The sequence below is a fragment of the Lucilia sericata genome, unplaced genomic scaffold, assembly GCF_015586225.1.
Source record: "Lucilia sericata isolate MDLA Ls3-8-SP2 unplaced genomic scaffold, ASM1558622v1 Contig001587F_arrow, whole genome shotgun sequence".
Taxonomy (NCBI): Eukaryota; Metazoa; Arthropoda; class Insecta; order Diptera; family Calliphoridae; genus Lucilia; species Lucilia sericata.
Window position 1 is genome coordinate 3,780 of NW_023995506.1, and position 72,089 is coordinate 75,868.

The 72,089-nt window shown below is 30.5% G+C and overlaps 4 protein-coding genes across 4 annotated transcripts; 3 read left to right on the plus strand and 1 right to left on the minus strand.

Moving 5' to 3' along the window:
* The first annotated feature begins 3,741 nt into the window (after positions 1–3,741).
* Positions 3,742–7,144, plus strand: LOC119612049 (transport and Golgi organization protein 6). Its single transcript, XM_037967759.1, has 4 exons — positions 3,742–4,063; positions 4,120–6,423; positions 6,484–6,635; positions 6,693–7,144. The coding sequence occupies exons 1-4, from the start codon at positions 4,003–4,005 to the stop codon at positions 7,050–7,052; spliced, it is 2,877 nt and encodes a 958-aa protein (XP_037823687.1). The 5' UTR covers positions 3,742–4,002; the 3' UTR covers positions 7,053–7,144.
* A 994-nt stretch (positions 7,145–8,138) lies between these two features.
* Positions 8,139–10,371, minus strand: LOC119612048 (L-2-hydroxyglutarate dehydrogenase, mitochondrial). The gene is made up of 4 exons (XM_037967758.1): positions 9,902–10,371; positions 9,310–9,823; positions 8,904–9,244; positions 8,139–8,698 (listed from the first exon to the last, which is right to left on the minus strand). The coding sequence occupies exons 1-4, from the start codon at positions 9,997–9,999 to the stop codon at positions 8,311–8,313; spliced, it is 1,341 nt and encodes a 446-aa protein (XP_037823686.1). The 5' UTR covers positions 10,000–10,371; the 3' UTR covers positions 8,139–8,310.
* Positions 10,372–10,532: 161 nt separating this feature from the next.
* LOC119612047 (zinc finger protein 510) lies at positions 10,533–13,135 on the plus strand. The gene is made up of 2 exons (XM_037967757.1): positions 10,533–10,701; positions 10,758–13,135. The coding sequence occupies exons 1-2, from the start codon at positions 10,631–10,633 to the stop codon at positions 13,099–13,101; spliced, it is 2,415 nt and encodes an 804-aa protein (XP_037823685.1). The 5' UTR covers positions 10,533–10,630; the 3' UTR covers positions 13,102–13,135.
* Positions 13,136–19,507: 6,372 nt separating this feature from the next.
* On the plus strand, positions 19,508–50,668 carry LOC119612050. Its single transcript, XM_037967760.1, has 2 exons — positions 19,508–19,918; positions 50,598–50,668. The coding sequence occupies exons 1-2, from the start codon at positions 19,555–19,557 to the stop codon at positions 50,639–50,641; spliced, it is 408 nt and encodes a 135-aa protein (XP_037823688.1). The 5' UTR covers positions 19,508–19,554; the 3' UTR covers positions 50,642–50,668.
* Positions 50,669–72,089: the final 21,421 nt, after the last annotated feature.

The window sequence follows — 72,089 nt, forward strand, 5'->3', positions numbered from 1 at the left end:
TGAAAGTATTTAAGTTTGATAAAGTATATTAAAAAAACTTTGTGGTTTTGAAACAATGTAAATAAAATTAAAATTTTTAAGTACATGAATCTTATCAGTTTCGCTAAAAAAAATAACCCAGCGAAATTATACGTTAACATTTGAAAATTTAAAAAATAAATATTATAACAAGGCCCTAAGGTAAAACAGATAGTTTATTATAATTTAAACAGGAGATCGATTTTTCTCTTTTGGTATTAAAAATGTATGAAACAGCAAACACGTGATACAAATTTTGCTTAAAAATACCAACAGTTTGCTGGAAATAAACAAAAGTGGTTTTCTGTATCGACTGACATTTAACGTTGTTAGTTTTTTTTTCTTGTCCTTTCATTTTCTCCCTTTGTATACTTAAAAGTTTGCAAGGACATTGTTATTGAAATAAAATGATACAGAGATATACATACGTTTATACTAACATTTATGAAGAGTATGCTGATGTTATTGAAAAGAAAGAAATTACAGGAAATTAATTCAACCTAATTGATATTGCAATTTTATTTATCATTATAGACTGAAGGAACAAATAAAGAATGCATTAAAGTTATTAAATATTACAACCGGCGTCTTTTAATATAATCTATCGTTAATTCGATTTTTTTTGAAAATTGAAGATTTTGAAACAAAATTTTAAAAATTTCATATAATTTGAAAAACTTTTAAACATTTTGGAAAATTCGAACATACATATATTCGAGGAAATATTTTTGAATAATCTCTGAAACCTGAGATATCATATAAGCCTAAAAAAAATTTTAAAACTATTTCTAAAAATATGATTTTAACTTTTTTCAGGTAAATTTCTTCAATTTCGATGCTACAATTTTTGATATTTTCAATATTTTTACTAAAATAATATTTTTATAAAAAAATTTAAATTTAAACTGATTGAATTATTTTATGGGCTTGCAAGGAATTTTTAGAAATATGATAAAGGACTATACCAAATCACACGTTCCAGGATGTTATAACAAAAAATACAAATTCTAAAAAAAACTTAATATTTTTATTTTATAAAAAAATATAGATTGCGTAAAAACAAGCAATTTCTGTGAAAAAAAGGCAGAAAAAACACTTGTTATACTTTCCACAACAGAATTGAGGGTGTCATTTGGTGATAAATTTTATACTATACATGTGAGTACATTCAATAATGATGAAAATTTGCCAGAATCATTTTACCGTCAATGCAGTATTATCATGATTAAAACAATTCTGAAAATTAAACGTCACACACTATATTTGATAAGAAACTCAACTAGACAAAAGGTACAATGATAAGAAAAACCCTTTGCTGACATAAAATTTAAAGTAGTTTTAATTGTTCGTAAGAACAATTCTTCCAAAAATACCAAAAGACCAGTTGTTGTTTTTTTTTATCTAATCTTATCGCGAAAATATTAAGCAACCCATGTGTTGAGGTAATCAAACTTTATTATTTTAAAAAAACAAGCAAATGACCCAGTTATTCTTTTTAGATTAATTTTTATGTAGGTATTACATATTGGCTAATATTTTCCTCACAAACTTACCTTCAGCCAATACATCCTCTATGGTGACCGTGACACGTCCAACGGTAAATACTTTACCAACAAAACTGCTGTTGGTTTCTTTTGACGAAGATACATTATGATGATGTGATTCGAGTTTTTCATTTTTATCAAACTTGGAAAAGATTTTCTTCATTTTGCTCACAACTAAAGAATAAACTAAATTGGAAAACTATGACAGGTATTCCGTAAGTTTTACCTCAGTCGTAATGACAGCTGTTTTTTCAACGTTCTTTAAGTATATTTAGTAGTAAACAACTCGTTCAAGGTAACAAGTATTCTAAAGGTTTCCAAAAGGATAATAAGTTTTTGCTTTTGCCAAAAAAAGAAAAAAATTAATATTAAGACGTTCACTTCTCCGCTGCCTCGGTAAGTGTGCAGTTAGGTTTTTTGTTATTGTTTTCTTCTTCTTAATAGCAGTTACGTCTCTGCCGACGTCTATAGCTTTTTCTTCTTTCTACTGCCTGTAAAACGTTGACGGTCAACTTGCAGTTTATTGATTGTGCCAAGTATGCAAAATACAATTAAAAAATCACTTTGAGGTAAAATAATTGTAATTTTTTTTTATTATTTTTGCTATTGCTTCGTTTTCATTTTTTACACAAATCTGGCATTTACTTTAACTTTTTATCTGCGCATTAAAAAATGAAAAAGTAAATTTATTTAGTTTTTTTATTATTGCATTAGCAAAAAATCTTTTTACATTTTTTCTCTTCTTTTTTTCACAGTTGAAAAGTAATACAATTTTCATTGATTTTTCGCGTCTTACTTATTAGTTATGACAAGATAAGTATTTTTTCACAATATCAAGCATTTAAGCACTTATTATTTTTTAGAATTTGGAGAAGCATTTTACAATTATTTTAATAAAATAAAATATTAAAAATTCACAAAATTTTCGAGCAATTGCACAAAGGAGAAATTCACACAGAAAACTAGTAAGCAAGGCGCATTCATAAGGTTATGTCAATTTTACAAGAAAAAAATGACAAAAGTATATACAAGGCGAATTCACATAAGGTGGTGTTATTAAATCAGCTGATAATATTTTTCGTTTTTTCTGGTTTTTACGTTTTATAAAAAGTAAAAACCAGGTAGAATCAGTAGAAGAGTACATTCTCAATTTTACATGCCTTGAATTGTCACAAAAGAGAAAATTAAAAAATATAAAACAAATCATGAAAAATGAAAATTATCGGAAGAATATTTTGAAGTTTTTCTCTTTTTAGTTCTTCTATATTTGACATAACAAGGCAGAAAATTGATAACTCTCTCTACTGATTCTACCTTTTACTGGTTGTATCACGCGTTTTTATATTTAAAATATTCGTTAAAACCGAGATAATCTTAAAATTTTAGGCACAAACTTGAGTTTTGCTAATTAGTCTGCCGGAATAGGATTTTTTAATTGCAACAAACATTATTGAATTTTTTATTAAATATAAAAATTTCACAAAAATTTTAATGAAATGAATTCGCTGTACTTACTGTTTTTGACATATTCGTCAACAAAATGCAAAATCAAAATTCATACATGGAAAATGTTGTTGTTAAACTGCCACCACCTCATGTGAATTTGCCTTGAGTTCAAAAATTATTTATGTTGCCAGAGTTCCCTTTTATATTTTCGGTGTTAGGCAACTCCACACCACAGTAATGATTAAACAGCTGTTAAATTGACTACACCGTATGAATGCGCCTTGCTAATAAGAATGTTGACGGTTAAACAGTGTAGCTAATGAAGAGATTTAGCAATTTATCTTTTTCTATGAAACATTAAATGATTGTATGAAATATTCTAAAACGGTTTGCCATAAAACTGAATGTTTTTTCATAATGGTATAAAAAACGGCAGCGATTTCCATAATATTTTAACCAGATGTAGCACACTTAATTCAAAATTGTTTTTGTAAATATTTTGGGTTTGGAGTTACGAACATTTTAGGATTTATAATACAATCTTAAGTGTCTTCGGTATTATCTATTCAAATATTGTATTTTATATATCATTCGAGAGGGCTTTTGACAAGTTCTTAAACGATGTATAATATAACCCCTACATAAATGCCTTTTTCATAGCACCCATTAGTGCATCAAGCATTTCCTGTGATATTAAACTTTATATATACCGTTTTTGTATGCCAATTACTCCTTAGCCTATGGTTCTGTACATCATAGATTATGATTTTATGAAATTTGAAATTTTGCCGAACTACTACACCTAGGTGTAGTATAATTGTAGCTATAATTGTTACATTGATCGCATTGAACCTTATACCAAAAGACATTTAGAGTTATCATTCCTCAATGATTGCTTAATTATTTTGACAGTCCACATTGTTTTGTAAACAAAAGTATTTTATTTACAGGAATTGTTTGAATTTTCTATTTATTACCGAAAAATAATTAAAAAATGGCTAATATTAACAAATATTGGCTAATATTGGAAGCTTTACAGTTTCCTCTGGTTGGAGGTTTGTGTTAACAAATACTTGACATATAACTCACATTATGTTTTTGTTTTTAACAGCTCCTAAGGACATAACTTTGAGTGTGGAAGAACGTTTAAACAGCAATTTAAAAACCATGCAACAGTATATTAAATTTACTCCGGAGGAGTTAGTGCAAGACATTTTAAGGCAAGAAAACTTGCAAGAATTACAAAGTAGATTGCAGGAAATATGTACTAAAGCTGATAATAATTTCCTATATTGTTTATATTCTTTTAAAATGTTATTGGAAATTTGCAAGAACAGCAATTTCTCTAGCGAAGCTAAAGAGGATTTGGTGTCTGAAAAACATAAATCCTTAATAATTTCCAGTCTTACAGAGGTTGCATCCCTAGCATTACAAGAAAACCTACAAAAAACTTTTTATAAAGAAAAAGGAGGTCTGTTCAAAAGAAATGCTCTGGGGGAGACAAATCTTTCTCGTTTAGAGTTTTCGCTGGAAATAATTTCTCAGTTAATATACATTAAACCTTTACATGTGGGTAAATCTTTGGATGAGGTGCATTTATGGTATATGGCTGCCATTTTTAGTATTCTTTTAGCTTATGATGCTAAAGAGTATCATTTGGAATTGACAGCTATTGCTAACTTACAATCTAAACTACAAAAATTATGGTTAGAATTACCCAAAAAGTTGTACTATCGCAATTTAATGTTATTGTTTTCCATTTTACCTAATAATCTCAAACAAAGAGTACACCGTGAAATGTTATTGAGACTTTGGTCACCTGGTGGTTTTTTGGCTTTATTGTATGCCATGGCAGAATCGCAACGTAGCGAGGAACAATCACTAGATGAAATGGTGGCCAATCTAGTGGGTCAGCCGCAGTTTTCACTGAAAGCTCAACAATCCTTAATTAAACAAATTTTGCAATTTCTTAACGCCAGCTTAAAAAACAAGGAGTTGTCGGGATTTATGGGTGCAGCAATATTATCATTGAGAAAACTATACGATAATAAAACTGAAAATAAGGACTTTATAAACAAATGGCTTGAAAATACAATAAAGCCTTTAATTGAGGTGGAACAAATGAACTTGGTAGCTATGGAATGGATAGATTTTGTGGATTTAATATCTTTACTATATCACATTTTCTGCACTTCCTCAATAACCACCTTACCTAGTGATCTAATCACGCATTATTTGCCCTTATTCATGGATCTTCACTGCCAACTGGAGGGTCATGTAAATCAGGAAACTTTAAAAAACCATTTGCAGTCTTTAATATTAAAAATACTTAACAATCGCTCTAAAGAAGAACTTAAATATATTGTTGAATCTGTGGCTTTGAAAACTTATCCCCCAGAATGGTTTCCTCTACATTCTACTATACAGCTTAAAGAGAATCCTTTAAACCTGCAAGAACTAAAATTAAGTCAAGTCTCCAATGAAAAATTGGAGTTAATGTCCAACAATCAAAATCACTTGTCCACATTAATAGTTATACTCAAAAAATCCAACTATAATCTATTAATTTATCAACATTTCATCATACTGCTACAGCTGGTGCCTTCTGTAATCCTGGATTCTCCTAACAGCTCAACCACTGCCTCAAATTTTGATCTATTGCAAACGGAAGAGGATATTTATAATAAAATCCTAAGGGATTTTTCACAAATTTATGAAAGTAAATTTCAAATTATTAAGGCTTTGGAAACACTGGTACAGTATCAGCCGCTTAAAACTCTAATAAATGACAACATTTTAGAACTTTTAAAAACATTACAAGACATTTTAACCGCCCACGTTGAAATGACTGCAAAAGTTAATGCTGAAACGGAAATCAATTCAGCGGTCTTAATGATTTTATTAATTTTAATAAGAGAAATTATTGAAAACTCGCCCACACATCTGGAAGATTTGCAAAATAATTTATTTAAACCCTTAAAACAACTTGAGTCTCAACTACAAAATGAAAATCTAAAGTATCAAATACGTTGTCTTTTAAAAATTCTTAAAGGAGAGGAAACATTCACCTATCACAATTTAAAGAAAAATGATTTCGAAGAAGCTCGCTCACTCATTGAAGCTAACGAGTCATATTTACAAGTAGAGGGTATTGAAAAGATGATAAAACTTTTAAATAAACGTGAGGAATTTGCTGTCTCCAATTGTCATTTATTAACAGCATTGGCCTTGAATACTCTAAAGTCTCCCGAATCGTATACATTCCTAAATTGCGTTAGACTATTCGTTTCTTTGGTTAATGTTAATGAATCGGAAGTTTTGGAACTATTAGCCGATGAGTATTTGAATGAAGCAGCAGCTATGGATTATAGATTGGTGATAGGAGAAGCTATTTTGAAAACATCAAGGGAATTGGGTAAAACACTTATTAATTACTTATTTATAAGTAATTATTTAAATTTAACGTTTATTGTAGGTCCTTTGTGCTATAAATATAAAAGTGTTCTTTTAAATGCCTTTATGAGCGGCTGTCGTTCTCCGTTAGATGAATTTCGCTTTTCCGCCTTTTCCAATCTGGCTCAAATGTGCCGTTTATTAACCTATCAGGTTCATAATTATTTCCAGGAAGTAAGTTTAATACATTTTTGTATTACTATCATGGCTTTAATTAAATTTTCTTAACAGCTTTTAAATCTTATTGATTGTGAATTATCTACGGGCAAATATTTACCTGCCAAAAGAGCTGCTGTTATGGTTTTAAGTGATTTATTGTCAGGCATGGATAATCTTTTCGATTATGAAGAAATGCTTTTACCCATTTATCGTCTATTGAAATATTTGGTGAATTCAGAGCAAAACGACGAAAAGATACGTTTGCATGCTTCGAATGGCCTGAAATGTTTGTCGGAAAAATGTCAAGAACTTTTCCGAAATGCTTTAGAGCAACAACAACAGGGATCACCTTTGACTAAGGAAATTAAAATAATGGGTATACATGACAAACCCAAGAGAAACTTAAAAAGCCATATTTTAGAAATGAATTAATAAAAGTTGATTGTACATTTTGTGTAAATAAATTTTATTTTTATATAAAAATAAATAAACGGAAATAAAACTAATTTAAAGCCGATCAAGAAACAGCCAAATCTCAAAACTAATAACTCCAAAATTTTATTAAAATCAACCTTATGTATATCCTGTTTCCTACATAATACAATTTTCTTATACTTTTCTCTCTGCTTTAAATTTTAGTGAAGTTATGGTAAAAAAAGTAAATATTTGCGCCAAACATACATAACTCTATACAAAAATACAACTATTTTACGCATCATATTTACAATTTCATTTCCTTTCGGTTTTTGCTCTCTCTCACTCTTTTCTTTAAACAAGTGTCAAACAATAAGTTGGCAACACCCACCATGGCTTTCCAATTGGCATTTGCAAAAAATACGCGGCAATTTTGATGTGAAAATGTTCGTTCTTCTTTTGGTGTAAAAAAAGTTGTTAAAAGTTAATTAAATAGTTATTAACTGTACAAAGTACAAAGTTTTTTTCTAATTCGGTTAAACATTAGTAAAATGTGAAGGAGTGTAAGCAAAAAAGTATCAAAATAAGAAAATTGCAAAAGTTGTTCAAAGAATATTGTGTTTATTTTTACAAGTTGTTTATTTTTTAAAAATTTAAATTAATAATACATTATTAGTTTGAATCATTTAAGAAAATGTTAATTTATCTAATGAATCAAGTGATTAATGATTGTACCGGCAATTGGCACTGTCTTGCTGTGAGATGACAAGTTGTGTTGTTAATTTGTATAAATTTTAAAGAAAATGAAAACATTTCTTTACAAATTTGCAAAATGGTTTACAACAACCTCTGTATCTGCCGAGAAGCTGATAAAAATGTTAAAGATATTCCAATTACTTGAACGCGTAATCATTAGTTGGGTAAGTAATTGAGTCTAATTTTATTAAAATACTTGAAACTGCTTAGAAAAATCTTAAAGTTTCCCATGATAATGAATTTGACTAATAACAAGACCTCTAAAGACAGCTGAACCAATAAATAACATTTCAATATAATTGAGGTCAAAGAAAATGTAAGAAAAAACAATTAAAAATTAATCAACAATTCGTTTTAAATAAAAATTTTATTGTTTTTTATTGCTTTGGTTAAAATCTAATACAAAAAACAAATGCATTTTCTTATATTAAACAACATTTAGTTAGACGTTTAAAAAACTAATCAGCCCAGTTACTTTTACAGTTTTTCGCTGTAAATGTTCGTTTGTCACATTCGCATATCACTTGCCAATATTGAATTCCTGCTCAATTTTATCTGCCACCATTTTAGCAATAGCCAAACTACTGGTGGCTCCGGGTGAGGGAGCATTACGGCAATGCAAAACACGCTTAGCTAAAGCATCGGTACCTGTACCACGATCGAAAACGAAGTCATCTACTAAATTACCATCCATATCCATGGCTTGTGCTCTTACACCGGCGGGACCGCGACTGACATCGTATTCGGTAATGTTGGGAATGAATTTTTGTAAATCCTTAACTTGCAGGGGTATGAAGGCGGATTTGCTCATTTCACTCAAACCGAAACCAATGTATTTAGCAGCCATTTTAAGGAAACCGGGATAGCGTAAGGCATCGAAAAGTTCTAGGAGATTAATATCGCCCCAACTAAAAAAAACAAGTAGAAAATAAAAATTAGTATTAAAAAAACAGAAGATAAAACATTCAAAAGGTTATATATAATCTCTTCCTTATCTCCCTTTATAATTTTTTTTGTTTATAAAATGTTTATCTCTATCAGGTTGTTATTTTCAAAAACTTTTTCTGTGTTTAAAATAACAAAAATACATTTTTCATAAAAAAAATAACTTACGTGTAGCCTTCTCTCTTGAAAGCCAAAACGGCATTGGGACCCAACCAAACACTGCCATCCATACGGGGTGTAAAGTGGACACCCAAGAAGGGGAATCTAGGATCTGGTACAGGGTAGATATTGCCCTTAACCATGTGAGACTTTTCCTTAGACAAAAGCAAATATTCGCCACGGAAGGGTAAAATACGTGGAGAACGAGGACAGCCAGTCTTTTCAGCCAATAAATCTGATTGCAAACCACCACAGGTTAAAACATTACGAGTACGTACTACTTGGTGTGATTTATCACCATGAATAGTGACTGGATATTCAGCATCACCAGATTCAGTGAATTTGGTAACCTATAAAGTATTAAAATAAAGTTGAAATTACTTCCTAAAATGTTTTATTAACATTTTTAAATTACCTTGTAGTCCAGGAAAATGTCACCACCAGCTTGTTTGAAATCTTGACCATAATATTGAGTCACTAGACCCCAATCGACTATACCAGTATGAGGACTCCACAAGGCTTTAACACCCTGACAGTAGGGTTCAATTTCCTTAATTTTGTTACCATCGATCAATTGTAAATCAGGTACTTGGTTCTTAATTCCTCTTTCATGCAAATCCATTAAACGTGTCACTTCCACATCATTAGTGGCCACAATAAGTTTGCCACATTTCTTATAGGGAATTTTCTTTTCATCCAAATACTTATAGGCCAAATTTAAACCCTCTACACAGAGTCTAGCTTTCAAAGTACCAGGTTTATAGTAAATACCAGCATGTATAACACCAGAATTGTGACCACTTTGGTGGATAGCTAATTTTGACTCTTTTTCGAGAATAGCAATTTTCAGAGACGGATGTCTAAGTAAAATTTCCCTGGCAGAAGCAACACCCACTATGCCTCCACCTACGACCACCAAATCATAATCACTAGTTTTAAAAAAAAAGTCATAAAAATGTTATACAATCAGTTTTTTGTTTTTAATTCACTGCAAGTAATAAACTTACCTGTTGTTTTGATTATGTTGCCATCTCTGCTGTCTAATAGCCACCGCTAGAGGCAATTTAAAGTTTTGAGGTTTAAGATTTTTTAATAATAAAGCCATTATGTTTGGTATATTTTATTGGGTTTAGTAGAAAAATCCTGTTTTCCTTGTTAACTCAATGACCTTTGTCTAACCTTGTGTACCTCAATCAAATCGTTTAATAATTTTATTGAAAATTCTTTATTCAATTTATTTCAAATGCAGCCCCTCTCTGTGTGCCACTAGAGTTCTTTCGTTTTTATTATTGTTATTTATGTTGCTGTAGCGCGTGTTAAGCATTTAACACACATTAAATTGTTTTTCTTTAGACACAAATAAAATAATAATGATAAGACAACTACGCTAAATACTACTACTGCTGCTATCAGATAAAGTGAATTAGAAGACCATGTTTGCTCTTCTATGCTGCTTCTAGTTCTCATGGTTTTTGTTTTTTCTTTCTATTTTCTATTTTTATCACGGTAATTAAACAGAAAAAATCTTCGTCAAAAGAAATGAAAAAGTCGTGGAAAAACAAAGTCAGCTGTGCGAAGGCAGGGTTGTTAAATATTTTAAAATATAGAATGTCAAAACAATCGCCATGTTATCAATTCAAAGTGATTGTTTTGTTTTAACAAAAAGGTAAACAAACAAAAATTTCACAAATATTGCAAATTTCTTAACCAAAAGAAAAGCCGCAAATAAAAACTAAATGCCCTCATTTTGTGCGGTAGCTACTTGTAATGATAGATATGGGCATTCGGAAAATATATCTTTTCACAAGTGAGTAAAAAAAACGTAAAAAATTCAAGCAGATTGTTAATCCCATTCATGTACAGGTTTCCTTTAAAACGTTCCAATTTACTAAAGCAATGGGAAGCTTTTATACAAAAGCAACGAGGCGCAGAGTGGCATGCCTCACGTTGGAGCTCTCTATGTAGTCGTCATTTTCGTGAGGAAGATTTTCGTTCTTTAAATGAACGCCGCACGCTAAAGAAAACTGCCGTACCCTCTATATTAGGTGTTCCTGCAACGTCGGAGGAGAAGTGTAAACCAAAAAAGCCTACTAAAGTTATAGAATCTTGCGAAAATACTAGAGAAAAAGAATTTAAAGAAATTTTGGCCATAAAAGAGAGACTAGAAGATACTGTTGTGGAAGCGGGTGGTCCTGCCGTTTTGAATGTACCTAAAGCTAATTGTCGTTTATGTGGTATAGCCTCAGTACCCGAAGCCAATTTTCTAACCAATTATGAACTCTATGGTTTGTTGCAGAAATGTTTTCCCACTTTGAATTTCCAACAGGAGGACACTTTACCCAAGGTAATGTGTGCTCCCTGTCATAAAAGTTTAGAGGAGTTTGGTGCCTTTGTAGATCGGGTTTGGACGGCCCAGACAGATTTACAAAGAAAATTTCGTACCAAGGCTGTAGAAAAACCGGTAAAAATCAAGCAAGAGCCTTTGGTAAGAGTCAAACAGGAGGTGGCTGAGTGTGGCTACGAAGAGAGACAAGATACTAATGGTTTTGGGGGTACTAATGAAGACTACGATGCTGCTCTTGAGGGAGGCGGGCATGAAGAGGGTGATGATCAAAAATTTGAATTTTGTGATTTTCCCATTATCAATGATTGTGATATTATGGAGATTATCAATTTAGATGATCCTTTTATAAATATACCGGATGATGACAACACTACCACCGTCAATGAGGAGGAGGAAATCCTGCAGAAGCCCATACAAGAAGCTGTGATGAATTATATGCCTACGGCTCATGAATTGCTGCAGTCTCACCTGCTAATGGAGGAACATAATTATGCCTACATAGATGCTGATACAGAATTCAAAGAAGAAAGGCAAATCTATAAAACAGAAAAGTCAGATAATGATGAACGTTTAGTGGAATATGTTAACTGTAATAATCAGCCACAACAACAGCAGAACACAGCCCTGCCAGCTGTTTACAGTAATGAGACACGTTTAAATACGGAGCATTTGTTAAATGAAAATCATAATTTGGAAACTACTGCTGCTTTTGAAAAACGTGCTTTAAAACCTATAGTTACCTCGGTGAGTGCCATACAGCAACCCACTAAACCTTCCTCCAATGGCATAGTTGTACTCAATGAAAGTATTGTGAAATCGGGTTGTGGATTTCAATTACATGCTTGTATGGTTTGTCAATTAAAGTTTTTCTCCGTGGAGAGTCTAAAGCAGCATTATACACAGCATCATAGTGCTCCTATGGTAACGGTACCAAATGAAAATATACCTTTACAAAAGAGTCCACAAAATACCTGTAAAATGGAAAAAGAATACCAGGAAACAAATGCCGAAAACTGCCAAGAAATGCTGACCAAAAGAACTCAAGTAACAGATGGCAATAAAGATGTCAATAATGAAAAGATAGAAAAAGAAACTAAAAAGGAAACACCTGACAACTTTGTAGAAAAGCAATACCAGGAAAATCAAAGTTCCTGCCAAAATAGTATACAAGAAACTACAATAAATGATGAAATACAGCAAATAACCCAAAATAATAATAAAGAACTAAAAGAAATGGTTGTAAATATTAAAACTAGAAAAACAAAACTTAAAATTCCTTTAAAATCTCGAAAATCTCAAAATGTTTCTCTCAATGTCATGGCCAATCAGTATCAACAATTAAGGAAATTATATCAGAAGCTGCAAAAGAAATGTACAAATCTAGAACAAAATGTAGAACAATTGCAATTATTGCCAGCAGCAACAAATACAACAACTAAGAAAACTAATAAAAAACTTAAACCATTAAACACTCAAAAAACCAGCAAGACTAGAAATAGTAGCCAATTAAAATCCACTCAATCTTTAGAGAATAAAAAAGTTTCCTTTACTTGTGCTGAATGCTCAAAGTCCTTTTCTAATGCCAATAGTTTAAGACAGCATAAAATTACCCATACCGAGGAAAGAAAACATCATTGTAGTTTATGTCAACGCACTTTTAAGAGACGTAATGGTCTGCTGCAGCATTTAAAAGGTTTCCATTTGCAGGTGAAACCCTTTTGTTGTCCAGTTTGTAAGCACAGCTATGCTTTAAAGTGTGATATGTTGCGTTGTAAACATTCGACTTTAAGGAATTTACAGACGTCCAGTGAAACGTCAAATGTTAATAGGGGACGATTAGTATTAAAAAATTTAGAAAAATAAAAACTAAATTATTGTTGTAAGAGAATTTAAAAAAGAAGTTTTCTTTATTAGAAATCTATAGGGAATTAAATATTAACAGTTATTTCTGTAGAAAATTTTGTATAACAGATTATAAGTTGCCAGAATTAGATACAGAAGATTAGTATATTTCAAAACCTTTGTACCACTAAATAGTTTCCCTTTGAACCAGTAAATTAAATTCGCATTCGTATAACGTCTTTCTTAATATCGAAATATTTCATTTCGTATATCGAGTATAGTTTTCGTAATTCCATTCAGCATTTATTTCGAAAGACCAGTTTTTATCATAGACCAAAACCAATACTTTTCCAATATCGAATTACATGCGAATAACGATTCGAAGGTTGTAGCGAAATAGTTTTAAGTGCAAAAATTTAAGTTCGAAGATGTTATAGGAAAACAATTTGACATAAAAACGTTATAGCCACAATTTAATAAATAAATGTAATAAAGCTTTAGGAGCTTATTATCCAAAAATCGCTTTTATAACTTTACCAAAATACGTTAAAATTTCAAAAGAAGCTAATTGTGTGATAAACCGAAGTTCTTTTATTCAAAAACCTTGGTAAGGAAGGATTATGCATCCTAAAGTGTAATTCCACTTAGAGGCCGTTATGTAAGTAGTCAACAACAGAAACAACGACTAATTCCTCCGATAAATCTTACTAACTTGAATGGATTAAATCCAGCAACCCAATTCTTCTTAGCAATTTCTTCCTGAGACCCTGTACTATACGATAATTGCACATTATATGCTTAATTGTCACAAGCTCCTCCTGATCGTCTCATAGCCTGCAGAAGTCCAGTATAGTCATGTCCCATTTGCTAACAAAGGCTTTAAAGAGTTCTCAGATTACAGCTATCCAGTCCAAAATACTGGTTGCCTTTGCATAAATTTGTGGCCATAAGGCCTTAGGCCATACCTGATTAGTTTTGGCCATACCTGATTAGTTTTGTTACGGAATCTATCAGAGATCATCCTGTAATAGTGGCAAATGGGTGGTTTGGCATTTCTGTCAGTTTCATTTAGGCCAAGGTTAGGCCTACATCGTTCGCTACCTCATTACCCAGTACATTGCAGTGTCCTGGTACCCAAGACAGCCTTATTTTAACCAGCCCCATAAGAGCATTTCTATACTCTACGTCTATGTCGTATAACATACCACTGCTTTAAGTGCAGATCACTATCGAATTGTAACTACTGACCCCAGAACTATCAGTTTCCTAGCTTTCCAGGTCGCTAGAATCTCTGCTTGGAAGACACTGCTTTCATTAGACAGTCTGAAATACCTTTTTATTTCCATGTCAGCAGTAGATATCGGTAACTGCATCAGCTTTCATCTTGGATCTATCGGTAAATACAGCACACCGCTCAAATAGTTAGTTTACCGGATAGTGGGCGTTGTCCCGAAATCGTAAGTCCCTATGATCAGAAATTTTAATGGGAATGTTCTCTTGATCAAATTTACTCATTTCATACAATATTTTTGTGCCATTATCACGCAAATGTTCTACCAATGTAGACTCATAAATCCTTAGCATGTTCCTCACAGATCCTCTATAGGGATCAGATGCATCAAGTTATTCAAAGCATCCTGTGGTGTTTAATATCTAGTCAAAATTTTCAAAATTTTAATTGTCCACGTCTGCTTCAATTTTTTTCAAATGTTATACTCCAGCAAAGAAGCAAACCTAAAGTTTGGTTACTTACCTTTTCTAGTGCAGACATTAACCCAGTAATATCCTTTTACAGGGGAAAACCAGCACAACACACCTCAATACTCTGGGGAAACTGGGAACAGGAGAACATTTTACACGAAATTCAACTTAAAATTAACACACTCCTTAAAGCTTTCCTTTAAGGCGAAATCAAAAAAGCTTTTTATCGGAGTCCAACACAACGTTTGTAGTAAAAGTACACCATTGACACGCACACACACACACCAACCGAGTGCAGACCAGACCTAACCTAGAACAAGAAGAAGACGAAAAAAAAAGAACAAGCATAAGCACAATTAAACCGAGAAGAAGAAGATTTATATCGTTCAGTAGTACCATCAGGACCAATATCTACAACAGTAACACACATATTTTTTTTGGCCATTGCTTCAGTTGCTTACAAGAGTCACTAAAGTACGGTACACACAATGGTACTCAACGCTTGATTCCAGTTATTTTTTACTCGCGTACGAAAGAATTTATCATTTGTTATTGTTATTATTATACGAACTCGTACTCTAACTATGCTATTCGTATGGTGAACGTGTTGTTGCTGGTCTACTAAACAATAGAAACGAATGATTTAAAACGGATATTAAAGGAAAATTAAGTGTAAAAACCAAAAAATAAAAGAAACAACAATAACAACATCACCTTTTTTTAAAGTGAATGAAAAGTATGCAATTGCTTTTATGGTTGTTGTTGTTAAATAATACAAGTCAAAAGTGTTTTTAATATTTTTTTTTTAAGTAAAAAATGTAATTATTTATAATTTAAAGAAAAATAAAGAAAAGCAGCTAAAGAAAGAAATGATGTTTAATAATAAATTACAACGCTGTTTAAAATAATTGTATGTGAGTGCGTCAGTGTGTGTGTGTGAAGGGCAATTTTTTACGTGTGTAAACAATGAAACTTCCGGTCAATATCATTTTATACACGTTAATTATATGCCGGGCTGTGTCTTAATGCAAGTAACAAACACAACAACAAACTGACAAAAAAAGCCTATTGTTTATGTATTTTTTTTTTTAAATTTAATATTTTCTGCAAAGTATAAATGTGTTAAAAAGAGATAATCTAAAACTATTATAAAAATTTATCGCATGACCAAAAATAAAAAAAATTAAACCGAGGTCAGTTTCAACATATGTAAAGGGTGTGTGCCTTCTAAATTGCAAGCACATACATACATACAAATGTATGCTACATAAATACATGTGTATTACATACTTCTGTACATGTATTTGTATGTATATTTGAACTTGCATGTAAATGCCAGTGTAAAATTTTCATTGAATGTGTATATAATAGGATTTCATATCTGTATCTGCACATTCATGGGATATGTAGATACATATGTATGTATGTTTATGCCCCTGTGTTTAGAAACATTAACACTTAATGTTTATTATCGCTGTCAAAGTGTCAAAAGCCATCTTCTTCTCCACATTGTCGTTTTGTGTGCGGTTGGTCTGTTTGTTCGTTCGGTCGCATGGTAATTTGGTTACAGTTAAAAGCATCCTCAACTACCAATATCCATTGTAATAATTGTAATAACAATAAATGACAAAAACATCATAAGAAAAAAAAAAAAAACTGTAAGCCAAACAAAACTCAAATGTTTCGGTTATAAAAATATAAATGGACTGTTGTTATTTTTTACTACTTACTATATCGTTGTATCCTAATTGTTGTATTTGTTATTAAGGTGTTTAACGTATAAAAAGACATTTACGAAATACATATTTTCCATACATACTATAGTTGCTAAGTACTTAACATGTATGTACTTATGTACTCTTACGGTTATTTTGTTCGGCTGTAAGTAGGACGAGAGTAAAACGGATTATTTGTTTAAATTTCATACATTTTAGGTATTATGTGTGGTATTTTACAAAACGTTTTTTTCAAGATTTTATTTGATTTACTTAAGATTGTAAAGAGTTTTTACACTTACTTAGAGTAATATATTGTAAATGTATTATGATATTATCATGTTTATGTAAGATCTTTCTGAGATGTCACGCCCTTTTTAGGCCGATCTTTTGTAAACCACTTGTAATAACAATTTTCTGTGCAACAGTGGTATAAAACTGCTGATTCGATTTAAATGAACTTTGGTATACTCTTAGATTTTCACTCGGAAGCCTTTATAGGCTGGCTATACGATATCATGATTGAATGCCACGCCCTTTTATTACATACATTTGTTGTAAAACGATTACAATCTTGATTAGATCTTGATTAGATCTCATATTTAAACTCAAATCAAGCATATGCAATATGTGATGTTGATTGGATGCCACACCCTTTTTGCGCCCACTTTATTAAAACAGTTACAATACTATTTCTCTAAACAGACAAGCATCTAATGAACTCCCCTTTTTACGCCCACTTTTTACTACTACTTTTTACTCTCACTTTTGTTAAACAGTTATAACATAAAATATCTACGCAATACAAACAAATATAAGATTTTGATAAGATGTCCTGCTTCTTTTCACGCCCACTTTTTGCAAAACTATTTTAATAAAAATGTTTAAGGAAATCATTGATATTTGTACTATATATGACCTTTTAATTGAACAACACGCCCCTTTTTATGTTTACTTTTATAATGTTACATTTCTAGATAACATAGACAAATTACTACTAAAGCAATTTTTTGTTTAATACCCCGATAAGTCTTCCTTCGGAAGAGTAGATTTTTATTTTTATGCCACACCTACTTTATGTAAAATAGTTGCTATACCAAACAGGCAACCAACTATTCAACCCAGTTACTTAACAGTTGCCAAAGCGTTAGATCTATTATAAAGTCTTAATTAAAATTCACGCCCCTTTTACGCCCACTTTTTTAAAGCAGTTAAAAACTTCGTTGAGGAAAAACTAAACTGTCCATGGGGGAAAGAATAAGTATAAATAGGATATTATTTCAATATTGATATTTGTCTTTTTATTTTTGAGAGTTCCCATAAACGATTGTATTAAACCTAAAGTCTAGCGATCATGTATTCTTAGTTCCTGATTTAGAAATACGATCCATAATCTGTTTCCTATTGCAATTTTGTTAATTGTTTCATGCTTTCTTTCTGAACTATAATTTGCTCATTGTCTCATAAACGACTTGAAACGCCTGTTTTACCAAACTTTCGCATGAATGATGTGAATATGCATCGGATCTTCTTTCGGTTCTGGGTACGACCATACAATGTGACATCCGATGGAACCTTCATATTTTTGAAATAGCAAAAGAACCATTTAAATGTTTTAGTTTTTTAAGACGTTGTAGAAAATACTTCTCCGCCTCTGATCTGCTCCGTATTTACAACACCTTCATCCGACCTAAAATATAATATAATTCGCATGTATGGGCCGCAGCCTCAAGGACTAGTCTTGCGTTGCTTGACAGAGTACAAAGAAGGGCAGTGTGTCTTATAGACGATGAAACTGTCAATGATTCTATTGATTCCCTAGAACATAGACGAAACGTAGGATGCTTGTCCTTAGTCTACAGATATTACTATGGACACTGTTCAAGAGAGATAGCGGAACTTGTCTCTATACACAAGTCTTTCAGGTAGATCTCATCCAAACACTAATTCCTCTTCCCTCCTTCTCTCATCTTTACTTTCTAATATCAACACGATGAACTGCATTTATAGGGGTATCCCCCGATTGTTGGTTTGTCATATAAAAATAAAAATTTTGTTGGTATTTAGCAGCATAATTGATCGTGCATTTCTTCTGCAACAATTCTTGCTGGATTTGAATATTTTCGAGGAATCTAAGCAGTTGATTGCAATTTGGATTTCGACTAAAAAATATGTTCCATGATTTGTCGGGAGATAAGATCGCATACACTAATTTAAAATATTGATCCATTGATGGATTTCTTAAATTGGATTGTCAGTTTGAAATTCTCACATTTTCTGATTAAATAGACAAGATCCATAGTCAGTTTTCTATTACGATCTTATAGTCGTGTGTAAAAACGAGATCAGTTCCCTGCGCTTTTATGGCTGAACAAATTTTGGTTGAATTTGAATTCAGTTTGAGGCTTAACTTTTGAATTACGTTTTGACATTTGTGCGATCGTATAAACAGTTGACTTTTGATGTTATGCGATCAGTTTTTTTCTAAAGAATTTAGTGTTTGGCAGAATCTCTGGAAAAAATATATTGAATTTAATATTGTGTTTAGATTCATTCTGCAGATTTGATAGCTTCCGAATGGATTCTATTTCGAAATCGAAACGATTTATCAAGAACTTATATTGTTATAAACTAAATTAGAAAATAAATCACCCTCTAATACAAAAATTTAATGCTCTACATTTTTCAGCTCATCCCAATAGTATTACCTGCAATCACAATAAATTCAATTAAAAACATTTAAAATTAACTAATCTCTATTTAATAATTAAAATTCACAATAACTAACGAAATTTATATTAATTAAATAATAATAACTAAACGTTCGTTTATGTATTTATATCAAAAAAAAAAAAAATATCAATTAAATTTACATATAAAAAGTTAAATATATGAAATAAAGTATTTATAAACACATATGAATAAAATTAAATAAAAAAATTAAAAATGAAAAACAAATTATGTTAATATAATACCACAAATTTTATAATTATAACCCATATAAAAAAAATAAAAATTAATTAAATCAATTAAAAAAAAAAACAAATAATAAAACAACATGTTGTTGCAATTAATGAAACGTCTTCAAATAATTGTATGGCTGCTGTTGACATTTAATTTAACTTTGCTCTATTCAACAATTTTATCAACTGTCACCTTAATAACACCAACTTTAGCAGCAGCCGAGACAGTAACAATTTCCTCAACAGCCGCTTTAGCATCAGCAACAACAACAACCTTTAAATCTTCATCGCCCTCCACAACCTCCTCTTCAGTCTCAAATCACAACAGACGTTTACATTTACACTTGGAACATCATCAATATACACAACAACAATATCCTGCCTCATATCAAAATTATCCCTTAACACCACACATTGCAACTGAATTTATGGATGAATTTCATAGTCCAAATCAAGCGGGTAAGTAGATGTTGTTGTTGTCGTTATTATTACTGTTTGTATTTACATAAAATGCCTTTGGATTTAAATAATATTAAAATATGCATTCTATACATACATATGTTTTATAAATATGTACATAAGAAGCAGAAATATGCATATTTACTTTACATTCAAGCTTATGGCAAGTTTATATTTGTTTCTTTAAATACTACATTATGGCTGCAAATAGGGACACACTTATAGATGTATATATCTTTAGGGGTTAGGGTTTTTCCTATGAAAATCTGTTGCAAGAGAGTTTTTTTTGAAAATTAAAATTTAAGAGTTTAGAGGTAAAGGTAGGGGCACATTGTTTTCTTAGGATAAAAAATTAATTGAGTATTTTTGGAAAAATTACCAGCTGTCAAGTAACATGTTGTACTTTTCCATGAATTAGATGAAGAAAATTTCTTCAAGAAATTAATGAAAATAACTAATTTGTGTAAAAAAATGATTTTACTTTTTTGACATATTTATTAGGTTACAATTTAGCACCTTAGAACTAGTGAACAAAATTATGATAAAGAAAACTAGGCCCTATCACTATACGGTAGCCAGTTGTGATCTAATAACGGAAACCTTTATCAGACGTAATTTTAGTGCGAAAACTTTTGTACCGATTTTCTGTAACTCTGGACAAGACTAAAGCTTATACTTTGAACCAGTCTACAGTCTAAACTCTGAACCAGACTGTAGTCTATATTCTAGACCAGACTGTAGCCTATACTCTAGACCAGAATATAAACTATACTCTGGACCAGAATATAGTCTATACTCAGGACTAGACTATAATCTATACTTTGAACTAGACTTAAGTATATACTTTGTACCACACTATAATCTGGACTACACTATAGTCTGTTATCTGAACCAGACTATAGCCAAACTAGTCTATATTCAGTATCAAACCAGACTATAGTCTATACTCCGATCAATAATATAGTCTATACTCCGGCTATACTAATCTAATCTTTGCTCCAGACTTTAGTCTACATCCTGGATCAGACTAGTGTCTATACTCTTGACCAGTACATACTTTGGACCAGATTATAGTCCTTACTTTGGACCAGACTATAGTCTATACTCTAAGCCAGGCCATAGTCGATACTCTCTACCTGACTATGTTCTATACTCTGTACCTGACTATAGTTTACTCTCTGAATTTGACTGTAGTCTATACTCTGGACCATACTATAATCTAAACTCTGACCAGACTATAGTCTAAACTCTGAACTAGACTATAGACTAAACTCTAGAGCAGACTATAGGCCATACTCTGGATCACACTATAGTTTATACTCTGGTCCAGAATATATATAGACCAGAATATAGTCTATACTCCGGACTAGACTATAATCTATACTTTGAACCAGACTTAAGTACATATATACTTTGTACCACACTATAGTCTGTTATCTGGACCAGACTATAGTCAATACTAGTCTATATTCAGACCGGACTATAGTCTATGCTCCGGTCAAGAATATAGTCTATACTCCTACTCTCTGGATTTGACTAATCTAATCTGGCTAGACTAATCTAATCTTTGCTCCAGCCTTTAGTCTATACCCTGGATCAGATTATAGCCTATACCCTGGACTAGACTATAAACTATACCCTGGACCAGACTATAGCCTATACTCTAGACCAGACTATAATCCGTACTTTGGACCAGACTATAGTCTATACGCTGAACCTTGCCGATACTCTGGATCTGACTGTAGTCTATACTCTGGACCTGACCGTAGTCGATACTCTGGATCAGACTATAATCTAAACTCTGGACCATACTATAGTCTAAACTCTGAACTAGAATATAGACTAAACTCTGAACTAGACTTTACTCCGCACTATGGTATGTACTCTAGAATAGACTGAAGCCTATTATCTTGATCAGACTGTAGTTTATGATCTGGATCAGACAATAGCCTATACTCAGCGTCCAGACTATAGTTTATACTCTACACCAGACTTTAGTCTATAATATGGACCAGACTTTAGACTATACTCTCGACCAGACTATAGTCTATACTCTCGACCAGACTATAGTCCTCATTTTATTGTTTGGAATGAATTTGTGTGAAACCTGTAATTTTGTGTAAAATTATAATTTTAGTGTGAATTTTTTTTATGAAAAGTCATCAAAAAATATTTAAAAATTCAAAAATTTTCGAAAATAAAATTACCTTCCGATATACTGAATACGAGAGTTAAATTTCAGTTTTAAATTTCTATGTTTGTTAGTATGTATTAGCATAACATTCCCAAATGTGTTCACATTATTAAAGAAATGTCTTAATCAATAGTTTATTTTATTGCCTAATACCTTATATAACTTATTATTCATTAGTATACGAAGACAGCTAATTTAGAATATTGTGTCATACTTATGTAAATCCTCTATTTTTGATTCCTGTATATTTAATAAGTCTATTTTTCTACTCTCATAATTGTCAATTATATGCCAAGGATTTGTTAAACATGATATAACATGACAGAAAGACATATACTATTCATATTATAGAAGGGAAGAAAGCAGTAAAAATGTTAATAAAAATTTGATTATTTGAACACTTTTTAGATGACTAACACAAAATATTTGTTAAATCACCTGAGCGTATGAATAATATTTGTATATTTATAATGAAAAGAATATTGCTCATACGCTTAGAGTGTTTTTTTTTGTTATTTTTAATACCCTTAAACTCTTCATTTAAAATTCATTTTTAATAACTTTAAAATATAATAATAAAAATGGGAAAAAATCAAGTAAAAGTAATTCCGTTGAGCAACCAGCCAGAGTATTTGTGAATCATAAGATTAAATTGAAATGTTGGCTGATTTCTGGTTCGTTATTTTTATTGTTCACTCATAAAAATTCATTAGTTTTTATTTGTTGTTGACAAATCTTCCATTCTCTTTTTTTCACAATTTGCCCAGTAAACTGCTAAAAAAGGGAAAAACAACAAAAGAAAAAAATAACAACAACAAACAAATATAAAAATACAATATAAATTGTTTTTAAATTTCGGTTTAAATTTTGTGTTGTTCTCGTTATTGTTGTTGTTGCTACTATAGACGGAAATAACTGAGAATAATTTAATAAAACTTTTTTTGTCGTTCGTTTTGTGTGTGTATGAGAGAGAGTTCTTGTTCCTGTAATTCTAAAATAACAAGTGTATTGGTAGTATTATAACAACAATTTGTTTGTTAGAAAAAAAAAAAAAAAAACGACACAGAACTTTTGAAAATTGAAATTTGTTCTTTAAAGTATTTTTTGTTGTAGTTGAAATTATTCCAACAATACAAACAATCATATTTCTATACAGATTTATTTATCGAGACCGGTTGGCATTGTAAGTTTAGTTGTTTTTGTTTTACGAATTGAAATCAACTCAATTCAAAAGTTTTTTCTGTTTCTTTATTTTCAATTTGCATGAGGCATGGCATCGTAAAATAATTTTATTACTCCGTCACATTGTGAGGCATCATCATCAGCATTAACATCATTGGCATCATATCACAGTTGTAGTGTAGACGTTTTCATCTTCGTCGTCATCATTATTATTTTATTATTATAATAATATTCTCGAGAACTTTGTGAGAATTAAGTTTATTTATATACAAAACACACACGCGTTTCCTCTTATAAATATTCACATCCAGAGAAATAATTGGTTGGACATGGTTAAAGCAATTATTCTATAATTTATAATATAGTTTGTATAGTCAAGTCTATAGTCTAGTCTATAGTCTAGTCTATAGTCTAGTCTATAGTCTAGTCTATAGTCTAGTCTATAGTCTAGTCTATAGTCTAGTGTATAGCCTAGTCTATAGTATAGTCTATAGTCTAGTCTATAGTCTAGTCTATAGTCTAGTCTATAGTCTAGTCTATAGTCTAGTCTATAGTCTAGTCTATAGTCTAGCATATCTAGTCTATAGTCTAGTCTTAGTCTAGTCTATATCTAGTCTATAGTCTAGTCTATAGTCTATTCTAGTCTAGTCTATAGTCTAGTCTATAGTCTAGTCTATAGTCTAGTCTATAGTCTAGTCTATAGTCTAGTCTATAGTCTAGTCTATAGTCTAGTCTATAGTCCTAGTCTATAGTCTAGTCTATAGTCTAGTCTATAGTCTAGTCTATAGCTCTAGTTCATAGTCTAGTCTATAGTCTAGTCTATAGTCTAGTCTATAGTCTAGTCTATAGTCTAGTCTATAGTCTAGTCTATAGTCTAGTCTCTAGTCTAGTCTATTAGTCTAGTCTATTAGTCTAGTCTATCGTCTAGTCTATAGTCTAGTCTTATTAGTTCTAGTCTAGTCCAGTCTATAGTCTTTTAGTCTATAGTTGCTATAGTCTAGTCTATAGTCTAGTCTATTATAATCTATAGTCTATAGTCTAGTCTATAGTATAGTTCTATAGTCTAGTCAAGTCTAGCTATGTCTAGTCTATAGTCTAGTCTATAGTCTGTCTTTACAGTCTAGTCTATAGTCTAGTCTCTAGTCTAGTCTATAGTCTAGTCTTAGTCTAGTCTATAGTCTAGTCTATAGTCTAGTCATAGTCTAGTCTATGTATAGAATCTATAGTTCTGTCTAAGTTCTATCTATAGGTTAGTCTATAGTCTGTCTATAGTCTAGTCTATAGTCTAGTCTATAGTCTAGTCTATAGTCTAGTCTATAGTCTAGTCTATAGTCTAGTCTATAGTCTAGTCTATAGTCTAGTCTATAGTCTAGTCTATAGTCTAGTCTATAGTCTAGTCTATAGTCTAGTCTATAGTCTAGTCTATAGTCTAGTCTATAGTCTAGTCTATAGTCTAGTCTATAGTCTAGTCTATAGTCTAGTCTATAGTCTAGTCTATAGTCTAGTCTATAGTCTAGTCTATAGTCTAGTCTATAGTCTAGTCTATAGTCTAGTCTATAGTCTAGTCTATAGTCTAGTCTATAGTCTAGTCTATAGTCTAGTCTATAGTCTAGTCTATAGTCTAGTCTATAGTCTAGTCTATAGTCTAGTCTATAGTCTAGTCTATAGTCTAGTCTATAGTCTAGTCTATAGTCTAGTCTATAGTCTAGTCTATAGTCTAGTCTATAGTCTAGTCTATAGTCTAGTCTATAGTCTAGTCTATAGTCTAGTCTATAGTCTAGTCTATAGTCTAGTCTATAGTCTAGCTATAGTCTAGTCTATAGTCTAGTCTATAGTCTAGTCTATAGTCTAGTCTATAGTCTAGTCTATAGTCTAGTCTATAGTCTAGTCTATAGTCTAGTCCTAATAGTCTACAGCTCTATAGTCTAGTCTAAGTCTAGTCTATAGTCTAGTCTATAGTCTAGTCTATAGTCTAGTCTATAGTCTAGTCTATAGTCTAGTCTATAGTCTAGTCTATAGTCTAGTCTATAGTCTAGTAGTCCTATAGTCTAGTCTATAGTCTAGCTATAGTCTAGTCTATAGTCTAGTCTATAGTCTAGTCTATAGTCTAGTCTATAGTCTAAGTCTATAGTCTAGTCTATAGTCTAGTCTATAGTCTAGTCTATAGTCTAGTCTATAGTCCTAGTCTATAGTCTAGTCTATAGTCTAGTCTATAGTCTAGCTATAGTCTAGTCTATAGTTCTAGTCTATAGTCTAGTCTATAGTCTAGTCTATAGTCTAGTCTATAGTCTAGTCTAGTCTATAGTCTAGTCTATAGTCTAGTCTATAGTCTAGTCTATAGTCTATATAGTCTAGTCTATAGTCTAGTCTATAGTCTAGTCTATAGTCAGTCTATAGTCTAGTCTATAGTCTATAGTCTAGTCTATAGTCTAGTCTAGTCTATAGTCTAGTCTATAGTCTAGTCTATAGTCTAGTCTATAGTCTAGTCTAGTCTATAGTCTAGTCTATAGTCTAGTCTATAGTCTAGTCTATAGGTCTATAGTCTAGTCTATAGTCTAGTCTATAGTCTAGTCTATAGTCTAGTCTATAGTCTAGTCTATAGTCTAGTCTACAGTCTAGTCTATAGTCTAGTCTAGTCTAGTCTATAGTCTAGTCTATAGTCTAGTCTATAGTCTAGTCTATAGTCTAGTCTATAGTCTAGTCTATAGTCTAGTCTATAGTCTAGTCTATAGTTTAGTTTATAGTCTAGTCTATAGTCTAGTCTATAGTCTCGCCTTGTCTATATTGTAGTTTATATTCTACTCTAGTCTATAATTTATTTTTGGAAATATGTCTCACCATATTTTTCTCTGCGTGTTCATACATACATACGTATGTAAAGACATTTTTACACTTTTACATAAATATGTTTATAAGTAATGTACTAGCATCACTAACATCATTGCCACCATCAGTACCATCACCAGCCATGAATTTGTTGTTTTTTTCTCGTCGTGTTGTAGACTTATATTAACTGCACTTGTTTACGCGTTTTTCATCTTCTTATTGTTGTTCATTTTACACGAGACTTTACTCTTTCAAGGATAATAATTAAAACAGTTGGAATGTTGCCACATGACAATTTAAAATAAAATTTTGTTTAAAATCTATAAATATAAATAAAAACTCTTTAAATTTTCTACAAAACCGATTGCTTTTGTAAATAAGTGCGTCCTTTATTTTGCCAACAATTTCTAAAGTCCAGCTTAAGCTTGTTTTATGATTTTCAAGGAATTTCATAACATTTAAATTTTGCACAATTTTATCTGGCAACTTTTTGCCATTTTTTTTCAAACACATCTTTTGTATTGTTGCTGCGGAAATGTAGTCAATGTTATTAACAATTTTCATTTTGTTTGTACTGCAGAGCAGTGGAGAGAAACATGAAGCTCTTTTTTTGATATTAATATAAATTAACATTTGCATCATGCTTGTTCTGCTGTGGCACGGTTCAAGTATGCTGCTGCTGCATGCAGAAAAGTTGATGGCATATTAATGATGCTGGTCTTATTTTTTCTACACTCTGCCATTTGAAATACTTTATTTACGAGCTTAGACTTAAAGTAGTTTAAATTTTTAAACATAAAATGTATTATTTAAATAATTTAAATGGCGGAGACATTAGCAATTTGCAAGAAAACTAAAGAAAAACCATAAAATAAATATTTATGCTCCAGCACACACAGTTTCTAAAACATAAAAATCAACTGTCAGAAAACATCTAATTCAAATGTTTGTATGGGAAAGGGCGATTGGTTGCCTTGATGAGAGAAGGGGAGATTGTTTGTAAAGGTTAAACTAGTAGTAATTTGGAATAAATGATTTGCCAACGCGTTTTAGTACTAATTATAGGAATGTGTCTAAACGTGCTATTGAAAGTTTTTCGCGTGCGTATTTCTACAATTTATTGGCATTTTAACTATTGTAATGATTTAAAAACAAAGTTTCTGTTTATGTTGCAGAAAAATAAATAAAACAAAGTTTATTATATTTTTGTGTTTTTTCTATTCTTATCTTAATAAATACTTGTTGTATACAAAAAGTGCAAAGCGCTGGCTTGAAAAGAACTGGGACAAGATATGAATATAAGAAATTGCAGAAACTAGACTATAGCCAAGAATAGACTATAGACTAGACTATAGACTAGACTATAGACTAGACGACTAGACGATAGACTAGACTATAGACTAGACTAGAGACTAGACTATAGACTAGACTATAGACCTAGACTATAGACTAGACTATAGCTAGACTATAGACTAGACTTTAGACTAGACTATAGACCTAGACTATAGACTAACTACTAGATAGACTATAGACTAGACTATAGACTAGACTTAGACTAGACTATAGACTAGACTATAGACTAGACTATAGACTAGACTATAGACTAGACTATAGACTAGACTATAGACTAGACTATAGACTAGACTATAGACTAGACTATAGACTAGACTATAGACTAGACTATAGACTAGACTATAGACTAGACTATAGATACTATAGACTAGACTATAGACTAGACTATAGACTAGACTATAGACTAGACTAGACTAGACTATAGACTAGACTATAGACTAGACTATAGACTAGACTATAGACTAGACTATAGACTAGACGATAGACTAGACTATAGACTAGACTATAGACTAGACTATAGGACTAGACTATAGACTAGACTATAGACTAGACTATAGACTAGACTAGAGACTAGACTATAGACTAGACTATAGACTAGACTATAGACTAGACTATAGACTAGGCTATAGACTAGACTATAGACTAGTCTATAGACTAGACTATAGACTAGACTATAGACTAGACTATAGACTAGACTATAGACTAGACTATAGACTAGACTATAGACTAGACTATAGACTAGACTATAGACTAGACTATAGACTAGACTATAGACTAGACTATAGACTAGACTATAGACAAGACTATAGACTAGACTATAGACTAGACTATAGACAAGACTATAGACTAGACTATAGACTAGACTATAGACAAGACTATAGACTAGACTATAGACTAGACTATAGACAAGACTATAGACTAGACTATAGACTAGACTATAGACTAGACTATAGACTAGACTATAGACTAGACTATAGACTAGACTATAGACTTGACTATAGACTAGACTATAGACTAGACTATAGACTAGACTATAGACTAGACTATAGACTAGACTATAGACTAGACTATAGACTAGACTATAGACTAGACTAGACTAGACTATAGACTAGACTATAGACTAGACTATAGACTAGACTATAGACTAGACTATAGACTAGACTATAGACTAGACTATAGACTAGACTATAGACTAGACTATAGACTAGACTAGACTAGACTAAGACTAGACTATAGACTAGACTATAGACTAGACTATAGACTAGACTATAGACTAGACTATAGACTAGACTATAGACTAGACTATAGACTAGACTATAGACTAGACTATAGACTAGACTATAGACTAGATACTAGACTATAGACTAGACTATAGACTAGACTATAGACTAGACTATAGACTAGACTATAGACTAGACTATAGACTAGACTATAGACTAGACTATAGACTAGACTATAGACTAGACTATAGACTAGACTATAGACTAGACTATAGACTAGACTATAGACTAGACTATAGACTAGACTATAGACTAGACTATAGACTAGACTATTAGACTATAGACTAGACTATAGACTAGACTATAGACTAGACTATAGACTAGACTATAGACTAGACTATAGACTAGACTATAGACTAGACTATAGACTAGACAATAGACAAGACTATAGACTAGACTATAGACTAGACTATAGACTAGACTATAGACTAGACTATAGACTAGACTATAGACTAGACTATAGACTAGACTATAGACTATAGACTAGACTATAGACTAGACTATAGACTAGACTATAGACTAGACTATAGACTAGACTATAGACTAGACTATAGACTAGACTATAGACTAGACTGTAGACTAGACTATAGACTAGACTATAGACTAGACTATAGACTAGACTATAGACTAGACTATAGACTAGACTATAGACTAGATTATAGACTAGACTATAGACTAGACTATAGACTAGACTATAGACTAGACTATAGACAAGACTATAGACTAGACTATAGACTAGACTATAGACTAGACTATAGACTAGACTATAGACTAGACTATAGACTAGACTATAGACTAGACTATAGACTAGACTATAGACTAGACTATAGACTAGACTATAGACTAGACTATAGACTAGACTATAGACTAGACTATAGACTAGACTATAGACTAGACTATAGACTAGACTATAGACTAGACTATAGACTGGACTATAGACTAGACTATAGACTAGACTATAGACTAGACTATAGACTAGACTATAGACTAGACTATAGACTAGACTATAGACTAGACTATAGACTAGACTATAGACTAGACTATAGACTAGACTATAGACTAGACTATAGACTAGACTAGAGACTAGACTATAGACTAGACTATAGACTAGACTATAGACTAGACTATAGACTAGACTATAGACTAGACTATAGACTAGACTAGAGACTAGACTATAGACTAGACTATAGACTAGACTAGAGACTAGACTATAGACTAGACTATAGACTAGACTATAGACTAGACTATAGACTAGACTATAGACTAGACTATAGACTAGACTATAGACTAGACTATAGACTAGACTATAGACTAGACTATAGACTAGACTATAGACTAGACTATAGACTAGACTATAGACTAGACTATAGACTAGACTATAGACTAGACTATAGACTAGACTATAGACTAGACTATAGACTAGACTATAGACTAGACTATAGACTAGACTATAGACTAGACTATAGACTAGACTATAGACTAGACTATAGACTAGACTATAGACTAGACTATAGACTAGACTATAGACTAGACTATAGACTAGACTATAGACTAGACTATAGACTAGACTATAGACTAGACTATAGACTAGACTATAGACTAGACTATAGACTAGACTATAGACTAGACTATAGACTAGACTATAGACTAGACTATAGACTAGACTATAGACTTGACTATAGACTAGACTATAGACTAGACTATAGACTAGACTATAGACTAGACTATAGACTAGACTATAGACTAGACTATAGACTAGACTATAGACTAGACTATAGACTAGACTATAGACTAGACTATAGACTAGACTATAGACTAGACTATAGACTAGACTATAGACTAGACTATAGACTAGACTATAGACTAGACTATAGACTAGACTATAGACTAGACTATAGACTAGACTATAGACTAGACTATAGACTAGACTATAGACTAGACTATAGACTAGACTATAGACTAGACTATAGACTAGACTATAGACTAGACTATAGACTAGACTATAGACTAGACTATAGACTAGACTATAGACTAGACTATAGACTAGACTATAGACTAGACTATAGACTAGACTATAGACTAGACTATAGACTAGACTATAGACTAGACTATAGACTAGACTATAGACTAGACTATAGACTAGACTATAGACTAGACTATAGACTAGACTATAGACTAGACTATAGACTAGACTATAGACTAGACTATAGACTAGACTATAGACTAGACTATGACTAGACTAGAGACTAGACTATAGACTAGACTATAGACTAGACTATAGACTAGACTATAGACTAGACTATAGACTAGACTATAGACTAGACTATAGACTAGACTATAGACTAGACTATAGACTAGACTATAGACTAGACTATAGACTAGACTATAGACTAGACTATAGACTAGACTATAGACTAGACTATAGACTAGACTATAGACTAGACTATAGACTAGACTATAGACTAGACTATAGACTAGACTATAGACTAGACTATAGACTAGACTATAGACTAGACTATAGACTAGACTATAGACTAGACTATAGACTAGACTAGACTAGTGACTAGATTTCAGTCAAGAGTCTTTTTTCTTGATCTTTATACAACATTTCTTTACCACCTTTACATTTTACCTTACGATATAATACCGCCCATAGGTAACTAAAGTAAATACTTAGATAATGATTAAAATACCGCTTAGAAGAAGATTCAGCAATCGTAAACAAAACTTTGTTTTCAACAGTTTATCATTTAACTGAAAAAATCGAAAAACTTTATTTGTTCTGATGGGGGAAAATAAGTTAAACAGCACTATTATTCAAATTTCTAAAATGACCTTGAAAGTTAAAAGTATTATTTATATACATAATTGTTTTGTAAAAATCAGTTTTGTGTATAACTAAGGTGGGAAGTTGATGATGTCTTGACTTTAGAAAAATAGTTATTTAAAAGTTAGAGACAATACTTAACAAAAACATAAGTTTTGAAATAGCTATACATGATGGAAAATAGTTAATAATAAAGAAGTCAATTTAAAAGTTATAACATATATTTCTATAAAATTATTTTTTAAATATTTGTTAGAAAAAACTTAGTTAATTAAATGTAGTTAATACTTTTTCGAGAATATTTCAGGAGTTTATCTTACATTGGCAAACTGTATATACCAAAAAGTAGCATACTTTTAGGTTGTGAAAAATCTTTGTAGCTATTGCACTCCAATAACCTCCCTAATATATTACTTAAACGTTATTTTAATTGCCAAACAATTCGAAAAAGTTTTTATAAGACAGAGAGACCATGTTGTTTATTAAGTGACAAAATATCTTTGTTAATTTTATCTTTTACTTAAACATCTCTGCAAAAAAGTTTTATAGTTTATGGTGAAATCTGCCAAAAAAATAAGCCGCAGTTGTTTTGTAAATTAACATGTGATAAGAAACCAAAATATTTATGGGTTTTATTATAAGTCTTAATTGTGTCTGATAATGTATTAGGGTTAAAGTTACAGCAAACTTTAAGCACAAATTATTTTGGATAAGAAATTTAAAAAAAAACTGAATTTATTTTTAGCAATTTACGCATAATGCTTTCTCAAAAATTAAAATGGTTTGGGAATAAAACATTTTTCAAAAGTTGAAATTTAGTTTATATTCAAGAATGATTAGTGTATAATATTTCTTAACCAAGTAAAAAATAATTTTTCAAATATTTTTTACTAAAATTCAATCCCAAACTGGGGATAAATGTGGAACTCAACCCTCTCTTAAAGTTTGAAAAATCTTGGGGAATTGATTTAGAAAATTAAAAAATATTTGAAATTTTTCGAGAATATTCCAGGAATTTATACGACATTTTGCTACTAGGCAGAAAATTGTATACAATAAAAAGTAGCATACTTTTAGGCAGCTAAAATATTAAATATAAATAAACTTCTCTTTCAAACATTTGATTTTGTGTTTGTCAGGTCTAGTGGGTTCAGGCTTGAGGAGCCTTGGAGAATTAAGATTGTTACTAAATGCAATCTGTTTTCAATCTTATAGCCTTGTGTTTGTTGTCAATCCATTAGAAATATCACAAACACCATAACCTTATACATATTCTGTTTCTCTCTATATATTAAATTTGTGCTTATTGAGATGTAACCGTTTTCTTCTTTCTCCAAAAGATACATACATCTGCATAAATATATTTAAATACAAACAACATACTGGTTGGTATTCACATAAATTGTATTGTTTGTGTGTAAGTATTTAATATATCGTTATAAATAGAGAAGTACTTAAACCAATTTTTTAAATTATTATGGTCATTTAGGTTTGGTTTTCATTTAATTTGCGTTATTTTACATTGGACTTCTTTTACATACAATTTTTCTACTTGTTCTCTTTCTCTCTCCTTTTGCTGGAGTGTATTTTAAACGTATAAGCAGGAAACTAAGTATGAAGATGAAAGTATGAGTATGTGATGTTTTTGCTTTAAGTTAAAAAATGTAAAAATAATTGAGAAACACTCAAGAAATTTATGCTTCATTAAATTCATTTACGTTTTACTACCACCAAAAAACCGCATTAACATACAAACTTACCCTAGTAACCCAGCAAGCACAATAAACTCAAAGGTTTCTCAAATGAAATTAGGGGTTAGAGGTTTAAATTACACTTTTGAGAAATTTTTTATTTTTAATATTAACAAGAACTAGAAGTTAATTTGAAAAAAAAAAAATATCAAGAATTTAAAACCTTTGTTGTTGGGTTAGTTTCCGGTAGTTTTAAAGGTAGCAAATAAAAAAAATTTAATTTTTATTGAAAAATTGCTTGTCTATTGGAAAATGAGATGTTAAGTGTTGTTGATTTTAATGAAAATTAAAATTTTGGTATAAAATTTGATTTTTTAGTGAACATTTGATTTTTTAGTAAAAAATCTAATTTTTAATGAAAATTATAAAAAAATTTATGAAAAATCGGATTTTTATTTAAAATTTTAATTTTTGTGAAAAATCGGATCTGTTCTAGTTCTGTTCTGTTCTGTTCTGTTGTGTTCTAGTTCTGTTCTAGTTCTGTTCTAGTTCTGTTCTAGTTCTGTTCTAGTTCTGTTCTAGTTCTGTTCTAGTTCTGTTCTAGTTCTGTTCTAGTTCTGTCCTAGTTCTGTTCTAGTTCTGTTCTAGTTCTGTTCTAGTTCTGTTCTAGTTCTGTTCTAGTTCTGTTCTAGTTCTGTTCTAGTTCTGTTCTAGTTCTGTGCTAGTTCTGTTCTAGTTCTGTTCTAGTTCTGTTCTAGTTCTGTTCTAGTTCTGTTCTAGTTCTGTTCTAGTTCTGTTCTAGTTCTGTTCTAGTTCTGTTCTAGTTCTGTTCTAGTTCTGTTCTAGTTCTGTTCTAGTTCTGTTCTAGTTCTGTTCTAGTTCTGTTCTAGTTCTGTTCTAGTTCTGTTCTAGTTCTGTTCTAGTTCTGTTCTAGTTCTGTTCTAGTTCTGTTCTAGTTCTAGTTCTGTTCTAGTTCTGTTCTAGTTCTGTTCTAGTTCTGGTCTAGTTCTGTTCTAGTTCTGTTCTAGTTCTGTTCTAGTTCTGTTCTAGTTCTGTTCTAGTTCTGTTCTAGTTCTGTTCTAGTTCTGTTCTAGTTCTGTTCTAGTTCTGTTCTAGTTCTGTTCTAGTTCTGTTCTAGTTCTGTTCTAGTTCTGTTCTAGTTCTGTTCTAGTTCTGTTCTAGTTCTGTTCTAGTTCTGTTCTTCTAGTTCTGTTCTAGTTCTGTTCTAGTTCTGTTCTGGTTCTGTTCTAGTTCTTGCTATGTTCTAGTTCTGTTCTATTTCTGTTCTAGTTCTGTTTCTAGTTCTGTTCTACATAGTTCTGTTGCAGTCATGCTTTAATTCTGTTCTTAATCACGAAGATAGTTCCAACGCCTGTAGGATATGGAAATTATATACATATGTATGTTATGTATTATTTAAATACTCTGTGTTGCCCTCAACATTTCTAACGTATAAAAAAAAAAAAAACTATTTGTGTATAGAAAGTGAGATCTGAAACAGGCAACCACAAAAGAGTTATTTTATTGGAAGAATTTTTACTTTTTTCCTTCCATTTCTTACAAATATTTAAACATACACTTAAACATGTTCGTATTTATACATATTTACAACCAAAACAAGGACTTTTCCTTTATTTCCTCTCATCATATGCTGATGCTACTTTGTCGTATATGTCGTTACCAGCCAACCATCCAAAGAACAAGAAGAAATCCTATCAAGCGTATGGTAGAGAAGTATTTTTCCCAGTATGCAGATACTAACAAGACGTATATTTTATACACGTTTTCTTCTGTATATGTATATAATACCACATTGTGATTAAACATTTACACACAGGGGAAATAAAAGAAATATTTTAAATATACACTCGTATTTTTGCACTCATATGTAAGGAAATGAATGTTGGTATTTTCACTTTTGTTGTTTTCGGTTTTTGTTTGTATTTTGTAAAATAGTTGAACTTTATGAAAAAAATACTTTTATATGAATGGAAATATTAATAATGTACAAATTTTTTTACCTTTAATTTCTTAAAAAAAAATTTCGAAAGAAATGACTTTAAATTTGTTGAGGAGCTGCAAATTTTAGAATTATGAGTCTGTCAGAAATAATTGTATTTTCTATAGAATAGTTGCGCTTCTGTCAGAACTAAACTGAACTAGAACTGAACAAGAACTGAACTAGAACTGAACTAGAACTGAACTAGAACTGAACTAGAACTGAACTAGAACTGAACTAGAACTGAACTAGAACTGAACTAGAACTGAACTAGAACTGAACTAGAACTACTAGAACTGAACTAGAACTGAACTAGAACTGACTAGAACTGAACTAGACTGAACTAGAACTGAACTAGAACTGAACTAGAACTGAACTAGAACTGAACTAGAACTGAACTAGAACTGAACTAGAACTGAACTAGAACTGAACTAGAACTGAACTAGAACTGAACTAGAACTGAACTAGAACTGAACTAGAACTGAACTAGAACTGAACTAGAACTGAACTAGAACTGAACTAGAACTGAACTAGAATGAACTAGAACTGAACTAGAACTGAACTAGAACTGAACTAGAACTGAACTAGAACTGAACTAGAACTGAACTAGAACTGAACTAGAACTGAACTAGAACTGAACTAGAACTGAACTAGAACTGAACTAGAACTGAACTAGAACTGAACTAGAACTGAACTAAACTGAACTAGAACTGAACTAGAACTGAACTAGAACTGAACTAGAACTGAACTAGAACTGAACTAGAACTGAACTAGAACTGAACTAGAACTGAACTAGAACTGAACTAGAACTGAACTAGAACTGAACTAGAACTGAACTAGAACTGAACTAGAACTGAACTAGAACTGAACTAGAACTGAACTAGAACTGAACTAGAACTGAACTAGAACTGAACTAGAACTGAACTAGAACTGAACTAGAACTGAACTAGAACTGAACTAGAACTGAACTAGAACTGAACTAGAACTGAACTAGAACTGAACTAGAACTGAACTAGAACTGAACTAAACTGAACTAGAACTGAACTAGAACTGAACTAGAACTGAACTAGAACTGAACTAGAACTGAACTAGAACTGAACTAGAACTGAACTAGAACTGAACTAGAACTGAACTAGAACTGAACTAGAACTGAACTAGAACTGAACTAGAACTGAACTAGAACTGAACTAGAACTGAACTAGAACTGAACTAGAAACTGAACTAGAACTGAACTAGAACTGAACTAGAACTGAACTAGAACTGAACTAGAACTGAACTAGAACTGAACTAGAACTGAACTAGAACTGAACTGAAAGAAACTGAACTAGAACTGAACTAGAACTGAACTAGAACTGAACTAGAACTGAACTAGAACTGAACTAGAACTGAACTAGAACTGAACTAGAACTGAACTAGAACTGAACTAGAACTGAACTAGAACTGAACTAGAACTGAACTAGAACTGAACTAGAACTGAACTAGAACTGAACTAGAACTGAACTAGAACTGAACTAGAACTGAACTAGAACTGAACTAGAACTGAACTAGAACCTAAGAAACACCAACTCTTTAAAATTAAATTTCTTTTAATTTAATTCAATACAAAGTGTCATTGTTATAAAATTATTCAAAGCCATTGTCTATTAAATTATCCTTGTTTCATTAAATTCCTCTTCAAATTTCTAGTTTAATTTAACAAAAATTAAATTATTTCATTATTTAAACCATAAAGTATTAGGCAAAAAAAAAAAAAATTATACCACAAAAATCCTAAATTCTATCTTTGGCTAAATCGTTAAATAGAGCAGAAACCAACGGGAAATATAAATCATCGCAAAATTATTAAACAAAAGGAGTAGCAAAGGAAAACCAGGAAATAAAATATATAATAATAACTACCTCCATTACAATTTATTAAAGCAGAATAATTGAGCTCTCATATACCCACAAACCAGTTGGAGATAGAAAGACACCAAACCCACGTAATTCTAACTAGAATTTATTTTTCGTATTAAATTCCATTCTCTTACAATTATTTGTACGTTAACGATGAGTACAAATATTCATCATAATTGCCATGGGCCTAGTCATGTTTAACATTTCTTAACATTCCATCAGTTAAAGAATTTTCTATGGTGGTAAATGTGGTGGCATGTGGCTGATGCCCTGACTGAGTGACTGGCTTGTCCTGATAGTGCTGTATTGTGTTGTGCGGTAACGACTGATTGACTGATTTGTCGGTCTTTACAAGTGAAAATAAAGCAATTTATTCTCAAACCACCAGCAAGAGAAAAACAAATTATTTGTTTTCTTTCTAGCGAGCCTAACAAAAATACTAATTTGTAATTGTAAACACAGTGCATGGACAGATTTCCGTGAATGGATTATCAGTATAAAAGACAATAAGTTATGGTGCTTATAATGCTTATATATTTTATGTTGCAAAAAAACTGGTCCACTTGTAAAATAAGAAAATTACCATAATTTTCTGTAAAAAAATGTAAAGAAAAACAAAAAAAAAAAAAAAACATATCATAAAGATTGTTTAAGAGCTATTTATGTACTTGGTTCAAGATAAAATAAATATTTTAACCAAAATAAATACTGCTACTATATGAAAAAGTGAACAAGTTATTTTTTCATCTCAGTTCATTTGTAGCTCCAATATTTGATTAATATGCGCAAATTAATAAATAAACACATAGTGCCGAAATACGCTCAAATAAAGACATTTTCTTTTAAAACCACCCCGAACTGTCAGTTTTTTATTTATGGGGAAGGGATTCTACAAATACAGGGATTTATATATCAAAAAATATTGTTTTGCAAATGACTTATAGACAAATTATCGTCAATATTTTTATTGCCAAATACGTGAACCCTATTTCAACTAAATCAAATACCATTAATATGAAAATGTAAAACATGAGGAACAATAAGTACACCCAATTTATGAATATTTTAATTTATTACTTCTGACAGAAGCAACTTTTCTCTACTGAAATATGGTTCAGTTCTAGTTCAGTTCTAGTTCAGTTCTAGTTCAGTTCTAGTTCAGTTCTAGTTCAGTTCTAGTTCAGTTCTAGTTCAGTTCTAGTTCAGTTATAGTTCAGTTCTAGTTCAGTTCTAGTTTCAGTTCTAGTTCAGTTCAGTTCAGTTCTAGTTCAGTTCTAGCTCAGTTCTAGTTCAGTTCTAGTTCAGTTCTAGTTCAGTTCTAGTTCAGTTCTAGTTCAGTTCTAGTTCTAGTTCAGTTCTAGTTCAGTTCTAGTTCAGTTCTAGTTCAGTTCTAGTTCAGTTCTAGTTCAGTTCTAGTTCAGTTCTAGTTCAGTTCTAGTTCAGTTCTAGTTCAGTTCTAGTTCAGTTCTAGTTCAGTTCTAGTTCAGTTCTAGTTCAGTTCTAGTTCAGTTCTAGTTCAGTTCTAGTTCAGTTCTAGTTCAGTCTAGTTCAGTTCTAGTTCAGTTCTCTAGTTCAGTTCTAGTTCAGTTCTAGTTCAGTTCTAGTTCAGTTCTAGTTCAGTTCTAGTTCAGTTCTAGTTCAGTTCTAGTTCAGTTCTAGTTCAGTTCTAGTTCAGTTCTAGTTCAGCAGTTCTAGTTCAGTTCTAGTTCAGTTCTAGTTCAGTTTCTAGTTCAGTTCTAGTTCAGTTCTAGTTCAGTTTCTAGTTCAGTCTAGTTCAGTTCTAGTTCAGTTCTAGTTCAGTTCTAGTTCAGTTCTAGTTCAGTTCTAGTTCAGTTCTAGTTCAGTTCTAGTTCAGTTCTAGTTCAGTTCTAGTTCAGTTCTAGTTCAGTTCTAGTTCAGTTCTAGTTCAGTTCTAGTTCAGTTCTAGTTCAGTTCTAGTTCAGTTCTAGTTCAGTTTCTAGTTCAGTTCTAGTTCAGTTTAGTTCATTCTAGTTCAGTTCTAGTTCAGTCTAGTTTCAGCAGTTTCTAGTTCAGTTCTAGTTCAGTTCTAGTTCAGTTCTAGTTCAGTTCTAGTTCAGTTCTAGTTCAGTTCTAGTTCAGTTCTAGTTCAGTCTAGTTCAGTTCTAGTTCAGTTCTAGTTCAGTTCTAGTTCAGTTCTAGTTCAGTTCTAGTTCAGTTCTAGTTCAGTTCTAGTTCAGTTCTAGTTCAGCAGTTCTAGTTCAGTTCTAGTTCAGTTCTAGTTCAGTTCTAGTTCAGTTCTAGTTCAGTTCTAGTTCAGTTCTAGTTCAGTTCTAGTTCAGTTCTAGTTCTTCTAGTTCAGTTCAGTTCAGTTCGAGTTCAGTTCTAGTTCAGTTCTAGTTCAGTTCTAGTTCAGTTCTAGTTCAGTTCTAGTTCAGTTCTAGTTCAGTTCTAGTTCAGTTCTAGTTCAGTTCTAGTCAGTTCTAGTTCAGTTCTAGTTCAGTTCTAGTCAGTTCTAGTTCAGTTCAGTTCTAGTTCAGTTCTAGTTCAGTTCTAGTTCAGTTCTAGTTCGTTCTAGTTCAGTTCTAGTTCAGTTCTAGTTCAGTTCTAGTTCAGTTCTAGTTCAGTTCTAGTTCAGTTCTAGTTCAGTTCTAGTTCAGTTCTAGTTCAGTTCTAGTTCAGTTCTAGTTCAGTTCTAGTTCAGTTCTAGTTCAGTTCTAGTTCAGTTCTAGTTCAGTTCTAGTTCAGTTCTAGTTCAGTTCTAGTTCAGTTCTAGTTCAGTTCTAGTTCAGTTCTAGTTCAGTTCTAGTTCAGTTCTAGTTCAGTTCTAGTTCAGTTCTAGTTCAGTTCAGTTCAGTTCTAGTTCAGTTCTAGTTCAGTTCTAGTTCAGTTCTAGTTCAGTTCTAGTTCAGTTCTAGTTCAGTTCTAGTTCAGTTCTAGTCAGTTCTAGTTCAGTTCTAGTTCAGTTCTAGTTCAGTTCTAGTTCAGTTCTAGTTCAGTTCTAGTTCAGTTCTAGTCAGTTCAGTTCTAGTTCAGTTCTAGTTCAGTTCTAGTTCAGTTCTAGTTCAGTTCTAGTTCAGTTCTAGTTCAGTTCTAGTTCAGTTCTAGTTCAGTTCTAGTTCATTCTAGTTCAGTTCTAGTTCAGTTCTAGTTCAGTTCTAGTTCAGTTCTAGTTCAGTTCTAGTTCAGTTCTAGTTCAGTTCTAGTTCAGTTCTAGTTCAGTTCTAGTTCAGTTCTAGTTCAGTTCTAGTTCAGTTCTAGTTCAGTTCTAGTTCAGTTCTAGTTCAGTTCTAGTTCAGTTCTAGTTCAGTTCTAGTTCAGTTCTAGTTCAGTTCTAGTTCAGTTCTAGTTCAGTTCTAGTTCAGTTCTAGTTCAGTTCTAGTTCAGTTCTAGTTCAGTCTAGTTCAGTTCTAGTTCAGTTCTAGTTCAGTTCTAGTTCAGTTCTAGTTCAGTTCTAGTTCAGTTCTAGTTCAGTTCTAGTTCAGTTCTAGTTCAGTTCTAGTTCAGTTCTAGTTCAGTTCTAGTTCAGTTCTAGTTCAGTTCTAGTTCAGTTCTAGTTCAGTTCTAGTTCAGTTCTAGTTCAGTTCTAGTTCAGTTCTAGTTCAGTCTAGTTCAGTTCTAGTTCAGTTCTAGTTCAGTTCTAGTTCAGTTCTAGTTCAGTTCTAGTTCAGTTCTAGTTCAGTTCTAGTTCAGTTCTAGTTCAGTTCTAGTTCAGTTCTAGTTCAGTTCTAGTTCAGTTCTAGTTCAGTTCTAGTTCAGTTCTAGTTCAGTTCTAGTTCAGTTCTAGTTCAGTTCTAGTTCAGTTCTAGTTCAGTTCTAGTCAGTTCTAGTTCAGTTCTAGTTCAGTTCTAGTTCAGTTCTAGTTCAGTTCTAGTTCAGTTCTAGTTCAGTTCTAGTTCAGTTCTAGTTCAGTTCTAGTTCAGTTCTAGTTCAGTTCTAGTTCAGTTTAGTTCAGTTCTAGTTCAGTTCTAGTTCAGTTCTAGTTCAGTTCTAGTTCTAGTTCTAGTTCAGTTCGAGTTCAGTTCGAGTTCAGTTCTAGTTCAGTTCTAGTTCAGTTCTAGTTCAGTTCTAGTTCAGTTCTAGTTCAGTTCTAGTTCAGTTCTAGTGCAGTTCTAGTTCAGTTCTAGTTCAGTTCTAGTTCAGTTCTAGTTCAGTTCTAGTTCAGTTCTAGTTCAGTTCTAGTTCAGTTCTAGTTCAGTTCTAGTTCAGTTCTAGTGCAGTTCTAGTTCAGTTCTAGTTCAGTTCTAGTTCAGTTCTAGTTCAGTTCTAGTTCAGTTCTAGTTCAGTTCTAGTTCAGTTCTAGTTCAGTTCTAGTTCAGTTCTAGTTCAGTTCTAGTTCAGTTCTAGTTCAGTTCTAGTTCAGTTCTAGTTCAGTTCTAGTTCAGTTCTAGTTAGTTCTAGTTCAGTTCGAGTTCAGTTCGAGTTCAGTTCTAGTTCAGTTCTAGTTCAGTTCTAGTTCAGTTCTAGTTCAGTTCTAGTTCAGTTCTAGTTCAGTTCTAGTGCAGTTCTAGTTCAGTTCTAGTTCAGTTCTAGTTCAGTTCTAGTTCAGTTCTAGTTCAGTTCTAGTTCAGTTCTAGTTCAGTTCTAGTTCAGTTCTAGTCAGTTCTAGTTCAGTTCTAGTTCAGTTCTAGTTCAGTTTCTAGTTCAGTTCTAGTTCAGTTCTAGTTCAGTTCTAGTTCAGTTCTAGTTCAGTTCTAGTTCAGTTCTAGTTCAGTTCTAGTTCAGTTCTAGTTCAGTTCTAGTTCAGTTCTAGTTCAGTTCTAGTTCAGTTCTAGTTCAGTTCTAGTTCAGTTCTAGTTCAGTTCTAGTTCAGTTCTAGTTCAGTTCTAGTTCAGTTCTAGTTCAGTTCTAGTTCAGTTCTAGTTCAGTTCTAGTTCAGTTCTAGTTCAGTTCTAGTTCAGTTCTAGTTCAGTTCTAGTTCAGTTCTAGTTCAGTTCTAGTTCAGTTCTAGTTCAGTTCTAGTTCAGTTCTAGTTCAGTTCTAGTTCAGTTCTAGTTCAGTTCTAGTTCAGTTCTAGTTCAGTTCTAGTTCAGTTCTAGTTCAGTTCTAGTTCAGTTCTAGTTCAGTCTAGTTCAGTTCTAGTTCAGTTCTAGTTCAGTTCTAGTTCAGTTCTAGTTCAGTTCTAGTTCAGTTCTAGTTCAGTTCTAGTTCAGTTCTAGTTCAGTTCTAGTTCAGTTCTAGTTCAGTTCTAGTTCAGTTCTAGTTCAGTTCTAGTTCAGTTCTAGTTCAGTTCTAGTTCAGTTCTAGTTCAGTTCTAGTTCAGTTCTAGTTCAGTTCTAGTTCAGTTCTAGTTCAGTTCTAGTTCAGTTCTAGTTCAGTTCTAGTTCAGTTCTAGTTCATTTCTAGTTCAGTTCTAGTTCAGTTCTAGTTCAGTTCTAGTTCAGTTCTAGTTCAGTTCTAGTTTAGCTCTAGTTCAGTTCTAGTTCAGCTCTAGTTCAGTTCTAGTTCAGTTTTATTTCAGTTTTAGTTCAGTTCTAGTTCAGTTTTAGTTGCTTCTATCTATATTTAAAATAAAGAAAAACTTTTCAATTAGAATATTCAAAGCTTTTTTATTCCTTTTTGTCATCACTGAAATTTATTTGACATGAAAAGAAGCCCTTTAGCTATTATTCTCAATCTGTCTTTATTTGAGGCCCTGCTTAGCTAATATGACATAATTTTTTCTCTTTCCCAAAGATACGAAAAAACAAAACACTAACTCATGATTTACAGCCATTTTCTATAACCCTCTCTTTAGCTTAATTATTTTTCCATAAATCAAAATTTATTTTAAAAAACTACTGGAAGGAGTTAAGAAACACCATAACGACAGCAACAGCAAGCCTTGTAGCTGTTTTATCACCTGACACATTTAGACACAAAAATATTTTCGCTCAAGTTGAAAAAAGAGAGGAAGTACAAAATGAAATACCGAAAAAAATAAAACAATTCTATTGAAATACAAATTCTTTTGATTTATGAGTTAAAACATATATTTGTTTATATTTATAGATAATATGTATGTATGTGTGAAGAAGTTGTAGTAAGTCGGTAGATTTATATGATTTTAAAATGCTATTTTGTGCTTTACGATCCCTGAGGTTATGACACAAGCCTCATACGAACATGCTTTCTCACAAAAGGTGTTTGCGGTTTGAATGGATGAAATGTTAGGTTTTCATATCTTTCAAACCAATATTTGTTGGAAAATTATAGCTAAAAGTAAAAGTAAAGAGTAAAATATTTTCAAAAGTATACAATTTTCTTATGACTAACTGAATATCCATATGCACATGTGTATGTACATATGTAAATATGTATGTAGATGTGTAAGCAATAACATTTCTATTTTTCATATTGTTTGTAAGTCGTTTTGCATCACTAGTCTCTGTTTTTTGAAGTAACAAGTTTTGTTTTGATTTTCCTTTCAACTTAAGATGAGATTTTACTATTTCTTTACAATTCAAGAATTTGTTTAACATTTGATTAAATTGTCAAATACATACAAATGTTATACAATTTCATAAGATTTGTATTTGCAAATGTTCTACAATCTGGGAACTATTTCATGACTAAGTATATAAAATAGTTTATTTTTCATTTTCAATTTTAATAAAATTTTGTATTTATTGAAATTTAAAGGAATAAACTTTGAATAAGCAAAGTAATACACTAAATATTGCAGCTTTCATTTAGTTTAGAACAATTTTAATAAAGTATCAAATGAAAGTAGATTTTTCGCTTTAATATTTTACACACCTAAGGCGTATGAGTAATATTAATTGCGAGTTTATTGGTTAATATTGGCCATAATTGCCGAAACTTTAAAGATATTTTTAAAAATTTTGTAACAAGTAATTGTAAATGAAATTTATAAAATTAAATTAAATTTGTAATACACTCAACAAAACTCTGAATGCCCTATTACTTTTTCAGGCTATTAAATTTTAAATTTCAAATAAACCTTGCCAAATATACAGAACAACATTGCAAATAAAAAAACTGTATTTATAAATCATTTCTGACAGTGGTTACAGAGCCGCTTAAGATAAGAAATGAAGTAGAAAACTCTAGTTTTTTGTGTGAATAGAAATGTTGTTAGAAAAAAAAAAACTTTAAAAGAAATTGATTTAAGTAAATAACAGAAAAAAGGTTTCAAATGTGTTTTAAATAGTTCTTGACTATTAATCACATTTACTACAATATAAAGGAAAATAACATGATTTATAGTCTTTTTTTTTTTAGAAAACCAACACCTGTTTTAAGTTTGGGGCTAAAATTGGAGGAGATTTTCAATCTTTTAAAATTTTCATAAAAGGATTTAATTTTAAATCCTAATATTCTTAATATTTGTTCATGCTATGTATGTATTTTATGCTTAATTTTTTTTTGTTGTTACTTAATTTCCTTTTATTAAGTTTTGCTTTTAAAATCTTCTCTTTCTGTTAAAAATATAAAGTTATTGTTATTGTTGCTTAATTTTTCCGTGTTAAGTGTTTGAACAAATATTTGCATCTGCTCTTAACTGTCACCAACATTTACACAACTTTTATTACGTGAGCCAGACATGGAAAATACAAATTTTAAATAGTACTAAATAACGTGGCACAAGATTTACATGGACACACAGACGGACGGACGGACGGACAGACGGACGGACGGACAGACGGACAGACGGACAAAGCTTGATCGACTAGACTATAGACTTGACTATAGACTAGAGTATAGACTAGAGTATAGACTAGAGTATAGACTAGAGTATAGACTGGAGTATAGACTAGAGTATAGACTAGAGTATAGACTAGAGTATAGACTAGAGTATAGACTAGACTATAGACTAGACTATAGACTATAGTCTAGTCTATAGTCTAGACTATAGACTAGACTATAGACTATAGTCTAGTCTATAGTCTAGACTATAGACTAGACTATAGACTAGACTATAGACTAGACTATAGACTAGACTATAGACTAGACTATAGACTAGACTATAGACTAGACTATAGACTAGACTATAGACTAGACTATAGACTAGACTATAACTAGACTATAGACTAGACTATAGATTAGACTATTGAATAGACTATAGACTAGACTATTGACTAGACTATATAAAAATACCGAATATGTCGTGGGATACTGCGGTATATTTCGATATCAAAAGGACTAAAGTATGAATTTTCCATGTCTGACGTTAGCCTTAAACGAACACACACATACATACACAAAACTGTAACAAACATAAATATGAACATCAAATTTCACTCAACTTAAATGTACGGGTTGATGAAATGAAAGTAAGAGAGAGAGAGAGTTTATAACTACAAACAATGAGTAATAGTTTCCTACAAAACTAACGGCTACACACACTTACATACAGACAAACCAACACTAATAAGTAGGGAAAAAATTCTTGGCAATTAAAACTGTATGTATGGTAATACACTACATTGAAGTATAGTGTAGCAAACTTGTTTGTTTGAATATTTCTTACCAAACTTAAGTGTTTTGTTTTTGGGTGGCTGGGGGCTTTTGATAAGCAATAAATCCAGACATTTGATCATTGACTATTTGAAGAATTAATGCATATTTAATAACGTTCGAAAACTTCTACGAAAAGTTAAAGAATTGTAATAAAATGGGAAAAGGAAAACTAAAACCGTAACACTAAAACATACTTTTTTGCTGCAAATAGTTTTCAACTAGACATTAAACAAAAAACAAAAACCAAAAACAAGTATAGATTGTGCAAAAAACTCCCTAACATAGATGAGTAAGAAAGGAAAGAAAAGTTGGCAAAAGAAAAAAGGCAAAACTAAATATAAATTATTTACCAGAGATGTTGGTGTTTGATTACAATAAACATGAGGTTGGAAAACAGGGTGAGGATTTTATTAAAAGCTTTGAAATTTTGCTAATATGTACTTACACAAAATTCCTTGAGGTAAAATTTTATTGAATTTTTCAATATTAAATCCAATTGCAGTGGCTTTGGCATTAAGTGAATTATACGTAAGGGAGATTGTTCATATTTCTTTGTTTTTATCTTAAACATTTGAGGGAAAAATATTAATCTACTTATAATTCAATTCAATTATCCTGTAAACAAATTGCCAATTGTAGAAATCGGGGGTGAAATTCTGCAAACATTATAAGCTGTCTATAGTCTAGTTTATAGTCTAGTTTATGGTGTAGTCTATAGTCCAGTCTATAGTCTAGTCTATAGTCTTATCTATATTCTAGTCTATAGTGTAGTATATAGTCTGGTCTATTGTCTAGTCTATATTCTAGTCTATAGTCTAGTCTATAGTTTGGTCTCTAGTCTATAGTGTAGTATATAGTCCAATCTATTGTCTAGTCTATATTCCAGTCTATAGTCTACTATATATTCTATAGTCTAGTTCATAGTTTAGTCTACAGTCTAGGTCTATTGTCCAGTTTATAGTCTAGTCTATAGTCTAGTATAAGTCCAGTATATTGTCTAGTCTATAGTCTAATCTGTATTCTAGTATAATCTATAGTTTAGTCTATGTCTAGTCTATAGTCTAGTCTAGTCTAGTCTAGTCTATAGTCTAGTCTATAGTCTGTTCTATAGTCTAGTCTATAGTCTAGTCTATAGTCTAGTCTATAGTCTAGTCTATAGTCTAGTCTATAGTCTAGTCTATTAGTCTAGTCTATAGTCTAGTCTATAGTCTAGTCTATAGTCTAGTCTATAGTCTAGTCTATAGTCTAGTCTATAGTCTAGTCTATAGTCTAGTCTATAGTCTAGTCTATAGTCTAGTCTATAGTCTAGTCTATAGTTTGGTCTCTAGTCTATAGTGTAGTATATAGGTCCAATCTATTGTCTAGTCTATATTCCAGGTCTATAGTCTACTATATATTCTATAGTCTAGTTTATAGTTTAGTCTACAGTCTAGTCTATTGTCCAGTTTATAGTCTAGTCTATAGTCTAGTCTATAGTCTAGTCTATAAGTCTAGTCTATAGTCTAGTCTATAGTCTAGTCTATAGTCTAGTCTATAGTCTAGTCTATATTCTAGTCTATAGTCTAGTCTATAGTTTGGTCTCTAGTCTATAGTGTAGTATATAGTCCAATCTATTGTCTAGTCTATATTCCAGTCTATAGTCTACTATATATTCTATAGTCTAGTTTATAGTTTAGTCTACAGTCTAGTCTATTGTCCAGTTTATAGTCTAGTCTATAGTCTAGTATATAGCCCAGTATATTGTCTAGTCTAGTCTAATCTGTATTCTAGTCTAGTCTATAGTCTAGTCTATAGTCTAGTCTATAGTCTAGTCTATAGTCTAGTCTATAGTCTAGTCTATAGTCTAGTCTATAGTCTAGTCTATAGTCTAGTCTATAGTCTAGTCTATAGTCTAGTCTATAGTCTAGTCTATAGTCTAGTCTATAGTCTAGTCTATAGTCTAGTCTATAGTCTAGTCTATAGTCTAGTCTATAGTCTAGTCTATAGTCTAGTCTATAGTCTAGTCTATAGTCTAGTCTATAGTCTAGTATAGTCTAGTCTATAGTCTAGTCTATAGTCTAGTCTATAGTAGTCTATAGTCTAGTCTATAGTCTAGTCTATAGTCTAGTCTATAGTCTAGTCTATAGTCTAGTCTATAGTCTAGTCTATAGTCTAGTCTATAGTCTAGTCTATAGTCTAGTCTATAGTCTAGTCTATAGTCTAGTCTATAGTCTAGTCTATAGTCTAGTCTATAGTCTAGTCTATAGTAGTCTATTAGTCTAGTCTATAGTCTAGTCTATAGTCTAGTCTATAGTCTAGTCTATAGTCTAGTCTAGTCTAGTCTATAGTCTAGTCTATAGTCTAGTCTATAGTCTAGTCTATAGTCTAGTCTATAGTCTAGTCTATAGTCTAGTCTATAGTCTAGTCTATAGTCTAGTCATAGTCTAGTCTATAGTCTAGTCTATAGTCTAGTCTATAGTCTAGTCTATAGTCTAGTCTATAGTCTAGTCTATAGTCTAGTTATAGTCTCGTCTATAGTCTAGTCTATAGTCTAGTCTATAGTCTAGTCTATAGTCTCGTCTATAGTCTAGTCTATAGTCCAGTCTATAGTCTCGTCTATAGTCTAGTCTATAGTCTCGTCTATAGTCTAGTCTATAGTCTAGTCTATAGTCTAGTCTATAGTCTAGTCTATAGTCTAGTCTATAGTCTAGTCTATAGTCTAGTCTATAGTCTAGTCTATAGTCTAGTCTATAGTCTAGTCTATAGTCTAGTCTATAGTCTAGTCTATAGTCTAGTCTATAGTAGTCTATAGTCTAGTCTATAGTCTAGTCATAGTCTAGTCTATAGTCTAGTCTATAGTCTAGTCTATAGTCTAGTCATAGTCTAGTCTATAGTCTAGTCTATAGTCTATTCTATAGTCTAGTCTATAGTCTAGTCTATAGTCTAGTCTATAGTCTAGTCTATAGTCTAGTCTATAGTCTAGTCTATAGTCTAGTCTATAGTCTAGTCTATAGTCTAGTCTATAGTCTAGTCTATAGTCTAGTCTATAGTCTAGTCTATAGTCTAGTCTATAGTCTAGTCTATAGTCTAGTCTATAGTCTAGTCTATAGTCTAGTCTATAGTAGTCTTAGTTAGTCTATAGTCTAGTCTATAGTCTAGTCTATAGTCTAGTCTATAGTCTAGTCTATAGTCTAGTCTATAGTCTAGTCTATAGTCTAGTCTATAGTCTAGTCTATAGTCTAGTCTATAGTCTAGTCTATAGTCTAGTCTATAGTCTAGTCTATAGTCTAGTCTATAGTCTAGTCTATAGTCTAGTCTATAGTCTAGTCTATAGTCTAGTCTATAGTCTAGTCTATAGTCTAGTCTATAGTCTGGTCTATAGTCTAGTCTATAGTCTAGTCTATACTCTAGTCTATAGTCTAGTCTATAGTCTAGTCCATAGTCTAGTCTATAGTCTAGTCTATAGTCTAGTCTATAGTCTAGTCTATAGTCTAGTCTATAGTATAGTCTATAGTCTAGTCTATAGTATAGTCTATAGTCTAGTCTATAGTCTAGTCTATAGTCTAGTCTATAGTCTGGTCTATAGTCTAGTCTATAGTCTAGTCTATAGTCTAGTCTATATTCTAGTCTATAGTCTAGTCTAGTCTGTAGTCTAGTCTATAGTCTAGTCTATAGTCTAGTCTATAGTCTAGTCTATAGTCTAGTCTATAGTCTAGTCTATAGTCTAGTCTATAGTCTATTCTATAGTCTAGTCTATAGTCTAGTCTATAGACTAGTCTATAAAACTAGTCTATAGTCTAGTCTATAAACTAGTCTATAGATTAGTCTATATTCTAGTTTACAACCTAGTCTATACAAATGCAAAAAAAATTAAAAAAAATAAAATTGTATATATCTTTTAGAATCATTTGATCTTCCAAAAATAGTTTAATATTAATCATACGTCAAGTGTAAAAAATATTTTTTTAAAGAATTTTTAGGGAAATTAAAAATGTTCTTGGATGATTTTTATTTACCAACTGCATGAGATGACGCTGTAACCCAATTATCAACAATATCGATTTTATGCCTTTTACTTCTGGTAAAAATTAATAAAAACTATAGTAATATTTAACATAAGGTAATACTATATTGTTTAAACTTGAAAAAATAATAAAAATTCTGTGAAAAAACTTTGTAATTATATGCCACAATAAACATATTTTCGTTTAAAGTTAAAATTAATTATAGTTGGAAAAAAGTTAAAATATTACGGTCAAGGTTTTTTAATTAAACAATCAACTTAACAAAAACAAAGTTTATTAAATATTTTAAATTAATTTTAACAATTTCATAATAATTTTTGTTGACACAATATTTCTGTTTTAAACACCCTGTTTTGCTATTTTAACAGAATATAGAAAACAGAAAAAATGAAATAAAAAGTTGGTCAATTTAAGTCATCATTTTGTGTGGCTGGGTGTAAGGAAGACGAGGAAGACATTAATCAAGACTCATTAGAGTGGAAAAAATAAAACACCAACACGAAGAACACAATAGAAATTTCATACTAAGCAAAAATGGAAAGGAAAATGAAATAAAATACAACAACTAAAATATTATTCTTAAAATGTATATAAATATATATGTATATAAATTAAACAGTGGTCAGCGGCAATAAAAAGAACAATTTATTTGGAATAAGGTTGTATTTCTAAAATTTCTTTGTTCCTTAAAAGTTTTCTAATAATTTTATAATAGATTTCACTATTTCATTGCCCCACTGTACATTTTCAGAAACCTACACTTTCATTTAATGAAAAAGGAAAAACAGAAACATTAGTCGAACACTTTCTTTTATTAGAAATTTGTTATGTTTTGAGAAAGTTTCATTTTTCTTGCATTTCTTTTTATCTGTGATATTAGATATTTTTTAACAAATTTATGCTTTTGTTTTTATTTACAAAATAAAATTTAAATTACTCAAATTTATTTGAAATTAAATTTTATTACAATTTTTATTTAACAATTATAAATTTCTTTTCGTTTTAGGTAAGTTTTTCAACATTTGGCAGAAATTGTTGGTAATTATTTAATATTTTAAATGATTAATTATATTAAAGCTCAATATTTTAGGTTTGCGGTTGTTGAAATTGTTTAAAAAATCTGAATTTTAAACTATTTTCTTAATAAATTCTGATTAATATTAATCATACGCCTGGGTGTCAACGAAAACATACAACAATTTTTAAGCCACAGTTGTATAAAAGTCTATAGTCTAGTCTATAGTCTAGTCTATAGTCTAGTCTATAGTCTAGTCTATAGTCTAGTCTATAGTCTAGTCTATAGTCTAGTCTATAGTCTAGTCTATAGTCTAGTCTATAGTAGTCTCTAGTAGTCTATAGTCTAGTCTATAGTCTAGTCTATAGTCTAATCTATAGTCTAGTCTATAGTCTAGTCTATAGTCTAGTCTATAGTCTAGTCTATAGTCTAGTCTATAGTCTAGTCTATAGTCTAGTCTATAGTCTAGTCTATAGTCTAGTCTATAGTCTAGTCTATAGTCTAGTCTATAGTCTAGTCTATAGTCTAGTCTATAGTCTAGTCTATAGTCTAGTCTATAGTCTAGTCTATAGTCTAGTCTATAGTCTAGTCTATAGTCTAGTCTAGTCTATAGTCTAGTCTATAGTCTAGTCTATAGTCTAGTCTATAGTCTAGTCTAGTCTATAGTCTAGTCTATAGTCTAGTCTATAGTCTAGTCTATAGTCTAGTCTATAGTCTAGTCTATAGTCTAGTCTATAGTCTAGTCTATAGTCTAGTCTATAGTCTAGTCTATAGTCTAGTCTATAGTCTAGTCTATAGTCTAGTCTATAGTCTAGTCTATAGTCTAGTCTATAGTCTAGTCTATAGTCTAGTCTATAGTCTAGTCTATAGTCTAGTCTATAGTCTAGTCTATAGTCTAGTCTATAGTCTAGTCTATAGTCTAGTCTATAGTCTAGTCTATAGTCTAGTCTATAGTCTAGTCTATAGTCTAGTCTATAGTCTAGTCTATAGTCTAGTCTATAGTCTAGTCTATAGTCTAGTCTATAGTCTAGTCTAGTCTAGTCTATAGTCTAGTCTATAGTCTAGTCTATAGTCTAGTCTATAGTCTAGTCTATAGTCTAGTCTATAGTCTAGTCTATAGTCTAGTCTATAGTCTAGTCTATAGTCTAGTCTATAGTCTAGTCTATAGTCTAGTCTATAGTCTAGTCTATAGTCTAGTCTATAGTCTAGTCTATAGTCTAGTCTATAGTCTAGTCTATAGTCTAGTCTATAGTCTAGTCTATAGTCTAGTCTATAGTCTAGTCTATAGTCTAGTCTATAGTCTAGTCTATAGTCTAGTCTATAGTCTAGTCTATAGTCTAGTCTAGTATAGTCTATAGTCTAGTCTATAGTCTAGTCTATAGTCTAGTCTATAGTAGTCTATAGTCTAGTCTATAGTCTAGTCTATAGTCTAGTCTATAGTCTAGTCTATAGTCTAGTCTATAGTCTAGTCTATAGTCTAGTCTATAGTCTAGTCTATAGTCTAGTCTATAGTCTAGTCTATAGTCTAGTCTATAGTCTAGTCTATAGTCTAGTCTATAGTCTAGTCTATAGTCTAATCTATAGTCTACTCTATAGTCTAGTCTATAGTCTAGTCTATAGTCTAGTCTATAGTCTAGTCTATAGTCTAGTCTATAGTCTAGTCTATAGTCTAGTCTATAGTCTAGTCTATAGTCTAGTCTATAGTCTAGTCTATAGTCTAGTCTATAGTCTAGTCTATAGTCTAGTCTGCAGCCTGTATTTCAGTTCATTTAAATTTGAATGATAAATCCAAATAGTTTAAAGCGCCTTGCTTTGAAGTAAAATTTTATAAGCTTAAATTAAAATAAAGTAAACTAAAATATTTAAAAAATCAATTTTTTTGTATTGTTAAATAAAAACTCCTTATTGTATTGTGGAATTCATTTAAAAGAAAGTTCTGTTATAAAAACCATCACTTAACACAGTTTTTCATATATAGAAAAAAGTGTTTTATTTAATTTTATTTATTTTAGGTACACATCATACACATAAGTTTTCTTTTTGAAAATACCCATTCATTGCCTTTTTGAACAATACCTAGAAAAAATATAAAAATGCAAAACACGTCTTAATAGACTTAGTGCCAGATCTTCATAAATATTAATAACTAAAATATTTATACTCAAAATACAAATATGTATGTATTTGCCTCTAGCCTAAACGACATATGTGTATGTCTACTATTTAAAATATTTCGCAGGAATTTATTTTTAATAAATACTTGCTCGTATGAATAAAAAACAACATATAAGAAATAATAATATTAAATAAACACCTAAGACTATTGTTTATTATTTACAATACTGTTGTTATTTCTGTTGTATTGCACAAGTATTTGTGTTAAACATTTCCGTATAACACGCACACACTATGTATATTGAAACCCATAAAACCAACCGCAGGCAGACAGACAGTTACCGAACACCTGCACATGTATTATAAAGTAATATACATTTGTACATGTTCAAAAAAAAAAAAAAAATTATTTAAACAGATTTTTATTAAAAACACATACACACATACAGCAAAATAACATAAACATTCTTTTTATTTGAATACTATTCTCTACACATGCACGTAGAGTATTTACATAGATGTTTGGAAGTGTGAAACAATTTTTGTTATGTTGTCCAACCAGCAGCATGTTTCTAGAACGTATAAGTAATAGTGTGACACAGAATTATGAAGAGAATTTATATATTAATAGAGACTAGTTCCAATGAGTAAAAGATCTTTGAAAATATCTTAAAAAATACTGAAGTTATTAAAATGTATTTTTGAAACCTATGAATTAATATTAATCATACGGCAGAGGGTAAGACAATTTAAAAAGTTTTAAAAGTGATTTTAAGCAAACTTAAACATTTTCGAAAATATAATTTCCACCTATAAAGTTTGAAATAGTTCTCTGCAAGGTTTCATGTAAATTAGGTATAGATTTAAAAAATTCGTCTAAGTTTTCCCCATGACTACTGAATTACTCATAGCCCTACAAAATTACATCCCATATTGTAGAAAATAATAATTTAGTCTTTAATCTAAAAGAAAATTGTATATGAAACAACAATTTTTTAAAAAATATAAAATTAAATTTCTTACACATTTTGTAACATTTAGGTTAAAATTTTATGGGAATTTCTATATTTTGTTATTCTTTACCCAAAGATTTGCATACATATTTTAATAATTTCTTAAGTTATATTTAAGCAATTTCCCTAGACAACATTTCATTTAATATTAATCATACGCCTGAGGTGATATTTAAAAGCATCTGCGAAAATAATATGTGAAGTTTTAATTTTAGATAATAGAAAAATACTGATTTTAAATATAAATTCCTTCTTAAGCAACATTTTATTAAGAATACATATTAATTATTTTCTGCAGTTCAAGTTCAGTTGTAGTTAAGTTGTAGTTTAGTTCTAGTTCAGTTCTAGTTCAGCTCTAGTTCAGTTCTAGTTCAGTTCTAGTTCAGTTCTAGTTCAGTTCTAGTTCAGTCTAGTTCAGTTCTAGTTCAGTTCTAGTTCAGTTCTAGTTCAGTTCTAGTTCAGTTCTAGTTCAGTTCTAGTTCAGTTCTAGTTCAGTTCTAGTTCAGTTCTAGTTCAGTTCTAGTTCAGTTCTAGTTCAGTTCTAGTTCAGTTCTAGTTCAGTTCTAGTTCAGTTCTAGTTCAGTTCTAGTTCAGTTCTAGTTCAGTTCTAGTTCAGTTCTAGTTCAGTTCTAGTTCAGTTCTAGTTCAGTTCTAGTTCAGTTCTAGTTCAGTCTTGTTCGGTTCTAGTTCAGTTCTAGTTCAGTTCTAGTTTAGTTTAGTTCAGTCTAGTTCAGTTCTAGTTCAGTTCTAGTTCAGTTCTAGTTCAGTTCTAGTTCAGTTCTAGTTCAGTTCTAGTTCAGTTCTAGTTCAGTTCTAGTTCAGTTCTAGTTCAGTTCTAGTTCAGTTCTAGTTCAGTTCTAGTTCAGTTCTAGTTCAGTTCTAGTTCAGTTCTAGTTCAGTTCTAGTTCAGTTCTAGTTCAGTTCTAGTTCAGTTCTAGTTCAGTTCTAGTTCAGTTCTAGTTCAGTTCTAGTTCAGTTCTAGTTCAGTTCTAGTTCAGTTCTAGTTCAGTTCTAGTTCAGTTCTAGTTCAGTTCTAGTTCAGTTCTAGTTCAGTTCTAGTTCAGTTCTAGTTCAGTTCTAGTTCAGTTCTAGTTCAGTTCTAGTTCTAGTTCAGTTCTAGTTCAGTTCTAGTTTCTAGTTCAGTTCTAGTTCAGTTCTAGTTCAGTTCTAGTTCAGTTCTAGTTCAGTTCTAGTTCAGTTCTAGTTCAGTTCTAGTTCAGTTCTAGTTCAGTTCTAGTTCAGTTCTAGTTCAGTTCTAGTTCAGTTCTAGTTCAGTTCTAGTTCAGTTTCTAGTTCAGTTCTAGTTCAGTTCTAGTCAGTTCTAGTTCAGTTCTAGTTCAGTTCTAGTTCAGTTCTAGTTCAGTTCTAGTTCAGTTCTAGTTCAGTTCTAGTTCAGTTCTAGTTCAGTTCTAGTTCAGTTCTAGTTCAGTTCTAGTTCAGTTCTAGTTCAGTTCTAGTTCAGTTCTAGTTCAGTTCTAGTTCAGTTCTAGTTCAGTTCTAGTTCAGTTCTAGTTCAGTTCTAGTTCAGTTCTAGTTCAGTTCTAGTTTGTTCTAGTTCAGTTCTAGTTCAGTTCTAGTTCAGTTCTAGTTCAGTTCTAGTTCAGTTCTAGTTCAGTTCTAGTTCAGTTCTAGTTCAGTTCTAGTTCAGTTCTAGTTCAGTCTGTTCGGTTCTAGTAGTTCTAGTTTAGTTCTAGTTCAGTTCTAGTTCAGTTCTAGTTCAGTTCTAGTTCAGTTCTAGTTCAGTTCTAGTTCAGTTCTAGTTCAGTTCTAGTTCAGTTCTAGTTCATTCTAGTTCAGTTCTAGTTCAGTTCTAGTTCAGTTCTAGTTCAGTTCTAGTTCAGTTTCTAGTTCAGTTCTAGTTCAGTTCTAGTTCAGTTCTAGTTCAGTTCTAGTTCAGTTCTAGTTCAGTTCTAGTTCAGTTCTAGTTCAGTTCTAGTTCAGTTCTAGTTCAGTTCTAGTTCAGTTCTAGTTCAGTTCTAGTTCAGTTCTAGTTCAGTTCTAGTTCAGTTCTAGTTCAGTTCTAGTTAGTTCTAGTTCAGTTCTAGTTCAGTTCTAGTTCAGTTCTAGTTCAGTTCTAGTTCAGTTCTAGTTCAGTTCTAGTTCAGTTCTAGTTCAGTTCTAGTTCAGTTCTAGTTCAGTTCTAGTTCAGTTCTAGTTCAGTTCTAGTTCAGTTCTAGTTCAGTTCTAGTTCAGTTCTAGTTCAGTTCTAGTTCAGTTCTAGTTCAGTTCTAGTTCAGTTCTAGTTCAGTTCCAGTTCAGTTCTAGTTCAGTTCTAGTTCAGTTCCAGTTCAGTTCTAGTTCAATTTTTGTTTGATTCTATTTCTATTCTTAAACAGTTCAAAAGCCTGCAGGTTTTTCTTTTATTTGTATTAAGGTTTTTGAAAATATCTTAAACATTGTGAAAATTACCTCTGAATTAATATTAATTATACGTAACAAGGGATTTTTTTCTAAAAGTGATGAATACTTAGTTGAAAAATTAATATCTCCCCAAATTTTACTTGTAATTCATAAGTTTTCAAGTTAATAATTAAATAGAAATCTTATAATTGTAATCGGTTTCAGTTGTGCTAATTTTGCTTTTTGGTGGTAGCCTATTGAACACGTGAAAATATTTTTATGTATATTTTGTTTTTCAATTTATAAATTGTATTTGGTGTATATTTTTTACAATATTTATTTTCTGTTTTTCGTAGCCCAAGGTATTTTGAAATGTTTATTAAGCGACTGAACAATATTCATTTTGTTTTGTAATATTTTCTATTTCGAACAATGGCGATTTATTTGTACATTTTTTTTTTGAAAAGATATTCCGTTTTTTTTTTACACTTTGTTGGTCAATATATGGGAAAAATCTGACTTTTTCCAAAAACAATAGATATTTATTTTTCACAAGGTTTTTAGAATTCTTAAAAGTGATAATGCGTAGAAAGTCCTTCGAAATCGGTAAAACTTTTGTCTTAATAAGTTGCTTTTTATATTCTAAAAGGTACTTTCTATATGTATTCATATGTTTGCTTATAATATCTGGCATTTTCATTATACAAACACGCTGCTTAATAATTTTTTTGGTGGTACGTGGGTTTTAACACCCATTATGAGATTCCTACGTGTTTGTGGTAAAAGAAAAGTTCTGTGTGACGTGTTTTCCATACTTCTTGTACAGATAATGTGGAAAATTCGTTAATGAATATGAATCTCAAATTAAACTAAAAATTGCGGGCACACACAAAATCATAGATTAAAATTTTCAATTAGATAGCATAAACAGACTGGTGTCTTGATTTATAAAATAAAAAAATAATAATTAAATTAAATTTTAAAGCAATATCTTTAAATTTGCAAGAGTAGAAATATAAAACCCCAAACCAAATTCAATTACTCAACAAAAACACATTTGAATACTTCACTTCAATAGCAATTATTAATTCCATAAATTCTAATAATGGTCAAAACATTTTTACTCTCATTCCATTCGCTTTTACTGCTGTTCTGTTGCTGATTCTTTGCTGTTGTTTTCTGTGTTTTTCGTTTGGTTGGTTTTAAGTAATAAAATTTCTTTTAGCAATTTTATGGTTTTTTTAATGTTTTAAAGTGTAATTTAAAAGTTTTATAACCGAGAGTATGAGTATGTTGCATACTCTGCTGCTGTTGTTATTGTTGTATATTTATTTCATTATTGTTAGTTATGAACAAATAATTAAGATAGAAATCTTAAATTTATTTGGAACAGTATATTATTGTTAAACATTTTGTAAATTAAAAATTTACAACATTTCTTATTTTTGTGTTTTCCAACATTAGATAGAGAGAGTATGAGAGAGGTCATTTTATGTTTATAGAATGTTACTATTGTGGCCAATCCCTGGGGCCACACTTTGTTGTGTTGTTTTTGGTAAAAAGAAATTTTAAATAAGGAAATTATATGAACTCACAGGTAAAGAAAAAATCTGCTCATATTTACGTTTTATTCAAATTAAAATTTAACATGTGGTTTTGTTCTCATGCCTTTATAAAATTGTATTTTTTTGTTTAATATTTAAGTAACAAGCAACACATTGAATATGTCTCATATGTATAGTAAATTTTAAATATACTATATTTTTGTTTCTTACGGTTATTTGCGTCATTTAAGAGAAGATATGTATGTTTTTATTGAAAACAAGAAAATATTTTTCTCAAGGAATTCAAATAAATATTGAGTGAAATAAACTGACAATTATAGAACTATACACAGTTTTTTCTTTAGTGAAATATTGTATAACCGTTTTTCCATTCTAGTTCAGTTCAGTCTAGTTCTAGTTCAGTTCAGTTCTAGTTCAGTTCTAGTTCAGTTCTAGTTCAGTTCTAGTTCAGTTCTAGTTCAGTTCTAGTTCAGTTCTAGTTCAGTTCTAGTTCAGTTCTAGTTCAGTTCTAGTTCAGTTCTAGTTCAGTTTCTAGTTCAGTTCTAGTTCAGTTCTAGTTCAGTTCTAGTTCAGTTCTAGTTCAGTTCTAGTTCAGTTCTAGTTCAGTTCTAGTTCAGTTCTAGTTCAGTTCTAGTTCAGTTCTAGTTCAGTTCTAGTTCAGTTTAGTTCAGTTCTAGTTCAGTTCTAGTTCAGTTCTAGTTCAGTTCTAGTTCAGTTCTAGTTCATTTCTAGTTCAGTTCTAGTTCAGTTCTAGTTCAGTTCTAGTTCAGTTCTAGTTCAGTTCTAGTTTAAGTTCTAGTTCAGTTCTAGTTCAGTTCTAGTTCAGTTCTAGTTCAGTTCTAGTTCAGTTCTAGTTCAGTTCTAGTTCAGTTCTAGTTCAGTTCTAGTTCAGTTCTAGTTCAGTTTCTAGTTCAGTTCTAGTTCAGTTCTAGTTCAGTTCTAGTTCAGTTCTAGTTCAGTTCTAGTTCAGTTCTAGTTTTAGTTCAGTTCTAGTTCAGTTCTAGTTCAGTTCTAGTTCAGTTCTAGTTCAGTTTCTAGTTCAGTTCTAGTTCAGTTTCTAGTTCAGTTCTAGTTCAGTTCTAGTTCAGTTCTAGTTCAGTTCTAGTTCAGTTCTAGTTCAGTTCTAGTTCAGTTCTAGTTCAGTTCTAGTTCTTTCTAGTTCTTTCTAGTTCTGTTCTAGTTTCTGTTCTAGTTCAGTTCTTGTTCAGTTCTAGTTCAGTTCTAGTTCAGTTCTAATTCAGTTCTAGTTCAGTTCTAGTTCAGTTCTAGTTCAGTTCTAGTTCAGTTCTAGTTCAGTTCTAGTTCAGTTCTAGTTCAGTTCTAGTTCAGTTCTAGTTCAGTTCTAGTTCAGTTCTAGTTCAGTTCTAGTTCAGTTCTAGTTCAGTTCTAGTTCAGTTTCTAGTTCAGTTCTAGTTCAGTTCTAGTTCAGTTCTAGTTCAGTTCTAGTTCAGTTCTAGTTCAGTTCTAGTTCAGTTCTAGTTCAGTTCTAGTTCAGTTCTAGTTCAGTTCTATTCAGTTCTAGTTCAGTTCTAGTTCAGTTCTAGTTCAGTTCTAGTTCAGTTCTAGTTCTGTTCTAGTTCTGTTCTAGTTCAGTTCTTGTTCAGTTCTTGTTCAGTTCTAGTTCAGTTCTAGTTCATTCTATTCAGTTCTAGTTCAGTTCTAGTTCAGTTCTAGTTCAGTTCTAGTTCAGTTCTAGTTCAGTTCTAGTTCAGTTCTAGTTTCAGTTCTAGTTAGTTCTAGTTCAGTTCTAGTTCAGTTCTAGTTCAGTTCTAGTTCAGTTCTAGTTCCGTTCTAGTTCAGTTCTAGTTTCAGTTCTAGTTCAGTTCTAGTTCAGTTCTAGTTCAGTTCTAGTTCAGTTTAGTTCAGTTCTAGTTCAGTTCTAGTTCAGTTCTAGTTCAGTTCTAGTTCAGTTCTAGTTCAGTTCTAGTTCAGTTCAGATCTAGTTCAGTTTTAGTTTCTAGTTCAGTTTCTGTTCAGTTCTAGTTCAGTTCTAGTTCAGTTCTAGTTCAGTTCTAGTTCAGTTCTAGTTCAGTTTCTAGTTCAGTTCTAGTTCAGTTCTCGTTCAGTTCTAGTCAGTTCTAGTTCAGTTCTAGTTCAGTTCTAGTTCAGTTCTAGTTCAGTTCTAGTTCAGTTCTAGTTCAGTTCTAGTTCAGTTCTAGTTCAGTTCTAGTTCAGTTAGTTCAGTTCTAGTTCAGTTCTAGTTCAGTTCTAGTTCAGTTCTAGTTCAGTTCTAGTTCAGTTCTAGTTCAGTTCTAGTCAGTCTAGTTCAGTTCTAGTTCAGTTCTAGTCAGTTCTAGTCAGTTCTAGTTCAGTTCTAGTTCGTTCTAGTTCAGTTCTAGTTCAGTTCTAGTTCAGTTTCTAGTTCAGTTCTAGTTCAGTTCTAGTTCAGTTCTAGTTCAGTTCTAGTTCAGTTCTGGTTCAGTTCTAGTTCAGTTCTATTTCAGTTAGTTCAGTTCTAGTTCAGTTCTAGTTCAGTTCTAGTTCAGTTCTAGTTCAGTTCTAGTTCAGTTCTAGTTCAGTTCTAGTTCAGTTCTAGTTCAGTTCTAGTTCAGTTCTAGTTCAGTTCTAGTTCAGTTCTAGTTCAGTTCAGTTCTAGTTCAGTTCTAGTTCAGTTCTAGTTCAGTTCTAGTTCAGTTCTAGTTCAGTTCTAGTTCAGTTCTAGTTCAGTTCTAGTTCAGTTCTAGTTCAGTTCTAGTTCAGTTCAGACCTAGTTCAGTTTTAGTTCTAGTTCAGTTCTGGTTCAGTTCTAGTTCAGTTCTAGTTCAGTTCTAGTTCAGTTCTAGTTCAGTTCTAGTTCAGTTCTAGTTCAGTTCTAGTTCATTCTAGTTCAGTTCTAGTTCAGTTCTAGTTCAGTTCTAGTTCAGTTCTAGTTCAGTTCTAGTTCAGTTCTAGTTCAGTTCTAGTTCAGTTCTAGTTCAGTTCTAGTTCAGTTCTAGTTCAGTTCTAGTTCATTCTAGTTCAGTTCTATTCAGTTCTAGTCAGTTCTAGTTCAGTTCTATTTCAGTTCTAGTTCAGTTCTAGTTCAGTTCTAGTTCAGTTCTAGTTCAGTTCTAGTTCAGTTCTAGTTCAGTTCTAGTTCAGTTCTAGTTCAGTTCTAATTCAGTTCTAGTTCATTTTTAGTTCAGTTATTTCTATAAAATAATTTGTTTATAACAGTCTTTTCTATAGAACTTTTTTGTGTATAATAGATTTTTCTATAGAATCAAATTTTCTATAGAAATAATTTTTCTGTAGGTATAACAGTTTTTTCTATTGAATGATTTGTGTTTAACAAGTTTTTTTATAGAAAATTTTGTGTATAACAGTTTTTTTTAATTTTTTGTAGTAAAATCTATAAAATATCTTTATTATTTTACTCCCTACAAGAAGAATTACACAAAGTTCATAAATTCTTTTGTTTGTTACCATCGACATCTCTCGCAAAACAACTCTATATCATGGCATGCATGGTCGTGTATAAACCTGCACGTACTACCATTTAAAATGTCACCTTTTTATTGTACATTTTCATTTAAGGACTTTCATTCAACATTTTTACTTTGTTTCTCTGCACTAATGTCATCACGTGTTGTTGTAATGTAAGTAAATGGCTTAATTAACTTAAAAGGGGTCCATAAACCATTGAAACCCAACCAGTGAGAGTAAAACATTTTCTTTGAATGCTCTGCTCTGTCATAAACACAATAAAAACCATTGATGTTAATGTTAGAGTCTTAAAATAAAATAAGAGTGGGATTTAATTACCACGCTAGTAATAGCTCCCCTCTTTAAATGGTAAATAATATGAAATTTATAACAAATAGGGTTTTAAATAAAGAAAAGCAATTATGTGCTTTTCAGTGGATCATAAGTAAAATAAATAAAAAGAAGAAATTTTGTGCTTTTTTTGCGCCTGCAAATGTTTGCCCAAATACTTATTCCTAATAATAATAAGTGTGCTTAAGAGTCTTTTGAAAATAAAGTAGAATATTATTCTGAAAATGTTTATTTTTTGAAAACTTTGTTTTTTTTTCTCTTATGCGCTAGCGTTGTTTTTTAAATTTTAATAATTTTAATTGTTTGTTATTTTTGTTATTTTTTTAATTTTATTTTGAAAGCCCCAGGCGTATAAGTAATTTTAATTAAATAAAAATGTAAATATTATGGTTAACCAGCAAAAGGAAAAGAAAAAAAAAAAACAAGCAAAGAAAACAAGTAAAAGTATAAGATATAGCAGAGAAAGCAACTACTAAGAAACAAACCGAAGAAATTGTCTAAATTGTTTTAGTTAAATATGCATTTGTACGTACATACGTATGTACTTACTTAGTTATTTTATATAAAGTGAATGTGTTCACAGTCGTAATGGAAATGAAACCTTGGCATACAATTTATTTTTTTATTTTAATTTCATATATAAACATTATTTGAATTTCACTTACACACACGCATTTGTATTGCGAAGTCTCATAAGTATATACAGATGTTGGTTGGAGATAAAGTTGCTGTTTAACAGGAAAGAAAATTTGGATAGGATTTTAGTTTTTTGAGATAAAAATTTTATAATTTTATAAGAAAATCCGCAATTCATTTGACACTCATGATTTGAAAATTTTGTACTATGGAAAATTTCTGTACAATTTGCATTAGAAATGTTTGTGTATAACAGTTTTTTATAGAAAAATTTGGGATTTTTGTTTGTATAACAGTTTTTTCTATAAAAAAATGTGTGTTCAAAGGGTTCGTCTATAGAAAAATAGAAATAGAAAAATTTGTATAACAGTTATAGACAAGTTTCTGTATAACAGTTTTTTCTATAAATTTTTTCTTTCGGAAAAATTTGTTTATATATTTTTTTTTTTGTAGAAAAATATGTGTATAACTTATTTTTCTACAGAAACACTTTTGTATAACAGTTTTTTTCTGTGGGAAATTTGTGTAGAACAGCAGATGAAACTAAAAAGAATAGAAGTAACATTTTCCTATATAATAGTTTTTATAGAAGAGTTTTTTCTATAGAATAATTTGTGTATAAAGGTTTCGAATATAAGAGCTTATTTTTCTAGAAGTTTTTTTTTATAACAGTTTTTTATAGAAGAACTTTATCTTATAGAAAAATTGTTCAGAATTGTACAGTTCTTTGTAAAAATTTGTGTATAACAGTTTGTTTAAAAAATTATTTGTATATAAATGTTTCTGATATAAACGTTTATTTTTATAGAACAATTTTTTTTATAGAATAATTCTTCTATAGAAAAATTTTTGTATAACAGTTTTTTTTTTCTATAAAAATAAATTTTATTTTCTGTAGAAAATTTGTTTATAAAGGTTTCGGATATAACAGTTTATTTTAATGGAATACATTTTGTATAACAGTTTTTTCTATAGAAGAACTTATTCCTATAGCAAAGTTTTTGTGCAAAGATATGTGTATAACAGTTATATCTATAGAAGATTTTTCTAAAAAATGTGTATAACAGTTTAACAAAAATTTCTTCTATAGAAAAATGTTTGTATAACAGTTTTTTATTCTAGAAAAATTTATATAAAACAGTTTATTCCCTTGAAAACTGTCTGTATAACAGTTTTTATATAAAAAAAATTTTATAGAACAAATTGTGTTTAACATTATTTCCACAAAAATTCCAGTATAACAGTTTTTAATTTTGTTTACATAACAATTATTCCTAAGAATTGTGTATAACAGTTTTTTCGATATAAAAATTTAATTAGAAAAAATTTTTGTTTAACAGTTTCGATTGAGAAAGATTAACAATAGATAAGTATTTCTCTAATTTTGGAAGCTAGATAGATAATTTTTTCTTTAAAATCCTGTAGTACACTGTCTGACATTCGATTGGAACCAGAAAGAGTAGTGAATGAAATCAAACCAAGTTTAGAAAATCTCTTAGAACTTTACAACTTTCTCTAAAATGTTCTCCGTTCTGTAATATTTTTCCCAATTACTCTTTAAAATTTACCTTATTTTCCCTTATCTACCCTTAATCAAATTTCCCTAACTGTATGCATGTAAGTGCCCGCAGAACAGTTTGTAAGTACATGAACAACACTTGTCTCACAACATGTTTCTTTTTTTTTAAATTATTCCAAAATGTAATCGCATCGCCTTCTCTCTTTTTTATTAAAAAAATATACGCCAAGGAAATGTAAAAACAAAAACAAAAAGAAAATCGCCAAATAAAAGGCTTATGGAGCAGAAATAATTTTCTTAAAATATTAATACTTTTGTTTTTTTGCTGCTCAAGATAAAACAATTCCACAATACAATCTCGTTTATTTAATATCAAAAAGAACTTATCATAAGTGTCTCAAAAATGAAATTGAAAAAAAAAAAAAAATAAAAAAAATTAACGCAATTCAAGCATAAAGTACAGGGATTAAGTAATTTAAAATAAAGATATTAAATTTAAAACTACAATATATAAATAATTTTAAATAAAGGAATAATTTTTTATGTTTATTTGCTTGATTACAAATACACAAATGTCTTTATAGTGTTTATGTGTTTGTAGTCCCATTCTCTAGGATGTAACCCTCAAGCCATTAGACAAATATTTAAAGAAAAAACGAATGAAACTAAACAGTGTACTTTTTTACTTGCCTCTGTATATTTATCTCTTTTAAAGTATCATCATAATGTATGTTTTGCATATTTTTAAAAGAAAGCGTCAAGGAAATGTCCAACTATATTTAAACAATTGACAAACGGAAGTATTGTAGGGCTGCAAGGTATAAAACGTTTGTCGTTTATAAACATATGTATGTATATGTATAAACCCCAACTGTTACTCAGATACAGGTTTACTCACTCGTATACTACTTTAAGTTGACTTTAGCACGTACTTTGAATAAAATTCATTTGAGAGTTACACGTACAAGAACGAGTAGTGTTTGTCTTTGATACTCATTCACATATGTGTGTGCAAATGTTTACAAAACATTCATACATAAGTATACAATTTTAGTTTAATCCACGGATGGCAAATTCAATTCTAGTACTTTTAGCAACAAAAAATATATTTTAGGAATTTTTACTATCTCTAGTACTCTAGTAACTATAGTATACCTTATACTTTAACCTGTAGTGTAACTTATAATCTAGTCTATAGTCTAGTCTATAGTCTAGTCTATAGTCTCGTCTATAGTCTAGTCTATAGTCTAGTCTATAGTCTAGTCTATAGTCTAGTCTATAGTCTAGTCTATAGTCTAGTCTATAGTCTAGTCTATAAGTCTAGTCTATAGTCTAGTCTAGTCTAGGCTATAGTTAGTCTATAGTTAGTCTATAGTCTAGGTCTATCGTCTAGTCTATAGTCTAGTCTATAGTCTAGTCTATAGTCTAGTCTATAGTCTAGTCTATTAGTCTAGTCTATAGTCTAGTCTATAGTTAGTCTATAGTATAGTCTATAGTCTAGTCTATAGTCTAGTCTATAGTCTAGTCTATAGTCTAGTCTATAGTCTAGTCTATAGTCTAGTCTATAGTCTAGTCCTATGTCTGTCTATAGTCTAGTCTATAGTCTAGTCTATAGTCTAGTCTATAGTCTAGTCTATAGTCTAGTCTATAGTCTAGTCTATAGTCTAGTCTATAGTCTAGTCTATAGTCTAGTCTATAGTCTAGTCTATAGTCTAGTCTATAGTCTAGTCTATAGTCTAGTCTATAGTCTAGTCTATAGTCTAGTCTATAGTAGTCTATAGTCTAGTCTATAGTCTAGTCTATAGTCTAGTCTATAGTCTAGTCTATAGTCTAGTCTATAGTCTAGTCTAGTCTATAGTCTAGTCTATAGTCTAGTCTATAGTCTAGTCTATAGTCTAGTCTATAGTCTAGTCTATAGTCTAGTCTATAGTCTAGTCTATAGTCTAGTCTATAGTCTAGTCTATAGTCTAGTCTATAGTCTAGTCTATAGTCTAGTCTATAGTCTAGTCTATAGTCTAGTCTATAGTCTAGTCTATAGTCTAGTCTATAGTCTAGTCTATAGTCTAGTCTATAGTCTAGCCTATAGTCTAGCCTATAGTCTAGTCTATAGTCTAGTCTATAGTCTAGTCTATAGTCTAGTCTATAGTCTAGTCTATAGTCTAGCCTATAGTCTAGCCTATAGTCTAGTCTATAGTCTAGTCTAGTCTAGTCGGTATAAAGAATTTTTCTTTAAGAAATTTTGTGCTATAGACTAGTCTATAGTCTAGTCTATAGTCTAGTCTATAGTCTAGTCTATAGTCTAGTCTATAGTCTAGTCTATAGTCTAGTCTATAGTCTAGTCTATAGTCTAGTCTATAGTCTAGTCTATAGTCTAGTCTATAGTCTAGTCTATAGTCTAGTCTATAGTCTAGTCTATAGTCTAGTCTATAGTCTAGTCTATAGTCTAGTCTATAGTCTAGTCTATAGTCTAGTCTATAGTCTAGCCTATAGTCTAGTCTATAGTCTAGTCTATAGTCTAGTCTATAGTCTAGTCTATAGTCTAGTCTAGTCTAGTCTAGTCTATAGTTAGTCTATAGTCTAGTCTATAGTCTAGTCTATAGTCTAGTCTATAGTCTAGTCTATAGTCTAGTCTATAGTCTAGTCTATAGTCTTAGTCTAGTCTATAGTCTAGTCTATAGTCTAGTCTATAGTCTAGTCTATAGTCTAGTCTATAGTCTAGTCTATAGTCTAGTCTATAGTCTAGTCTATAGTCTAGTCTATAGTCTAGTCTATAGTCTAGTCTATAGTCTAGTCTATAGTCTAGTCTATAGTCTAGTCTATAGTCTAGTCTATAGTCTAGTCTATAGTCTAGTCTATAGTCTAGTCTATAGTCTAGTCTATAGTATTAGTCTATAGTCTAGTCTATAGTCTAGTCTATAGTCTAGTCTATAGTCTAGTCTATAGTCTAGTCTATAGTCTAGTCTATAGTCTAGTCTATAGTCTAGTCTATAGTCTAGTCTATAGTCTAGTCTATAGTCTAGTCTATAGTCTAGTCTATAGTCTAGTCTCTAGGTCTAGTCTATAGTCTAGTCTATAGTCTAGTCTATAGTCTAGTCTATGGTTCTAGTCTATAGTCTAGTCTATAGTCTAGTCTATAGTCTAGCCTGTTGTCTAGTTGTAGTCTTGTCTATAGTCTAATTCTATAGTTCATATATACATACATTTCTATGTATACTTAGTTCCATGACAAGTTTAAAAAATTCTGCATATGAGCGTGTGTTGACTTAAGCAAATACTAACTAACAAACACATACTTATGTATATAAAACTATTTCCCATATTTAAATTTAAAATTTATTCACACACGCTTTGCTCACACATACTCATTGTTAGATATATTTACATACACTCTCACTTGCAATCTCTGAAATATTTACATAGATGAGGTTATTTTTATACTGCAGTCAAAGAAGTTTTATTTTTTTGTTTTCTGCTTTTGTTGTTATTTCTTGTACAACTACAACAACTAGCATTCTAGCTATTGTTGTTGTTGTTAGTTAAGTTTATTTACTTTGATATTACGTATGTGCATATCGTAAGCATTTGAGCAAATAGGTCGTGTGTAGTTTATATCCTTTTCGAATACTCACACATTTACAAACAAACATTTATAAAAGCCTTAAGCATCTTATACTGCATCTGTGTGAGTAAGTGTGTTTTTACATGCAGATGAGTTCATCATACAGTAGTTGTTGTATTTTAGTTATTTGAAATTAATTCTTTAAAGAAATTTTTTTCGGTAGAAAAAACATCGTTAAATACTAGCTATTTTTTGTAGAGTTTTTTTTATCTAGCAAATTATTTATTCATGCCAATCAAATTCAAATTCAAAAAGATTAATCAACAAAGTTTGGAAAATATGTTTCAAGAAACGAAAAATGTTAGTGACACAAAGAAATCAATCTTTTGACAAGAAGCAAAAAATTATATTTTTAAGAAAATAAAGACAAAGTCGTTAGATTTTTAAATATGTATTTAGCAAAAAATTTCAGTTTTGATACAAATTGGAAATGATTGGGTTATACTGCGAAAACTGCTTTAAACATTTTATATTAAAATTATATTTATTTAATAAATTTTTTGATTAATCTTTAAAAATACATTTCCTAAAGACTGTAGAAAATAATTTCGAAGTAAATCGACTCCTAGGCTCAAAATAAAAAAATCTAGTGGGTGTAGTTTAGAATTCATATATAATCCCAACTCCTACTTTTCAACCAGTCACCTAAACCACAGTACATTGTATATTTTTGTTTGGTTATAAAAAAAACTTTAAGAAAAAGTATTATTTTTCTGTTTTTCGAATTTAGTATTTATATATTTATGTATAAAATTTCGTTTTTTTGGTATCATTTGCTAAATTTATGTGAATATTGTTGTGGGGCTGTTGCTGCTTTTTTGTCTCCTTATAAATTTAAAAATAAAATTTTCATGCTTAAGGAGATGCTCCTTTTTTTGTGTTGTTCTTGTTGCTGCAACTTATAATATCCTTGGCATACATCCTTAAGGATGTGTAGCTGCTTTATGTACATATTAAATGTACAAACACACAAGCATTTTACTGTCACTTTCAATTGTTAAAAAATAAAACGAGAGAGAGAAAAAAAAAGTATGATACATTGGTACATAACGTGAAAATGTTGTAAAAAATTGATATACGCATGTATTTATTGACCCAACGGTTTTGTTTATTCAAGAAAAGCTTAGAATAATCTGTTATAAAAAAACTTTTAATATAAACATATTTTACAGCTATCTTTTCTGTAAAACACAAAATTTCTTAAAGAAAAATTCTTTATACCGAAACTTTTCTAAAGCTAATCACTTATACATAATATGTTCTTTAGAAAAAGTTTCTTGTCCCAAAACATTTCTAAAAACTCTTTTAGAGAAACTTTTCTATAGAGAAAATCTCTTGTATGGGAGTTTGTTTAAACAAAAATCTCTTATACAGAATCTTTTTTAATGAATGGCCTTTTATACAGTACATTTTTAAACAAATTCCTATTATACCGACAATTTCATAAAAAAAAGTCTCTTATAGAGAAACTTTTCTTTAGAAAAGTACCAAAGTTTTCTATGGAAAAGACTCTTATACCTAACTTTAATATAGAAGAAATCTGAATCTACATATTCTCTAGAAACAATATGGAACTTTTTAAAAATTATTTAATTTTTTACAGAATATTTCTATAAGAAAGACTTTTATTATGGACTTTTCTACAACTACGGTATAAGAGAAACGTATCATATACGAAAAGTCTCGTATACTAAAAGTCTATTATACCAAGACCTTTATATAGAAATTTCTATTATATCGATAATTTTCAGTAGAAAATTATACCGAACATTAATATAGAAGAAATTCTTTAAAACGATCTTATATATAGACAAGTCTCTTATACCGAACATTTGTTTTAAAGAAAAGTCTCTTATAACAAAACTTTTTATAAAAACTTCTCTTTTACTGAAAGAAATGTCTCTTATATCGTAGGTTTCTATTGAAAAGTCTTTTATACTGAACATTTTCTATAGAAAATTCTCTTATATCGAACTTTTCTATAGAAAAATCTCTATAACTTATCTTTAGAAAAATCTCTTATAACGAACTTATTTATAAAAAAGATTTTATACCAAAACTTTCTGTAGAGAAACTCTCTTATAGTTAAACTTTTCTATATAAAAATACAAAACTTTTCTATGAAAAACTCTCTTGTATAGAACGGTTCTATAGAAAAGTCTCTTATAAAGAAAGAAATGTCTCTTATATCGTAGGTTTCTATTGAAAAGTCTTTTATACTGAACATTTTCTATAGAAAATTCTCTTATACCGAACTTTTCTCTATACCAAACTTATCTTTAGAAAAATCTCTTATACCGAACTTATTTATAAAAAAGATTTTATACCAAAACTTTCTGTAGAGAAATTCTCTTATACCTAAACTTTTCTATATAAAAATACAAAACTTTTCTATGAAAAACTCTCTTGTATAGAATGGTTCTATAGAAAAGTCTCTTATATCGAACTTTTATATAGAAAAGTCTCTTATAAAGAAAGAAATGTCTCTTATATCGTAGATTTCTATTGAAAAGTCTTTTATACTGAACATTTTCTATAGAAAATTCTCTTATACCGAACTTTTCTATAGAAAAATTTTCGTACCAAACTTATCTTTAGAAAAATCTCTTATAACGAATTTATTTATAAAAAAGATTTTATACCAAAACTTTCTGTAGAGAAACTCTCTTATAGTTAAACTTTTCTATATAAAAATACAAAACTTTTCTATGAAAAACTCTCTTGTATAGAACGGTTCTATAGAAAAGTCTCTTATATCGAACTTTTATATAGAAAAGTCTCTTATAAAGAAAGAAATGTCTCTTATATCGTAGATTTCTATTGAAAAGTCTTTTATACTGAACATTTTCTATAGAAAATTCTCTTATACCGAACTTTTCTCTATACCAAACTTATCTTTAGAAAAATCTCTTATACCGAACTTATTTATAAAAAAGATTTTATACCAAAACTTTCTGTAGAGAAATTCTCTTATACCTAAACTTTTCTATATAAAAATACAAAACTTTTCTATGAAAAACTCTCTTGTATAGAATGGTTCTATAGAAAAGTCTATTATATCGAACTTTTATATAGAAAAGTCTCTTATACTGATGTTTTATATAGAAAAGTCTATTATACCGCTGTTTAATATGGAAAAGTCTCTTATACTGAATTTTTCTATAGAAAAATCTCTTATACCGATACTTTTCCAAAGAAAAATATTTTATAACGAACTCTTTTATACCTTAACTTCTCCGTAGAAAAGTATCTAATACTTTTCTAAAGAAAAATCTCTATGGGAAGTAATCTATAGAAAAATCTCTTATGCCAAATTATAATATAGAATCTCTTAATTTTTCTATAGAAAAGTCTCTTTTACCGATTTTTTCTAAAGAAATGTATCTTATACCGAAGATATTCTGTAGAAAAAGTCTCTTATTTGATAGTTTTCTATAGAAAAGTTTTTTATACCGAAACTTTTCTGTTGAAAAGTATCTAATACGAAACTCTCCATTGGGAAAGTCTCTTATACTGAACTTTTCTAAACAAAAATCTCTTATACCGTAACTTTTCTCTAGAAAAATCTCTTATACCAAATATTTCTATACAAAAGTTTGTTATACTAGGAAAAAAATTTTCCATAAGAAAAAATCTCTTATACAGAAACTTTTGTATAGAAAAGTCTTAATATACAATATGGAAAAGTATATTAAGTATGCAGAACAACCACATGGTTAACTGGGTTAAGCACTGCTGGGTTTTCCTCAACATCTTATCATTCAAGCATGTGTGTGTGTGTGTGTGTGTGTGTGTGTGCGTGTGCTTGTATTATAAACAGTTACATTTTGTATTTTACACATGTGTACTTAAATATTTATGTAGAAATTTCCGTTTTTTAATCGTTTCTATACCCTACAGCTGCTGGTAGTTTAGTTTCCTTTGCATTTTTTTCCACTTTTTTGTCTTCAGCTCCAAATAAAAGGATTTTTTTGCTATAAAGAAGACTTATTTCTATTTTATTTTTGAGTTATTTTCTAATTTATGCAAGTACTCTTATTATAGGATGTTATTAAGTTGTTCTATACAAGTAGAACATAATTTGTGTTTTTCTTCTGTAATTTTTTTTTTGTTTATTTGTGGATGTTCTTTTTTGCTATTCTTTGTAGGTGTTTAAGTGTGAAAATTAAAATTTATTTAATAATATTTTTTTTTGTATAAGTATGTGTAATGCTTTCATTACATTGTCATTTACAGAGTTTTTTTTCTTTTATTATTTGTTCAAGATGATGATGGCTTTTCAGTTCTTTTCTTTGCTTATTTGTTTTGTTCGAAAAAATAAACATAAATATATTTTAATATTTTTTCTTTTTTTTTTTTGTATATTTAAGACCTTTTTTTGTATACATTTCATTTCCAAAAAAGACTAATGTACATCATTCACAAAATGTTGAAAATAATAAAAAAATCAGTACAAATATTTTGATTTGAATTCCATTATTATCATCATCAACATCATCTTTATTAAACTTATGTTTAGGTGTCAGTAGAAAATATAATAATTTACTTTTTGCTCTTTTTGTTAAAAAATTCAATTAAATTGAAAACAATAGAAAAAAAATTGATTAAAAATTTTTATCTTTAAACAAATTTCAATTAAATTACATTTTTACAAATTTAAAGAGTTTAAATATATGTAATTCAATTTTGTATTTGGTTTCAGGTATTTGTTATTGTTTTTCTAAGTCAAACACTTGATTTTAAATCTTTTTTTTTTGTTCAATAATCTTCTTATACATATATGTATGTATTTATAGAATTCCATTAAATCCTATCAAATATTTTTAAATCAATGTATACAAAATTTTGCAGCTGTTTATTTTAATTCTAAGAATCAAAATATTCCTTCTTAGATTTAAAAAAAGGTTAAAAATATAAATA

Coding starts and splice junctions, on each gene's coding strand:
- LOC119612049 (XM_037967759.1), top strand. CDS start 4,003: ATGGCTAATATTAACAAATATTGGCTAATATTGGAAGCTTTACAGTTT. Junction 6,424..6,483: donor GAAAACATCAAGGGAATTGG/GTAAAACACTTA, acceptor CGTTTATTGTAG/GTCCTTTGTGCTATAAATAT. Junction 6,636..6,692: donor TTCATAATTATTTCCAGGAA/GTAAGTTTAATA, acceptor TTTTCTTAACAG/CTTTTAAATCTTATTGATTG.
- LOC119612048 (XM_037967758.1), bottom strand. CDS start 9,999: ATGGCTTTATTATTAAAAAATCTTAAACCTCAAAACTTTAAATTGCCT. Junction 9,245..9,309: donor ACATTTTCCTGGACTACAAG/GTAATTTAAAAA, acceptor AATACTTTATAG/GTTACCAAATTCACTGAATC. Junction 8,699..8,903: donor TTCAAGAGAGAAGGCTACAC/GTAAGTTATTTT, acceptor TGTTTTTTTTAG/TTGGGGCGATATTAATCTCC.
- LOC119612047 (XM_037967757.1), top strand. CDS start 10,631: ATGCCCTCATTTTGTGCGGTAGCTACTTGTAATGATAGATATGGGCAT. Junction 10,702..10,757: donor GAAAATATATCTTTTCACAA/GTGAGTAAAAAA, acceptor ATTCATGTACAG/GTTTCCTTTAAAACGTTCCA.
- LOC119612050 (XM_037967760.1), top strand. CDS start 19,555: ATGTTGTTGCAATTAATGAAACGTCTTCAAATAATTGTATGGCTGCTG. Junction 19,919..50,597: donor TCATAGTCCAAATCAAGCGG/GTAAGTAGATGT, acceptor TTTTCGTTTTAG/GTAAGTTTTTCAACATTTGG.